A 71,483-nucleotide genomic window follows, 5' to 3' on the forward strand; every position below is an offset into this window, starting at 1 on the left:
GAGAAAACATAGATCCAAGGTTTATAGGGTTGCATGTACACCATAGTAGTGTTAGAGTGCTCAAAACCCAACAAAGATGACAGTGGGAGTCTAAAAGATCTTGAAAGAGTCTAATCAAGAATAAAAACCTGTGGTTTATCACTAGCACACAACTTGAGGTTTATAACCTATCGTGTTGACATATTCCATTTATGTGCCCATTCCAGTTAAAGTTGGCTTTGCATATGAGTTCTGAGTGTTCTTAATTGGTTGCATAACAACTTGGAAGCAATGGCAGGCCCTTGTGCTGCCAGGTGGCAAGAAGTTAAGACTGCACAAGTTCAATCCATATGAGTTTGGATTTGTCACTAACATTGTCTTGTGATTATGGTTTTGACAAATTCACATGGATAGGAACACATACACCATAAAATCTAAGTGTCATAAGGTTTCTCTCCGATTCATGAAAATGATGGTGAGGAAACACTTTCACTAAGTAGATTTTAAGTAGATAGCAATTGTGATATTTGCATTCTCAAAGTCGTTAGTGGAGCGTGTGTGGTTAACCGGCACACTAATATGGACTTGTGAGAAATGGCAAAGGTCTAAACAATTGAGACTATGATTACAACATCCTTTTTCATAGTTCTAAAATTGTTTAGACACACATGTGAGCTATCTAAGGAAAGGTGTATGATTTTGATAAAGTTTTATCAAAGCATCTCGTATCGGAAATCTGAACTTTGGTAAGAAAGTCAATAAAGTATTGATTTGTAGAAGTTCAACTGATTTCTGAGTACATGTCAAAGCTAGTGGGAGCATAAGTGTTATGCTAATAATCATCATGCAAGTGGGAGTATGATAATTATAATAAGTGTTGAAAGTTAGCAATGTTAATTATAGAAAACAAAAGTTTCAATTGGGAAAAAGTTGTTTTGCTATAATTAAGGGAGAGGAAATTGTACTTCATTTCAAATCTAAAAGCTTAGATCGTGAGATTTTAATCAAATTTAGTCAAGTATATATATGAATGTTATGTTGGAATGGTTCAACATAAGGAAATTCTATATATGGGAACATTATTTGCGTTCTAAAATTCGATTATGATTACGACATCCCTTTTCATAATCTGAACTATGAGAACTTGGCAAATAGAAATAAAAATATTATAGCAAAAGACTGATCTAGTATCATGTCTTTATGTGAGACATCATGAATCGTGTCCCATATGCTTCGGATATAGGATCGATTGCATGTGCTATAATATTCATCTGTTCTAAATTTTTCCAAATGCCTAGAGCATTAAGAGGGAAAAAGTACTAGAACTGGATATGACTAATTTGATTAAGCAATTCTCGAGAACAATCTAAGGTTTACCAAAGATTGGTTGCTCAGGGACAATTGGAAGTATAGTGTTAATTTTGTAAGGACCATATTGACATATTCTGAAAAGAGGCAACTCTTGTTTAGAGGTGATAGTCAAAATGAGAATATGGAGATGTCTCCATAGGTGGAAGTAATTCAATCTGTGTAAGATTAGAAAACCTAATGCAAGAAGGATGTTCAAAGCATTGTACTTTGAATTTGAGACTTCGTTCCCATGGAATGATTTCCATTGGAATACTCTGTAATGACTGTTGACAAGTCTTTGTGACTTTATGCATAATCATTACAAGAGGTTCAGTGCATATAAGTTTAAAATCTAACAAGATTTCGGTAAATGGCAGGAATTTGGAATTCTTGCATTAGCGGTAAGGATTTGGGATTGTGAAATGAGAATCAGTGGAATTATGTTCAATCGATCTATTTCACAAAGTAAAGATCATAGACAAACTTAGTGTGCATACTTGGTGTATGGCATAACTAATGTTTGGAAAAACATAGTGTGCATACTTGGTGTATGGCATGACTAGTGTTTAGAAAACATAGTGTACATGCTTGGAGCATGAGAAAACTATTATTTTAATTCAAGTATAAAGTTGATAGTTTGAAACAGTATGCAATGAATAATGTGTAATCAATATGGTGATAAATAAAAGGTGTTCTATTTATATTCATAAGTTCCGAGACCATATTGGATTCAATTATTCTTGTGTTTCACTTTGGAGGTAGGTATTAAGGCAAGAATGTCATGAAGCTGGTTTGTAGATGTCCAAGGTATTGGACATAGCAAGAGTTGCTACAACATTCATGAGTGCTCATAAGTTCTGAGTATTGGATTAAACCCACGCTCATTTGAATCACTTCATGGATTTTATCACGAGTGATCATGAGACGATAATATCTTATATTCTTCAAACCTAGAGATATGAGTTGTTGCCTATAAGTTGGTTATACATTGATTGTACGAAAACGCATTGGTAACTCGATGTTATAAAATGTGCCTTTGTGTATGATTCAACAAGTAGTAGAACAAACATATGAGTCGAAGTTTATCCATTCCTTTTACCCTTAAAGGGATAAAAGCGATATATGTGGGCCCCTCGATGATTTAGTGATGACACCCCGAAGTGCTTGGCCAAGCCTGGACTGATTTGATTTGTTCAATTAGTCGGTCGTCATAAATCGGAAATCGGGAAACAACAAATGGACAGAGAGAATGATTATAATCCATGTCTCAGTCCATATGATATCTAGAATGGAGGAATATATGATCCCTTATCTAATGGACGCGTAATTGATTTGTTCAGAGTTCGACAACAGCTTTTAAGAGCTACGATTGCTAGTCGGGTGGCAGAGTCATGCACAATAATAGTTTTAGACTTATCCAAGTGGGAGACTGTTGGATTAGTGTCTAAGCCCATAACTATAATTGGTATGTACTTGACCCGATTTGGCATGGTCCATTTGGGTTGCATGACATCGGAACAATTTGGATAGACTTTTGTGAGAAAAGGGTATTTATGATTTGTTAATATGTTATAAGCCTAATATATTAATATGAAATCATATTATTTAATTAGTATTGATCAAGAATTAATTTGGAATTAATTTTGTGATCAAAAGGAGACTAATTAAATATATGGGGATTGATTGTGTAAATCATTCATTCTTATATATGTGGGCTTATGATCCATAGTTCTTCATGTTGGGCTAAACCCATGGAGTAACCCATGGATACTCCATGGAGGTTTTAACCCATGGAGCATGAAGAATATGGAAATACATGAGTTACATGGTGTAACCCTAATAGCCACAATATATAAGGACCCCATGGCTCAAGAAATTGGCACTAAGGTGTGTACACATGAGGGCTAGCCGATTTGAGCATATGAACCTTTTCTCTCAAGTTATTCCAAGTTGTTGGTGATGTTGTGTGAACCATTTGAGGTGTCACACTCGAGGCACTAGGCTCTTAAGCTCCATGGAATCAAGCTACATGAAAAGGTATGTCTTCTAACTTGTTTATATTACCCAAGTATCAATGATTGTATGCTAGTTAGGGTAATACCTTGGAAAGTTCAAGTTTGCATGTATAATAGAGAAAACATAGATCCAAGGTATTTAGGGTTGCATGTACGCCATAGGAGTGTTCGAATGCTGAAAACCCTTGACCAACAGATTTGAAGCCGTTGGAATACGATCCTTAAAAACTCTCCAACAAATACAGTTCACTTGTAAGGGCACCCACTTGAACCATTTGAATATCCTCGATACACCATTATTATGCCTATCCTCAATCTCCTTCCTCAATGATTGAACCGACCAGAATTCTCTAAAACCCACCACCATGAATCAGAATTACTTGACATCAAAACATTTTCCAGCCTCGACTTTAACATACCTAGCTCCTGTGATTCTCTCACAACTTTAATCTGTCTCGACCAAGTCCATTGCCACTGATCCACCGAAGTGTCCCCAACAATCATCTTTTCCGCAATTAGACCATTTTTCTTGGTTTCAATTGTATACAATCTTGGAAAAACATTTTTGAGAGGCAGGTTGTCCAACCAAATGTCTTTCCAAAAACATGTTTTGTCCCCTAAACCCACCTTTCTACAACACAGACTTTGAAAATCCACCCCTAATTCAGTCAACTCTTCCATCACCTGAGAAATTGATAACCAAACTCCTGGTAGGCCTTTTTTGGCTAACGGATTAATATCACATATAGTAAGTTTATGCAATGCAACTATCCCTTTTGACCATAATGCTTTATCTTCAACCTTTAGCCTCCACAACCATTTCGCAAGTAATGCTAAATTGAACCATTTAAGACTTCCAACTCCTAGTCCTCCAAGATTCTTAGAGATTAAAACATCTTTCCACGCAACCCAACATATTTTCTTTTTGTTTTCGTCTCCCCCTAAAGAAAACGCCTTCTTAACCCTTCAAGAATCTCAATTATTTTATTTGGGGCTTTGAAAAGGGAAAAGTAATACAATGAGAGACTGCCTAATACCAATTTTACTAACGTTAATCGACCACCGAACGATAGATTTTTTGCTTTCCAAGTACTCAACCTCATCTTGAATTTCTCAATGACCGGTACCCAATTTTTTTGCAAGTTTCATGTGGGCACTTATAGGCACCCCAAGATAAGTAAACGAGAAGGACGCATGACTACAATTGAGTACATTTGCAAGTCTTATGATCTCTCCATTTTCAACAGCCACTCCATACACTTTACTTTTGGATACCTTAAGCCCTGAAGCAACGTAAAAACATCTAAGCAAACTGTAACATCCCATTTTAAGGAGAGTAATTAAATAATAATTCAGGAACCCCGGGAAGTAATTATTATTATTATAATTTTATAGTATTAGAGCTCAAAAATCAAATAATAAATATTGGGATATTAGTTTCGGGGATTAAAGAATGATATTGGATTTAATTTAAAAGGAAATGAGGTGGATGGGCTGGTTATGTCATAGTTAAGATATTGGGGATTGTTTGGTAGTTTATGGGACTTAACATGTAAGGGATTTCCATGGATTGGGTTGAAAAGGTAAATTTGGATTATTTTGAAAGAATTATGGGGAGGAGGGGCCATTTTGGTTATTATGGGATACTTTTCTTATGGGGTTCAGGGTATTTAAATGTAATATACCCGTCACCCTCAAAACCTAACCCTAATTATTTGTTGCGGCCGTCACCTTCCACACCTCCTTTCCCTCTAGCCGTCACCACTTGACACCCTTGATGTTCCGATCGATCATGAGCTCCGACGGTATCCACTCGACTGGAGACGCCGAAGACCGATGGGGGTTGCGGGTGACCTTCGGGTGTTGCCGGATTCTCACCTCCCGCCGCTGTCGCATCATTTATATGGAGGTCGGAGTGCCACCGCCGCTCCAAACGTTATCGAGGATTCCCCCGACGAAGCTGGGTGTGCCGCTGCCACCTCTCAGTTATCCTTCTATCTTCTTCTTCTCTCTTTTCTGCCACCGTTCACAGCCACTCTCGGCTGTTGGCGGTACCATTCCGATTACCGTTTGCCTTGTAACTCGTCACACAGCAGCCGCCGCCGCCTGCTTCCGGTTGCTTGTGTGGAGGGTGTCGCCGACAACCGCTGCTGCTGGCCGTTTCACTTGATGCCGCCGCCACCGTGAGCCGCCTGGGTGGCTGGAGTGTATTCTAAATCGGATGTGCGTGTTGCAGCTGTGTCTCGCAAATTATTGGTGCCTCGGGTTGCTGCTGCCGGAGAAAAATCAAGGAAAAACCACCATGGGCGCCGGCCATGGTGGCTGCCGCCTCAAGACCGCCATGGAGGGTGTGTATGTTTCTATGTGTGTGTAATTAGTATGTGTGTTAGTTTTATGTGAGTGTGTGTGTTGAATATTATTGTAAGTTGTAATAGTGCGGGATTAATGAAAGAAAAGCTTGAAACTGCCACCGTGAGGTGGTGGTTGCCGCCTCCTGCCGCCACCGACCGCCGTGTCGGGTGGCGGTGTGTTTTGTTTACGTTTGGACCTCGTTTGAGGGAAGTTTGGACAATGTGGGATCAATGAAACCCTAGTGGGCCCAAATGAACCCTAATGGGCCAATAAGGCCCAATGTGACCTTAAAGCCCAACCAATGGACTAATGGGCTAGTATTGGGATGGAAAACCCTAAGGGCATAAAACCCTAATTGTTGAGAATTAATCAGAACACACTCACACGAGAATTAATTATTAAACCTAAAATAATAATTAATAATCATTGGCAAACTAGCTTAAGGCAATATTGGACTTAATGGATTAAGTCCTTAATGAGTTAAGTAAGAAACACTTAACCCTAATTGTCATTTTATGTGAAACCCTAATTTCACTTGGGCTTTGTGTTGGACCTTTCTTTTGGGTTTTGGTAATTGGGTTATTAATGGGCCATCCAAGAATAAGTAAATGGACTAAATAATTGTATGGGTTTTAGGATAAGGCCTATGTGAGGACTTGGGCCCAATTTGGAAAATTGGGCCATAGATGGGCCATAATTGGACCTTTATGATTATGTGATATTGGGCAATGGGAATTGAACTGGAATAATTGGATAGGCCTTAAGGAAAGACCATGTAGAGGTCTGGGCCCAATTTGGAAAATTGGGCCATATGTTGGGCCTTGGCCCATTACTTGACTTTTGGGCTTTTGGAGTGTGAGTTGGACTTTGAGCTTGGAACCCAATTATTAATTGGGTATTGTTTGATGTTGACAGTTCGGGAATCTGTCAACCAGCAACTGGAGTTTATTCTGCGGGACTTCAGCAGTGACAGGTGAGTTCTCCTCACTATATCAACAGGATCTACGGCACCAAGGCCGACCCTTTATGATTACATTCCGGTTTTAGGATGTTGCTATGCTATGTGATCTGTTAGATCTGTATGATTATCTGTGTATATGTTAGTGACCTGGTTAGGTCGGTATCCTGGTTTTAGGATGTTGCTATGCTATGAGATTTGTTAGATCTGTATGATTATCTGTGTATATGTTGGTGACCTGGTTAGGTCGGTATCCTGGTTTTAGGATGTTGCTATGCTATGTGATCTGTTAGATCCGTATGATCATCTGTACATATGTTAGTGACCTGGTTAGGTCGGTATCCTGGTTATAGGTGTTGGATTAGGTGTCTAAGCCCATAACTATAATTGGTATGTACTTGAATTGATAGCAGCACAGTCCTTTTGGGTTGCCCTCAACCTAGCAACTGGACAAGGAAATTATGAAAGGAGAGATATTAATTTATAAGATTAATAAATTAATATATATATATATATATATATAAATGATTTATTAATATGTTAATGGATTAATATATTAATTAGAAATCATTATGTTTAATTAATTGTTAGCCAGAAATTAATCAGAATTGATTTTGGGGTTAAAAGAATTAATTATAAGGTGCAGGGACTAGTTTGCAATTATCTAATAGTTGAGTGGAAGGCTCTAGAACCCCCTTGGAAGAGGGTGGACGAAATCTTTAGGGGAAACCCTAATAATTTCGTCCATAGGGGCTTGGATAAGGCCCTTGGGTTTGCTTAGGCCTTAAGCAAAGGATAACTAGGGTTTCCCTTAAACCCTAGATCCCTCAGCTATATAAGGAGCCTCCTGGTTCATGTTTTTGGTCACTGATTTCTTTGGAAGAAACCCTAAGGCCGAAATTGCATACTCTCTCCATCCTCTCTCCTCCAAGTTTCCTTCTTGCTAGTTCTTGGGTGTGATTCCATTAGAGGCATTACATTTGTGGTGCTAAGCTTCCAAGAAGATCAAGATCAAGATCAAGAGGATTATCAATTGTTTGCTATAACAATTGAAAGGTATGTAACTCCTAAACCCTAGTTTGTTAATTTCGAAATTAGCCTCTCTCCTCTAGGGTTCTTGTTTTGCAATTCAAAGTTGTATGTTCAATAGTTAAAACATAGATCCAAAGTAGGTTGCATGTGAACTTAGGAATTGTTTCTAGTTTATTTGTTGTACCTAAATCCCATCAGTGGTATCAGAGCCATTGTTGTTTTAAATTGAATTGCTACAATAGTTGAATTGCAAATTAGGGTTTATAGCCATTAAACCCTAAAGGCCAAATTTTCGCAATTAGGGTTTTGGATTGAAGGGTTTTCGAAAACCCTAGCCTCCAAAGAACCCTAATCGAAATTAGGGTTAGGGTTTTGAAAACCCTAGCCTACTCCCTTGTGAATTTCGAAATATGCTAGAGGATAACTAGGGTTTCTGGTTTTGGATAATTGTTACTTAATTAGATTAATTGGATAATTATCCTTACCCTATATTTTCGAAATTTAGAGGGATAAGGATTAGGATTAAATTAATGGATTAATTTAATTAGATAATCCTTACAAGATTTAATAATTTGATTAATAGTTAATTAAAAGATAAATATTAAATCTAGTTAATTGGTTTATTTAAATTTAAATTTAATAGCTTAAATTTCGAAATTTATAAACCCTTGAAGTTTTAAAAAGTTTTAAAACACACCTTATATATATATATATATATATTATAATTAAAGGTTTAATATTATATGTATAAGAATATGGTCAGTCAAATCGCTAGTATGCCTCATTCACGAAGCTAATCTATAAGGGGGGTATAAGGAAACTGCCTATAAAATGGTAGTTGAATGGGTGTCCACTCTCACCCACCGCTTCCTTGATTAGTGGAGGGTCGTTAGCAGAACGGATTTGATAGGACAACTACTTCTCATTAAAAGTATAATGATATTATAGAAAGTACTAGAACATTATTTTCAAAATCCCAACTCTAGTTACTTTAAGAAAAATGTGAAAAGTATGCTAATCCATGAAATTGCACATTATGCTTTATTGGTCGTTAGTGGAGCGTGTGTGGTTAACCAGCACACTAAAAGGCACTAATAAAGAGTAGTAATGGGTATCTCATGATTGTCATTTTGATGGAGCGTGTGTGGTTTACCAGCACATCAATAGTTAATGATAAAGACAATGAGGTTACCAAGCACATTTGCATGGTTATTCACATCTTGTTTGTGATCCTCGGCATCCCAGTCACAAATAGAAGAGCATAATCTGAGATTAAAACATGCCATTGAATAGTTTCAATGTATCTCAAAAGAATTAGGAATTTCACTTCGTTTGTTTCGTCTAATGGTGGAATTGGTGAATCGTCATTCGCCTACCTTTATGAAATTTGCACTTGGATCTCGGCATCCCATTTCTGAGTTGTGAATCTTCATAGTTGGATCCTAACCTTGATATTATATCTTTGGGTTATTCTATTAAGGTATCTTGAAATCTAACTAAAACTTTCTTTCTTTTCAGATGTCTACTCCTGGAAACACTTCTACTTCATCCTCCTCCAACCAGAACTTCTCCTTGCTCAATATCTGCTCCAAAGTCGTTATGGATGGCTCAAACTATAACGATTGGATGCGCAACATCAAGATGGCTCTTCGTTTCGAGAACAAAGAATATGTTCTTGAAAAGGAGCTCAAAGAGCTTGATGAGAATGAAGCTACTCCTGAAGATCTTGCTGCCTACAAGAAACATTACGATGATGCTACCAAAGTGGCATGCATCATGGTGGCAACTATGTCCCCAGAACTGCAGAGGTACTATGAGGACTACTGGCCTTTCGAGATGAACAAGGACCTTATGGAAAAGTACCATAAGCGAGCTCGTCAAGAAAAGTTCGAAGTAGTCAAGTCACTCATGGCTTGCAAGATGAAAGATGGGGAGTCGGTTGTGTCACATGTGCAAAGAATGCAATGCTACATAGAGCGTTTGGTCAAGCTCAATATTCACTTTGATGAGGAATTGGCCATTGACATGGTCTTGAACTCACTTCCTGAATGTTATGGTCAGTTTATTCTAACTTACCATTTGAACAATACTGAGCAGACCTTGGCCCAATTGCACAACTTGTTGCAGACAGCTGAGGCAGGAATGAAGGGTAAAAGTATACCCTCCACACCTACGAGTGCCCCTGTTTTGGCTATTGGACAGGGAAAGGGGAAAAAGAGGAAAGGTCCTCCCAAGCAAAACTGGAAGAGCAAGGCTCAAGCTGGGTCATCTAGTAATGGCCCAAAGGCTAAGCCCAATGGTTCCACTCCCCATGTTTCTGATCCAAAAGAGGCAGTTTGCTTTTACTGCAACCAAAAGGGGCATTGGAAGAGATCTTGCCCACAATATCTGCAAGATATCAAGGATGGCAAAGTGAAGCCATCTTCGGCAGGTATTTACACTATTTCTGCTAATAACTCATTATCTTCTACTTCATGGGTCCTTGATACAGGATGTGGTTTTCATATCTGTTCTGATTTGCAGGGTCTAAAGGAAAGTGAGGAGATAGAGCGAGGAAGGATAAACCTGATCATGGGAAACAGAAAGTCTTCACCAGTAACCAAGATCGGAGTTTATCAGCTTCTGCTTAGTAATGATGTTAGATTAGATTTAATAAATTGTTGCTATTCGTCTGAGATGACGAGAAACATTATTTCATTTCATGCATTGTTCAGACAAGGTTTTACATATTCTTTTAATGATTTGAATGGTTCAATTTCTGTTTATAAGAATGGTGTTTTTATGTTTGAAGCTTTGCCTTGTAATGGTGTGTATGAAACAGTGACTTGTGTTGATAGCCTAGGAAATAGTGTACTTAATATTGACTTGTCTAATAGTGTAGACAAGGCATGCTTGTGGCATTGTCGTCTTGGACACATCAACAAGAAACACATAGCCCAACTCCAAAAGGATGGAGTGTTGGAATCATTTGACCTAAAGTCAGATGATATGTGTGAATCTTGTCTTTTGGGAAAGATGACAAAATCACCATTCACAGGGTCTTGTGAAAGAGGTGAAGGTCGGTTGGATCTCATACACACGGATGTGTGTGGGCCCTTCAGATCAACTACAAGAGATGCTAATCGATTCTATGCGACTTTCACAGACGATTATAGCAGATATGGATATATCTGCTTGATCAAGCATAAGTCAGAAACTTTTGAAAAGTTCAAAGAGTTTAAGCATGAAGTCGAAAATCAATTGGGCAGAAAGATAAAGATACTTAGATCTGATAGAGGCGGGGAGTATCTTAGTATCGAGTTTAACGACTATCTGAAAGAATGTGGGATAGTCTCACAATTGACTCCTCCTAGGACACCACAGTTAAATGGTGTAGCTGAGAGGCGCAATCGAACCTTGTTAGACATGGTTCGTTCTATGATGAGTCGGGCTTCGCTTCCTATTCACTTCTGGGGGTATGCCTTAGAGACAGCCGCCCACATCCTCAATCTTGTCCCTACAAAGAAGGTTGCCAAAACACCTCACGAAATGTGGACAGGGAAAGTTCCCTCGTTAGCACATATTAAAGTCTGGGGTTGTGAAGCTTTCGTAAGACGAGAGACTCACGACAAGCTAGCAGCTAGAAGTGAGAAATGTGTTTTCATTGGTTACCCAAAGCAGTCTTTTGGATATTTGTTCTACAGGCCTAGTGAGAACGTGGTCTTTGTAGCACGAAGAGGAGTCTTTCTTGAAAGAGAGCTCATATTCAAAGAGGACAGTGGGAGCACTATTGACCTTGAAGAAATTCAAGAGTCAGCCAATGAAGGAACCTTAGATGACACTAGCACTCAACCAGAGGAAACAGTTCCTGTTGAACCAATCGATAACTCATTATCTCTTAGAAGATCCACTAGGGTGAGTGTGCCACCTGAGTTGTATGGTTTTCATATTACTTCAGATGGTGACACATTCATAAGTGACAGAACACTGGTAAACTTAGATGAACCAGTCACTTATAAGGAAGCAATGGCAGGCCCAGAGGCTTCCAAGTGGAAAGAGGCAATGGACAGCGAGATTAAGTCCATGTATGACAACCAAGTTTGGAATTTGGTTGATAGTGCACCAGGTCGTAAGACAGTTGGGTGCAAATGGATCTTCAAGAAGAAGACATACATGGATGGAAATGTGCACACATTCAAGGCTCGACTGGTTGCAAAGGGTTTCACTCAAACCCCAGGGGTTGACTATGATGAGACCTTCTCGCCAGTGGCTAAGATTAAATCTATTAGGATATTGCTCGCCATAGCTGCCTTTCATGATTATGAAATCTGGAAGATGGATGTCAAAACTGCTTTCCTTAATGGGAAGTTGGCTGAAGATGTTTACATGAGTCAGCCAGAGGGTTTTGTTGATGCAAAGTTCCCCAATAGAGTGTGCAAGCTTGAGAAATCCATTTATGGATTGAAACAAGCATATCGCAGTTGGAATCTTTGCTTCCATGAGAAAGTCAAAGAGTTTGGTTTCTCTAGAAGTGAAGATGAGTTCTGTGTGTATATCAAGGCTAGTGGGAGTATAGTAACTTTTCTGGTGTTGTATGTCGATGACATATTACTCATTGGTAACGACGTTCCAACCTTGAAAGAAGTTAAGTCTTGGCTTGGAAAGTGTTTTGCCATGAAAGACCTTGGAGAAGCTGCCTATATTCTTGGGATTAGAATATTGAGAGATAGAAAGAAGAGACTAATTGGACTTAGTCAGAGCACATACTTGGATAAGGTACTAAAGAGGTTTAGTATGGAAAATTCCAAGAAGGGAGAGCTACCTATCCAGAGCAATACCAAATTGAGTAAGACTCAATGCCCGAGTACAGATGTTGAAATAGATGACATGAGTCGTGTACCTTATGCTTCCGCTGTCGGATCGATCATGTACGCTATGACATGTACTCGCCCTGATGTGGCATTTGCTTTGAGCATGGTCAGTCGCTATCAGGGAAACCCAGGTAGAGCTCATTGGATAGCAGTTAAGAATATACTCAAGTATTTGCGAAGGACAAAGGACTGGGTCCTTGTGCTTGGTGGCAGTGATACTTTGAGAGTAGATGGTTACAGTGATGCCAGCTTTCAGACGGATAGAGATAACTTCCGTTCTCAGTCGGGCTGGGTGTTTTTACTGAATGGAGGAGCAGTTACTTGGAAGAGTTCCAAGCAAAATACGGTGGCTGATTCTACTTGTGAATCAGAATACATAGCAGCAAGTGAAGCGTCGAAAGAAGCAGCTTGGTTGAGGAACTTCATCGGGGATCTCGGAGTTGTTCCAACCATCCAGGAGCCTATGGAACTGTTCTGCGATAATGAAGGAGCGGTTGCCTTGACAAAGGAACCGAGAGATCATGGTAAGACCAGACATATCGACAGAAAGTACCATTTCATCAGACATAGAGTAGAAGAAGGCCATCTTATAGTAAAGAGGGTGTCATCTGAAGATAATCCAGCAGATCCTCTCACAAAGGGTCTGAGTAGGGCTAAGCATATTCAGCATGCTCGGAGCATAGGACTGAAAGATGATATTAGTTTTAGTAGTTAGATTAGTTTTTGAAACTTGTAACAAAGTAAATGTAATTGACTTTTGGTGATTAAATAATAAAGTATTATTTATAAGTTTGGCTACTACCTTTTGTCAATTGTTTATTATTGTGTTTCATTTTTGCATGTTTTACTTCCTGAATAATGAGATTATTCAAACTCCACAGTCGCTCGTACTCTTGGAAGTAAGTAGTGAATTAAGACTGTCATGAATTGGATTGCAGATTGTCTAAGGATAGACATGGCAATAGAATTGCTGCAACGTTCATGAGTACTCAGAAATTGAGATTTGAGTATTGGATAAACCCTCGCTCAGAGTATTACTTCATGGAATTCATCACGAGTAATACTGAGACGATAATATCTTATAATCTTGAAACGAAGATATATGAGTTGTAATTTACAAGTCGGTTGTGCATTGGTGATACGAAAACGCATCAGTAACTTGGTGTTATAAAACGTATTATCATGCATAATTTGATGAGTAAAAGATACAAGCATATGAGTCAACGTTTATTCGTTCCTTTTGCCCTAACAGGAAAAGCGATATCTGTGGGCCCCTCGATGATTTGGTGTTGACTTATGTGTTGGGCCCAGCCAGGACTAAATTGATGTGTTCGATTAGAAGTCCTTCATCATCACAAATTAGGAATCGGGAAACATAGATTCTGGACAAAGAGATTGATTACATTCCATGTCTTTTGTCTGGGGATATCAAGCAGAACGAAGGGTTATATGATCACTTATATTAGGACACGTAACTGACTGGGTCAGAGTTCGACAGCAGCTTTTGGAAGCTACAATTTGCTGGTCAAATTTAGAAGGCATACTAGCAATTATAGTTACAGACTTATCCAAGTGGGAGACTGTTGGATTAGGTGTCTAAGCCCATAACTATAATTGGTATGTACTTGAATTGATAGCAGCACAGTCCTTTTGGGTTGCCCTCAACCTAGCAATTGGACAAGGAAATTATGAAAGGAGAGATATTAATTTATAAGATTAATAAATTAATATATATAAATGATTTATTAATATGTTAATGGATTAATATATTAATTAGAAATCATTATGTTTAATTAATTGTTAGCCAGAAATTAATCAGAATTGATTTTGGGGTTAAAAGAATTAATTATAAGGTGCAGGGACTAGTTTGCAATTATCTAATAGTTGAGTGGAAAGCTCTAGAACCCCCTTGGAAGAGGGTGGACGAAATCTTTAGGGGAAACCCTAATAATTTCGTCCATAGGGGCTTGGATAAGGCCCTTGGGTTTGCTTAGGCCCTAAGCAAAGGATAACTAGGGTTTCCCTTAAACCCTAGATCCCTCAGCTATATAAGGAGCCTCCTGGTTCATGTTTTTGGTCACTGATTTCTTTGGAAGAAACCCTAAGGCCGAAATTGCATACTCTCTCCATCCTCTCTCCTCCAAGTTTCCTTCTTGCTAGTTCTTGGGTGTGATTCCATTAGAGGTATTACATTTGTGGTGCTAAGCTTCCAAGAAGATCAAGATCAAGATCAAGAGGATTATCAATTGTTTGCTATAACAATTGAAAGGTATGTAACTCCTAAACCCTAGTTTGTTAATTTCGAAATTAGCCTCTCTCCTCTAGGGTTCTTGTTTTGCAATTCAAAGTTGTATGTTCAATAGTTAAAACATAGATCCAAAGTAGGTTGCATGTGAACTTAGGAATTGTTTCTAGTTTATTTGTTGTACCTAAATCCCATCAATAGGGTGTTGCTATGCTATTTGATCTGTTAGATCGGTTGACCGTTATGTATGCTAGCGTATGATATGTATGTGCACATGTTTGTTTGATTGGGGGTTTGGGTTGAGGCGGTCCTGCTTTGTGCTGAAGGCCAACATACCCAGGGCGGTCCGGATAGACTACAGACCCAGGAGGGTATGATAGTCAGACCGAAGGCCCGACGAGCGGTCCGGATAAGCTGAAGGCCCTACGAGGCGGTCCAGACGTGCCGAAGACTCGGAGAGCGGTCCAGATAGACTGAAGGCCTGCGAGGCGGTCCAGTCAGGCTGAAGGCTCATTATGCATGCTGATCTGTGATTGTATTGATATGATATTTGTTCTGGTTAGTATGGGTTAGTATTTTGGGGGTAACTCACTAAGCCTTCGAGCTTACGTTTATCGAATATTGTTTCAGGTACTTCTGATGATCGCGGAAGGCGAAGGCGTGATCGTACAGCTCCTCATATTTCATGGTTTTATGATTTGATTCTGGGGATACTCTGATGTTTAAACTATTTTGAAAACAAACTGTAATAACTTGATGCTTTTTAAATGTTTTAAAAAGATTTAAATTGACTTGAATTTTTGGGATGTTACACAAACGATTTAGATTCACCATATTTACCGGGCACCATTCACCAATAAAGGTAATGTCATCTGCATACATGAGATGAGATAACATTGGGCCATTACATGGAAGAGAAATACCTCTAAAAATATGCTCATCACAGGCCGATTTCATGCATACATTTAGAGCTTCCATGGCTATAATAAATAGAAAGGGAGATAATGGATCCCCTTGCCTCACTCCCCTTCTAATATTAAATTCTGTTGTTGGCGACCCATTCACAAGAATCAAGGCTCTACCGGAAGAAAAACAACCTTTTATCCATTTGCACCATTTATCCCCAAAATTCATTTGCTCCATAATTGAAATTAAAAAGTTCCAATTTAAAGAGTTAAAGCCTTATCAAAATCAACTTTAAAAATTTGAACTTTTTTCTTCATCTTTTTTGCCCAAGTGTAAACTTCATTGAGTAAGAGCGGACCGTTGAGGATACTCCTACCTTCAACATACGCCGATTGCTCGGGTGAAATTAACTTACCAATCACTTTCTTGAGTCGCGAGGCTAGTAACTTGGAAAGTACCTTATACATGCAACCTATTAGATTCACCGGACGATAATCTTTCAACACCAATGGATCCGATACTTTCGGTATAAGGGAAATAAATGAGGCATTGCAACCCTTGGACAAGAAACCGGACATTTCAAACTCTTTAACAAAATTAAAGAAATCATATTTAATTATGTCCCAATAATTCTTTATGAATTTAAACGTAAATCCATCCGGTCCCGGCGCCTTTTCGTTTCCACAACACCACATTGCTTCTGTAAGTTCCTCCATAGTAAACGAATTTTATTGCTAATTTTATCCAAATTTTAGTTGGGGTTTGCTACGCCTACGTCATTCATAATTTTTATGTCCAAACTATCATGATTTTCTAGAGGGAGGAGGGACAGAGGGATGTTAATAAATAAGTAATTACTAAATTGGTTCAAAAGCCAAATGGTCATAAAGAAAAGTCTAACTGATGGTCCGTTAGACTTAAAGGAGGGTAGACCGACATTGAAAATATTGGAAAAACAAGGACGAAATTGATATAAGTTGGATATTTAGATATATTCGTTAAACTACAAGGACCCGAAATTTACTCTAATGTAATCCGGCTCATGGGTTTAGTTAACCAGCGGCTCGATCTAGAAGCTCCTTTATTTATTCAAGTTTTGGTTTCTTTTTCTCCAAGAAACTAATTAAAAAATCCGCCATCACGTGACCCTCCGGCTTCGGCTAATCCGCCGCTCCGCTATAAATTAGGTGTCGTAGTCCTTCATCACGCACACTACACCCATCTCACCAACTACGATCTTCAAACACTTTGCGCAATGGGTAATTTCTCTTCCGTTTTGATGTCCATTCACATCGTTTTTCTGTTGCTTTTGGTTTTTATGTTCGTTCTCTGTTTTGTTTCATTTTGCAGGATCAGATAAGAAGATTAAGATCGGAATCAACGGTACTCTATTTTTTTTTTTTTTTTTTTTATTGATTTCAGTTTGATATTTATTTGACTTTTTGGTTTTCAATTGATTAGTTTGTTTTAAATGATATGTGATAGGATTCGGAAGAATCGGTCGTCTAGTTGCTAGAGTTGCTCTCCAGAGAGATGATGTTGAGCTTGTTGCTGTTAATGATCCATTCATCACCACTGAGTACATGGTAACTTTATCATATGATAATCCTTTTGTTGCTTATGCTACAAATGCTTATTTTTATTTACAAGATTCGATCATATATGTCAAATTACATAGAATTACACTTTTCGATGGAATCATCAAAGGGAAACTAAAAAAATGGTAAACCGCATTATTGATACAAATGCTGTATTCAAATATGTATCGATCTATGCTGTATTCAAATAGTCATACAACTTATGAATTATTTGTTTGCTCTGTCTGTGTACATATAGCGATTTATGCTTAGGCTACCATCTTGTGTTAGTTGTGATAGTTTGAGTTAAGATGATGTTAATGGTCCTTTCACCACCAAACCATGTGTGATATGGGTATTATGCAAAAGTTTAGGTCACATATACTAGTACACTGAACAAGTTTTAACATATGTGAATGTATGTGATTGATGCAAATGTTTGGTGTGTATGAGATCCTATCTCTTTATGTATTTGTAACGAATTCTTGCAGTCATATAATGTTTGATGATATCGTTTTTACAAATGCTAATAGTTGTATAGATTGAGTCTTGTGTCTGTGTGGACAAATTATTATGTAATGTGTTGAATTGAAGCATTCAAATTGTACTACTACTACTACTACTCTCAATACGTTTATGACTTTAGAGAACTTAAATGTCTCAGTTTGATTTAGATGTATAAAATAAAGCAGAGTCCAAACTATAATAGTACTCAAATAAATATAAATTGTAGCATCTCCCTTTGCAAAAATTCACTGGTTACCATACATGCAGACATATATGTTCAAGTACGACAGTGTTCATGGCCAGTGGAAGCACCATGAGCTTAAAGTCAAAGATGAGAAGACCCTTCTCTTCGGTGATAAACCTGTCACTGTTTTTGGCATCAGGTAAGATCTATGATCCATCTTAAGTCTTTGTTGGAGATTTTTTTATAAAGAATATTCTGTAAACTATTTGTCTTTTCATACTATTTAGGAACCCAGAAGAAATCCCATGGGGTGCAGCTGGAGCTGACTTTGTTGTGGAGTCTACTGGAGTCTTCACTGATAAGGACAAGGCTGCTGCCCATTTGAAGGTTTCATTAAATCTCTATATACTTTTACCAATTTTGTTTATGTTTAATTATATTTAATTATTTAATTATTTGTTATATATGTAGGGTGGAGCAAAGAAGGTTGTCATTTCTGCTCCTAGCAAGGATGCACCCATGTTTGTTGTGGGTGTGAACGAGAAGGAATACAAACCCGAGCTTGACATTGTTTCAAATGCCAGCTGTACAACCAACTGCCTTGCTCCACTCGCCAAGGTTATATAACCTCCATTTCAACTAATAATATTCACCATGCTTTTTTCTTTTTGTATTTTTCACACACAAAAAAAAAAAAAATACAGGTCATTAACGATAGGTTCGGAATTGTTGAGGGTCTTATGACAACTGTTCACTCTATCACTGGTATTTACTTTTTACGGATTTACCCTTTCATTAGATTAAATTGTTGACTAAAAACAAAATGTATTTAACATTTTAACTAAACTTCCAGCCACTCAAAAGACCGTGGATGGCCCATCAATGAAGGACTGGAGAGGTGGAAGAGCTGCTTCTTTCAACATCATTCCCAGTAGCACCGGAGCTGCTAAGGTAAAAACACACCTTTAGACTTTAGTTAAATACCCTTTAATAATTTTATACAAATGTTTATTTCAACTTATATTATATATATATGGGTGTGTTGAATGTTGATGTAGGCTGTGGGTAAGGTTTTGCCTGCACTTAATGGGAAATTGACTGGAATGGCCTTCCGTGTGCCAACTGTGGATGTGTCAGTTGTTGACTTGACTGTAAGGCTGGAAAAGAAGGCTACCTATGAGCAGATTAAGGCTGCCATTAAGTACGTATGGGAATATATAAATTAATATTTTGTTAAAACATAATGTTAACTTTTGGGGTTGTTTTTGTAATTTCAGAGAGGAATCAGAGGGCAAAATGAAGGGCATTTTGGGATATACAGAAGATGATGTTGTGTCCACTGACTTTATCGGTGACAACAGGTCAAGCATCTTTGATGCTAAAGCTGGAATAGCTTTGAATGACAACTTTGTGAAACTGGTGTCGTGGTATGATAATGAATGGGGATACAGGTAACTATATTTATATCTTTCAACATGGAAGAAGTTGAAAGAATTGGCCCTGTGTTAAGATTCACATGCATACTCTCTAATCAATGTTTATTTTTTGCCATGTATGCAGCTCCCGTGTTATTGACCTCATCTGCCACATTGCATCTGTCCAAGCCTAAATTTTTCAATGGATGATCGTTGTGCGGTGGTTTTATTTTGGTCATTTTGTCTGATTATGTTTTGAGAATGATTTAGGACTTTGGTGGTAATAAGTCTTTTTATACTTTGAGTTATTATTGAGAACAAGTCTTATGACAACCATTTCTATGACAATATATCTTTTGAATCCTATGGTTTATTCTAAAGTCTAGAGTGTTGCTGATTTTTATAGCTTCATAAAATGACTTCAATTTTATTGTCTTACCCGGATGGGAAAACTTGAAAAACATGATTGCTTTTTATGATTTTATTAAACTTTGTGTGTTTTAAACTTGAACAAGTCTTATACCAACCTTTCCGATGTTGTCCCTTTTGCGATGTTGTCCATATTATGATCTTTATGAAATTGATATGCATAATGATGTTTCAAATGTAAATATATGTAGTACCACCATATTCAAGCATGCCTTGAATCAACCATACCACCATATATAAATATGACTTGAATCAAACATATTAGACAGAAGTTTGGAGGAAATTGCCCGATTTATGCATATTCTATTTGTGTGGAAATATGATTTAAGGTAGTTTTCCATTTGACTAAAAGGAAATGCCCACGATCTATTAAGACCTATACATATTGATGTCGGCAATCCTTACATAGCCATGTCTAAATTTGGTATAATGTCAAGGTAAAATGTCTTTACCACTACCTTTTGGGGTTATACCTTAGAGTCTGTTGTAGGCATTCTCGAAATGATTTCAACAAAGGTAACTAAGACATCAAACAATCTATGGCATGGGATTACACCCAAGTTGTCTTACTTTACTGCCCACATATGACATGTAATTTCTAGAAAACTAGAGTCTGGAACTTTCAAATGTCGCTTATGGGGTACTATTTCTACAACCTCGTCAAGGACAAACATGTTTGTTTCCAGGAATCTCGAGTTCTTAGAGAGAAATATCTTGTTACAAGAAGCAAGTAGGAACAATATAGACCTCAAAGAAATCCGAGAACCACAAGATAGTGATACAACACCTTCTATAAGTATTGTCGAACGTGGTAGGCCCGAACACTTAGCTGTAGAGGCATGCATCTGACATTCACAGTTTTGGTAGGATTCATCAACATCAACATTGATTTACAGTTAGTTCAAGTTGATAGACACAAATCCCTCCCTTGTAGGCGGAACCTCCTTGGACCATGGAGGTTGGTTTAAAAGTTTATTGTACCTAAATATTAATTTAGTTATAAAAAAATCCCTTACCGGTTTGAAAGTTACTTATACGGTTATACCTATATATTACTAATTTAGTTATGAAAAATTGGCTTCTAGCCCCTCCAATTTTATAAACTCACTAATAACCTATATATGTTTGATTTATTTATGTAACAAATCACTAGAAAGACTATTAACTAAGAAATTAAATAAACTAATTAACGAGAAAACTCTCGGATAGTCAAAAACAACATTCTTATATCGGGAATGTAACTTATCTAGGAAACTATACAACTATACAAAAAAAAAAAAAGCCAAAACACTAACATAAATTACAAAATTTTAAACTAAGTATTTGAGAAAAAAATTAAATCCTAGAAAAATATTCTCACCGTTAGAATTGTCCTCTCTCTCTCTCTCTCTCTCTCTCTCTCTCTCTCTCTCTCTCTCTCCACCGGTCTACTCAACTCTCACTTCCTCTGTCATATTGTGCCGCTTTGCGGCTATCTCTCCTCGTTGGAGTAAGTTTGTATCCACACGTACTCTCTTTATCTTTCTGTTTTTCTCACTAATCATACCACTCTAAACTTTGATAACAAGTCTCTCCATGGGTGGATGCCTTAAGGCCCTCACCTGCTATTATGTCTCTCCGATGTTGCTTCTCATCTCCGATTCACTTCTCGCTTGGTCATTCTTTGGATTTATTTCACAGTTATATCTTCTTACCTATGTTGTACACATAAAAGTAAATATAAACAACCGATTCACCCAATAATTTGACCTAGGTACTTGTTATTCTTTATTGTTAGTTTATTATAATTAAAATGTTTCTAAATACCATGGTTGCATAAATCGGGATTAATCGTTTGACGTTCTCCAACCGACTAAGATTAGTGTGTTTGACGTAAATTATGGATTAATCGGTCTTGGCGGGATTAATCAGTCAACAAAAGTAAAAAAAAAAAGTAAAAAATTCAAAAAATTAAATTTTTTTTACTCCAAAATTTTCAAATTTTCAAATTTTCAAATATTATACCAAAATGTTCATATTTTCGTATTTTCAAATTTTCAAATTACAAATTCTCTTATTTTCTAATTTTGAAGTACTTTTTTTTTCTTAAACTATATTAATCTTTGATTAATTTTAATATTTTATTAATAATCTATGGTCCTCGATTAATCCCCGCCAATACCGATTAATCCCTTAACACCAGTCGACCGTCGAGCTACCGTCGAATGATTTTTACAACCTTACTAAATACTAAGTATTTATTATGGATATATTATAAGTTGATATTAAATTATTCTTATTTAGATCTTTATATTTTTATTTGAATTTGAATGTTCCTATATAATTACAAATTGTTGTGCATATATAACAAATTGATTGTTATTTGTGTTAATTAGAGTTTGTACTTAAGATTGTGAATATCGTGAAGCATTTTGATTACAAACAAGTGACGAGTAGTTATCTTTGGCACTCCGTTTTATTTTAGTATGTTGTTTAATAAATTGTAATTGTTAATTTGTTATTTGTGTTACATATTTTGATGGTAAGGATAAGCCATACTAGCACCAACTTGTGTTAATTAGGTTGTGGGTAACAAAAAAGAAAGAAATAGCTAACTCTTTTTGTACTTAATTGTTGTGTTGACTAATAATTTTATAAAGTATGTTTACTCAAAAGAATCTTTCCCAATGTAACAAAGAGTATTGGTTCATGATATTAATGGTTAATCAAGAATTAATTTATATTGTTTTGTTATGAAGTTTTGGTTTCCCCTCAAATAGGGGTATTTGGTAATTTCAGAAAGGACAGTGTGGCAGTTTTAAAAGAGTGTTTCAACACAAGCAACGACTAGTAACAACTAACAAGGATCCAAAATTGGATTTCTGGTTGTGATCGATTCAAATTACAGTTAAAGTGAGAAATAGCAGCTCTGCCGCCAAACTTCCATTTCCTCGCATTCCGCCAAAATTTTCTCTACATGTGTCATCAAATTATCGAACCCATGAAACCCGCTTCTATGGCTGACACAGTACCAATTCTGAAAGTTAAGGAGAGAACCCAAATATCATGGATCTTGGTCCTCTATTTATTCTCGACGTGGGTTCCTTCTTCTTTATCAAAGAAATTCAAGTGAGTAGAGAAGCGTGTAAATCAATCTTCCATGGAGTCTGGTGCTGATGCGAGGAATGATAGAAGAACTGCCGAGGAAAAAGCCATCGATGATTGGCTTCCAGTGACATCCTCCAGAAACGCAAAGTGGTGGTACTCAGCCTTTCACAATGTCACCGCCATGGTTGGTGCCGGTGTCCTCAGTCTTCCTTACGCCCTATCTCAACTCGGATGGTATCCCTTTTCCTTCAATCCAAGTCTTCTCTGTAAGATTCTTTTTTGGTTTAAACGATGCACGCAACATGTTCGATGAAAATCCCCACACAAAATCCACTTTCATAATATACAATCTCTTTGATTCAGGGGCTTTGGAATCACAGTACTTGTCCTATCTTGGGTGATTACACTCTACACACTATGGCAAATGGTGGAAATGCACGAAATGGTTCCAGGAAAAAGATTTGACAGATACCATGAGCTAGGGCAACATGCTTTTGGTGAAAAACTCGGGCTTTATGTTGTAGTCCCTCAACAGCTTATAGTGGAAGTAGGCACATGCATTGTCTACATGGTGACTGGAGGAAAATCTCTACAGAAGTTTCAACAATCAATTTGCCCTGATTGTAAACCTCTAAGAACAACTTACTTCATCTTGATTTTCGCCTCTGTTCACTTTGTACTTGCTCACCTCCCAAATTTCAACTCCATTAGTGGTGTCTCTTTAGCTGCTGCCATCATGTCATTGAGGTAATAAACTAATAATAAATCATAAATCATAAATCATAAATCATTCCATTGATCAAAATTCATTATGAACTTAGGGCAGTTATTCAACGATTGCTTGGGTGGCTTCATGGAAAAGGGGAGCTCATGATGATGTGGACTATAGTCCAAGGTCGAAAACTCCTGTGGGACAAATGTTTGGGATGTTTAGTGCTTTGGGTGATGTGGCATTCGCGTATGCGGGCCATAATGTGGTTTTAGAGATCCAAGCAACTATCCCTTCAACACCTGAAAAGCCATCAAAGGGACCAATGTGGTTGGGTTGTGTTGTTGCGTATATAATTGTTGCCATTTGCTACTTTCCTGTTGCAATAATTGGGTTTTATGTGTTTGGGAACACTGTTGATGATAACATTCTTATCACTCTTGAACACCCTCCATGGCTTATTGCTTCAGCTAACATGTTTGTCATCATCCATGTCATCGGTGGGTATCAGGTATGTGTCAAGATTTTCTTCCATCTCATATCTCTTCATTACAAAATGTCAAAATCTAACTTTTTTTTTTTTTTTTTTTTTAACATTTCAGATTTTTTCGATGCCTGTTTATGACATGATAGAAACCTTCTTGGTGAAATCAGTGAAACTGAAGCCAAGTGGTGTCCTTCGATTCACTGTTCGTACATTATTTGTTGGTAAGATTATGATTCTATTTTTTTTTCTTTTTCAAATACGTTTTTTAATTTTGATTCCAACTTTTGGGTATTTGTAGTTATCACTACTTTTATTGCAATCACATTCCCTTTCTTTGGTGGGCTTCTTGGATTCTTTGGAGGGTTTGCATTGGCACCAACCACCTATTACGTGAGTCTTTTTTTTTTTTTTCTCTCTTTTGCAAGATGTGAAAAGTCCTTTTTACCCTCTCATTGTTTTTTATCATTACTTGCACAGCTTCCATGCATTATTTGGCTAATAGTTAGGAAGCCCAAAAGATGGAGCATAACTTGGTGCATAAATTGGGTATTGTCAAAAGTTCAATCTTTTTTTTTTTTTTTTTTTTTTCCGGAATTTTCTTCTATGAGTTGTCTAATTTGTGTTGTTAATGTTTCAGATTTGCATAGTAATTGGTGTGCTAATAATGATTTTAGCCCCCATTGGAGGTCTAAGGTCGATTATTAGGTCAGCTGGGAGCTACAAATTTTACTCGTGAAGAACTCGAAAATGCAACAAGTATTGGAGTTTGTGTAAAAAGAGTGATTTGGTATTTGTGAAATGTGAATAAATAAAGAAATAAGTCTCTCAGGTGAAAGTTAGAGATTAAAATAGATGTAGGTGTTGGAGTTTGATATGTGTATGGTGTTTTTTGTACTTTGCAAGTGATGTACTATCAGTATTAGGCTCAACTCGTGGTACAAACTTGTATTTGTTTGCTAGTTCTTGTTAAATTATTTTTAATTATTTTAGTTGTTGGCACTTTTTTTTTTCAACTTTACCTTTATGCAGAATATGCAAAATGATTATTCTTCCACCAAAGCTTGAACAAAAACTTTTAACAAATGTAATATTCAATTCATATTGAAATTACATTTACAGGTACATGTACGATAACTATAAAAGGCTCAATCACCTAGGTTTTGGCATATCAAGTATAACTTTTTTTAGACATTGAAATTCAAACCCGAGCCATATCAATTATAAGTATAATTATTAATCTACAAGATCTATCAAACAACTTATTTCCCGTTCATATAGACGATGTTAATATTTTATTATAGAATCAAATAGACACCACCTTAAATCTTGATATTAATAACTATTTATATTATTTTTTAAAGAATTGGAGACTGGAACTCTGGAAGTGGAGTTGAGCCTCCAAGCAAAGGCCCCAGCCAATGAGCCAAATATCTTACCAGTCCAGCCCAGAAAGGATGACCCTTGGCATTGTTCAAGCCAGGGGGCCAAAAGCTCACATTCCTTAGAAGCCCATTCCACGATATATTATACATACACGACGAACCAAGTTTTCGCGCCATCTTCTTCATTTGTTTCCCTCCAAGCACAGTCGACAGCAAGAACCCTAGATCCCCATGGAAGACCAAATTAAAGCCGAATTCAAGAAGAACAACTTCATTTTAGTCGAAGAAGAAGAAATACTTCAGAAATGTAAGAAAGATTTTCACTTCTTGCCCCACTAATTTCATCGTGATTTTGTTTTTATAGTCTGCGATTGATTATCTTCTCAATTTGTTTTTGTTTCGGTGAGCAGGTCTGACATTTTGTATAAATTACAATCTCAGTCCATCGGACCTTGTTTCGAGCTGGGATTTATACTCTATCAACAGGTAATTAGTTTGCTCGATTACCTTAACGTTCAGTATAGGATTTCCGACTATGGAGGTGGAAAGGAATTCTAGTCTGCTTTGTAGGAGAATCCATTTCGCCACTCGAATTGTGTTTAGTTTTATTTGGTCTTTGACAGTGTTATCATTGCTCATATGGATGCATTCCATCAGCAATATTATGTTAAAAGTATTATCCCTTTTTTGACAGGCAACTGGAACTAGTAGTATCAGATGCTCATATGGATGCATTCCATCAGCAACTACAAAGTGAACAGAAACAAGCTATTATCGAAAAGGAGCAAGGCCTACATTCATATACTGATGTCACCATGTAAGCCTTTCATCTGAGACGTGACAGCTTATAACTGTGAATAATTGAGCCTCATTCTCTATGATTTGAATCAATGATCACAAACTTATACTACAGGGAGTTAGATGAAGACCATGAAGATGCTAAGGAGATTGTTCCTACCTCTCCAACAGGACAAACTAATGTACAGCTGGACTCATTTGATGTAACACCTATGCAGCATTCATTGGGGAAGCCTTTAGAACTGGTGACACCCTTTGGGCAACGGAAAGACAAGTTTGTAGTACACTCAACTTTTAACACCCTACCCACAGTTCATGAAATTAAAATGGAAAAGGGCGAAGAGGGTTCTGAAGATGATGTGATCAAAAGGGTACAACCTATTAAAAGTTGTTCCCTTGAAGTTCATTCTTCCCAGCCTGCCCCTGGATGCAGATACATGTATGACAGGATAGAAGACAAGGTATTGTAGCATTCTCATAATTTTGATTGCTTTTTGTCCCATGATTATGCTTACATCACTAACTTTAATGTTTTTGGAAGTTTAGTTTAATTATCTTGAAGATAAAATCATGAAATATTCAAAAGCCATGGTTGCATCTCAGCTTTATGAGGAACCTGTTGATCCATCGGTTGCTTCCCAAGTAATTCCTATCTCTATTTTATTAGAATTATTCTTTTCCTTTTTATCATCTTTGAAGAGCTTCAACAACATAAGTTACACCCCTTGATTCCCTATCAGAAAAGTATATTTGCTGTTGGCATGATTTGCTGTGAAGAAGAAGGGCGTTTAAAGGAAAAACCAATCATGCTTCAAAGCAGGTAATTTCTGTTGAATCTTTATGCTCTTTTCAGACATCTTTGCCCTTACTGTTGTCGTTTTTCACTTGTTTGAACAGTGTTGAGCATTCTGGAGGACAACGTGTGCGCCTTGACTTGCAGAAACTGGACCAGTTTTCCCTTTTCCCAGGCCAGGTAGACAGTTAAAAAAATGGAAACTGGCCAAAAAAAACCATTTAACATAAACATAATTCAACAGGTGGTAGGTATTGAAGGGCATAATCCAAGTGGGCACTATTTAATTGCAACAAAAATTGTTGATAATGTTCCACTATCAGTCTCTGATGATGAAAATATTCGTCAAAAGAAGAGACAAGCTGTGGATCAAGATAACAAGCCTGCTGATTTATCTGATATAACATCAGATTTATCATTGGTATGTAAGCTTGTTCTTCATTTTACTAAAGTACCCCTTTAAGTTTACAATCTGGATTTTCTCTGATTCTATCCATGTCATCTTTGAGCAGATTATTGCTTCAGGCCCTTACACCACAACCGACAACTTATTCTTTGAGCCACTCTCTGATCTTCTTGCATATGCACAAAGAAAGCAGCCTCAGTTGCTTATACTGGTGAGAATTTACAATTTTAACCCTGTAACTGTTCAAAAATCAAAACCACTTTAAACTAACTAACATTGTATTGAACTCATTAACAGTTAGGGCCTTTCATTGATTCGGAGCACCCCGAGATCAAGAAAGGAGCTTTAAACAGGACTTATGATGATTTATTCCGTCTTGAAATCCTTAGGAGGGTATAATCGTCTAAACTGCTCCTTTAACACTTTTATTTCCACTTTTTCCCTTGATTTTTTATATATCAATTGTTCCTCAGCTTCAAGATTATGTGGAATATATGGGCTCTGCTGCACGTGTGATTCTTGTGCCATCTATACGCGATGCACACCATGACTATGTATTTCCTCAGGTAAATTTATCATTTTATTGTGAATGAAATATTTATAAATGTTACAGTAAGTTACATGTTGGTCCCTGAGTGTTGCTAGTTTTGGTTCTTATTTGAGGTTCTTGTAACAATTTTGGTTATTTTTCCAAAGTAAAATGACCATATTGGTCCCTGAGTGTAGCTAGTTTTGCCATTGTGTTACCAAAAACATTAAGAAAACCTTAAACAAATACCAAAATTGAAAAAAAAACAGCTATACTCAGGGACCAAAAGTGTAACATTACTCTAAATATTAGGATGAGTTAGAAATTTTAGAGTATTATGCTTAGTGTATTTTTTTGATTGTGCAGGCTGCTTTTGATATGAATATAGCTGATCTAAATCATCAGATCACTTGCATTCCAAATCCAGGAATGATGTCAGCAAATAAGGTAAATGTTGTTATTTGGATGATATGTGAGTTGAGAAGTTTTAATAATTGAGTGAAAAAAATATAGGTGAAAGTAGGTTGCTGTAGTGTGGATGTCTTGAAACAACTTAGTATGGATGTGGTGTCACGTGGGATCAAGAATCGCATGAATACACTAACAAACCATCTCCTGAGTCAACGCAGGCATGTTTTCAAAATTCAAAATAATAATTTTCTTTTTTCTTTTTTCTTAATTTAATATTTTTACGTTTGTGACAACAGCTTTTATCCTCTGTATCCACCCGCGGAAGACACTCCTGTGGACTTGTCGCTTGCTCCAGAAGCCCTTCAAATGTCTAGTGTTCCAGACATTCTCATCGTCCCTTCAGACCTCACACACTTTGTGAAGGTATCTACCTGATTAAATCTTTTAAATGCTTCTGTGAAGATTTTATTGATGAGTTATTGTTTAATTTCGAGTTATTTGTAGGTTTTGAGCTTGGAGGGGACAAGTGAAGGAGGTGAAGAAGTGAAATGTATGTGTGTGAATCCGGGAAGACTGGCGAGAGGTGAAGGAGGAGGTCACTTTGTACAACTTAACTTCCGTGGTATCCCTGACTTGTCTTCTGCCTCAGTTATTCGTATATAGAATCAAACATTCAGCAAAAAAAAAAAAAAACAACGGCAATAGCATTCAAGTCTCATTTTGCAAGACAAATTGTTTAAGGTTTAACGAAATTAGTATTGAGTTGTAATTAATGTTGTATTCTGTTTGGTTTAAATCGTTGTTGCTTTCTAGTTCTTTGGTAGTATTGTATTAAATACTAATCATATCATGTTATAAGATAAACTAGCTGGTTATATAGTCTTTTTAAAAAAATCCAATTTAATATAATGACTGCAAAATGAATCATTGGATGGCAACATCAACTAAACTTTATCATAGAGTTTCAAGCAACTTTCTACAACTGTAAATGGATTCACCAAAAGTTTAAAGTCCTTTGAAGGCTATTTCGTATTTATTTGATTATTTCTATAGAAGATTATACAATTTTGAGTTGATTTTCATATACAAAGTCTTGAACTTAAGGGTTCATGAGTGCTGAGACTGCTATTATTTGCATAAGTTTTGAATTTTTTTTAAATGGTGTGATAAATATGATTAAAAGACTGTATTAATATAATAATAATGTTTTCTTTTGAGATTTTGCTAAAAATGACCAAGTAACACACCTAAGTGTCAAAAAAATGACAAAAAAAGTGCTTTTCAAAAATGACCAATGTCAACAATTGAATATTAGGGATTTTTTCATAAATTTGCATGAGTTTGTAGTACGGAACTTCAGTCTGTGATACACTCTGCGGGTATCTCAATATATAATATTTTGTCTATGAACTTTATATTTTTGTTTGGAATTTATGTTATAGTTTTTTATTTATACATTTTAGAGACAAAAAAAAAAAAGAGAACAAAAGAATTATCTAAATTTACACAGAGGTACCTATAGAGGCTTAAAAGGTACTACGGACTCACGTAAAATTAAAAAAAAGTCTCTAATGTTCGACTATTGACATGAGTTTGCAGAAGACCCTCTACGGACCGATTTGTTATTTTCGGAAAGCTCATTTTTTGGCAGTGTGTCATTTGATATTTTTGATAAAATCTTCTTTCTTTTTGACATTTTTAGAGAATTTATAGGTGCATTTTGTGATTTTGATCTCTTTTTAAACTTTATTTATTTTATTTAACTTGCTAAATCAAAACATGTATGGAGGCTATATATTGGCAAAGGCGGGAGTGCAAGCGAAGAGGTGAAGTTGAAGCAAAGAGCAGGACCAGAAGATGCCAGCATCCTCCAATTTAAACACACTGATCTTAGGAATACTCGACAAAATCAATAACCTTATTCATCTTAAGCAGCTTCAAGCTTATCTCATCACCACCGGCCATTCCCAAGACCAGTTTTTTTCTTTCAAGCTCGTTCGGTGCTGTGTACTCTCTCTATCCAACTTCGATTACGCTCGCTCAATCTTCTCTTCTCTTGTTTCACCCAATGTCTACCTCTACACCGCCATGATCACAGCTTATTCTTCTCGACCAGATCATGATTCGTCGCTCCTTTTATACCGCGATATGGTTCGAAGGAAACGACCTAAAGTCAGCCATTTTATCTACCCACACGTCCTTAAATCTTGCCCAGAGGTTTTGGGATCGAATGGAACGAAAATGGTACATACCCAGATTGTTAGAACGGGGTATGAAGAGTACCCGGTTGTGAAAACGGCTTTACTTGACGCTTACTCGAGGTTCTCTTCCGATATAGCTGTTGCGAGGCTACTGTTCGATGAAATGTCTGAGAGAAATGTCGTGTCTTGGACTGCTATGATTTCTGGGTATACTAGAGCCGGTGAAATGCGGAGTGCAATCGAGTTGTTTGAACAAATGCCTGACAGAGATACCCCATCGTGGAATTCTATAATCGCTGGGTGTACTCACAATGGGATGTTTTCAGAGGCTATTCATCTTCTAAGAAGGATGATTATGAACGGAAAGAAACCAAATCATGTTACAGTCCTATGCTCTCTTTCAGCTTTCGGCCACATGGGCATGTTACATCTTGGAAAATCAACACATAATTACCTTCTTAGAAACGGGCTTGGTCCTAATTCTCATATTGCAAACGGATTGGTTGATATGTATGGAAAATGTGGGAGCTTGAAAGAAGCCCGAAGGGTGTTTGATGAAACGCCAAAGAGAAACCTAACTTCATGGAACTCAATGATCAACTCTTTCGCCCTCCATGGCCAAAGCAAATCAGCGATAATAATCTTTGAGGAAATGAAACAACATGGTGTGAAACCAGATGATATTACATTTGTAGGGCTATTAAATGCTTGCACCCATGGTGGATTGGTGGAAAAAGGTCGTTCTTTTTTCAAATCAATGGTAAATGATTACGGAATGGAGCCTGACATTCATCATTACGGGTGTTTCATTGATCTTCTTGGTAGAGCAGGTCAGTTTGAAGAAGCCATGGAAGTTATAAATGCAATGAAATCCCCACCTGATGAAGCTGTTTGGGGTTCTTTGCTCAATGGTTGCAAGATTCATGGCCGAATGGATTTGGCTGAAATTGCTGTGAAGAAACTGATTGAAATTGAGCCGAATAATGGTGGGTATGGGGCGATGTTGGCCAATATTTATGGTGCATTAGGGGAGTGGGATAAAGCAAGAATAGTATGGACAACATTGAAGGAGCAAAAGGCTCATAAGATACCTGGTTGCAGTTGGATTGAAGTTGATGATCAAGTTCATCAATTTTATTCGGCTGATGATTCCCATTTCAAAATACATGACATACACTTGATCTTAGAAAGCATATTAGGGTTTTCTGATGAAAACATCTATCTTCATCATCAACATACAAGTAGACTTTGATCATACATGTTATATCATATGTAGATCTGATTTTGCTACCTCACTTCATATTATTATCAAAGTCATTTTATTGAGTTTGTCCCTTGTGGTTGTGGTCGACCATCACAAAATTCATCACGATGCACATTTTCTTTCCTCTTTAAAACTATCAATTTTTTACCAATTTTTTTTTATTTGTTTAACAACCAAAATTTCTCAAAATAATTACTGATATTGAATTTTGGATTCTACTTAAAATATACGTTTTACTTTAAGGCTTCAAGTCCGTTATTCTTCATCTTTTTGGCATGCTTACCAATGTTAATAAGGTTCAATTCATTCTTATAAACTTCCCATTTAGCATGATTGCGCTTGTCATAAAATCATGAACATTAATTAAAAATTTAAGGGACGACTATATCAATCATCAAGACATAATATTAGAATATTAAATGTAACTTTAAATAGCTACAAAAACTATATTTGAATTAACAGAAACGAAAATCAGTTTTATTTATTTTATTTTTTTTGTAAAAACATTAAAACTAAAAATCAAATGAAATATAACCCAATAAATATGTCCGGTTCGTTGGTCCGAACCTATTTCTTTCTACAGGCGGTCTTGTGTTCCTTGCAACTTATTTATTTATTTATTTTGTTTGAGTTTGACCGTATGTTTGCTATTGCAATCAAAATGGAAGTCCCTTTCCGCCATTAACCTATAAAGAAATCAAATTCATCGTTCTTCGGTTGCTTATACCCTGACACAATCAATCAATCATCATCATCGTCGTCGTCGTCGTAGCTCCTTTCTCTTACGCTTCGCATATTCCATCTCCCTAATTCTGATTATTCGCCAGGTTTCTTATTCAGGGGGGGCAAAGAGATGAGATCCATGACTGAAACGGTACCGTCTGGATCCGCATCCGACGAGGATTCAAATGTTCATATGAACTACGCTCTTGTTTCTGCACTTGTTGCCTTTGCGGTTGCCCAAGCCATTAAGGTCTTCACCACCTGGTATGTTTTTTCTTTCATTATCATTTCTGATTTTTGGATTTGCTTGTATTCTTGTTTCAACTAGGTTCTCAATTATGATATTTGTCTCTTTTTTTTTTGATTTTCTAATCGATCAATTTACAATTTACAATTCCGTATCATATCTGGATAATACATTAAGCACTGTGTGTTGCTATGTCTCTCTGTTTCATGCGTGCGCTGGATTGAATGCTTACGATTATTTTGAATCTGAGAATCGGATCAGGACACTGTTTTTTCTCTGAATATCATTTTTCTAGGGCTAATGATGTGTTTTCTGATTTAAGCATAGTTTGGTGATCAAATTAACTACCTGACAAAAGCATATTTGACATTAATTCAGCTTCTGTGAATGAATTTATTCAATTTTACTTGTTAATAAACTGAAATGGAGTTAGTATCGTTACATTCCTCCTAAGAATCTTATAGCTGTTGTAGACATGCAGGTATAAAGAAAAACGATGGGATCTTAAGCAGCTTGTGGGATCTGGTGGCATGCCATCATCACATTCAGCAACTGTGACTGCTCTTGCTGCTGCTGTTGGTTTTCAAGATGGTATAGGTGGCACTACATTTGCAATTGCTCTCATATTAGCTTGTGTTGTATGATCTCTCTCCCTCTCTCCTTCTTTTTCATCATCTGCTGTTGTTTGTGAATTCATTGTGATGCATCTTGTAAATGAAATTAACAGTTTATGATGTTTGTAACAAACAGGTAATGTATGATGCAAGTGGTGTCCGATTGCATGCTGGACGCCAAGCAGAGGTTTGAATTTGTAAAAATGGCTACAACACGTTCTTATCATTCATTCATTCCCTTATGTCTGAAATTATAAATTTTCAGCTTCTGAATCAAATAGTATATGAGCTTCCTGCTGAACATCCCTTAGCTGATAGCAGACCACTTCGTGAACTTCTTGGCCACACTCCTCCTCAGGTATCTTTTCTTTTCTTGTATTTTTATTATTTCTAATATAACAAACACATTTTTTTTATAATATTTTTATGTAACAAATTCTTTTTTTGTAAAAAAAAAAAAAAACAATCAGGTTGCAGCTGGTGCATTGCTGGGGTTCTTTACAGCAGCAATTGTTCACTTAATCACTCAAGCTGCTACTATGGCTTGACAGTTGACACTGATCTATTATTAGTGTCATGGTTGTCTTGTTTGTCTATCATAACATGCGCATCCATGACATGACCATTTTTAAATACCAAAAAGACAAACGTACTTTCAGTCATACGTCAATTCCACAAATAACACATTATCATACAGTTTGACAAATATTTGTTTCATCATTGACAAAAAAAAAGTGTCAAAAATGATTATTATGTTTGTCGGTTAATAATACACTGTTAAATTGGCGAATTTACTAGAATACAGTACGTTGTCCTTTTGGAAATTAAACCTAATGCCTTCATTCTTTAAGTCCATTCTTTTTCATGTATATTTAGCTCTGGTTGATCAATTTCTTGATTTGTAACTTTGTAAGTATCTTATGCAATGGAATTAGTACATTGTGTTTTATGGTTTTAGTCTCTTTTACATAAACATTTCAAGCCACTCGTCTCCTAGCATATGATTAAATCTAATAGCATTATGTTGTTATAATTATACACTATATCTATATATTTCAACAAACTCAAATATATGTAACCAAAAAAAAAAGACGTTGTTCCATAGTTAATATATTTTTTCCCCCAAATTTATCATAGATTTGGTAGTTTGTATATTTGAAGGTTTAGTTTGTAAATGATTGAGTATTAAATGTCCGTTACCACCTACACCACCACCCTACCATTACTGTTGTTACTACTAACTCTATCGTCACCACCATCACCTCTATTGCCACCACCACCACCGTCGCCACCACCCGCACCCACCAGCACCAACACACAAGCCCAAAAATCTTGCAAGCCCACAGACGGCGTATGCGCGACGTACATGGCTCGTACGCCCGACGTACGCTGATGGCAATCCGTAGTCGGGGCACTGGCTCAGTACGCGCATTGTACTCTAGAGGACGCCCAGCGTACTGGCCAGTCGGCCCTTATTAGCTCCAAAGTCTTAATCCATTCATATTTAACGTCCAAAACTTAGATCCAAACTCAAAATAACGTCTTAAGCCATAAAGTTGCAAACTTTATGGTTTTGCATACATTGTTGGGGCTCAAACTATGAATTAAGCCCTCTAACTCACTTAGGAGGTCACTAACACATGCATGGTTGAGTCTTAACCTTTAAGATACAATTTTTATGACTCAATACACTTCCAAGAGTCCAAAATGACAGCTCAAATGGCCTGGAGTAGCTCATACTCGAAGAAACCAAGTTATGGGACCAAAAGATGCTAAAACCTACCCTAATGTAACATCCGTATAATTCATGAAAAATTTTAAACTTTTTAAACAAATCCAAAAGCCATCATTGTTTATAAATTGTTTTCAAAATGAGTTCAATATCAGAGTAATCCCAAAATCATAAAACAAAACATGAGGAGGTGCACGATCACGTCTTTGCCTTCCCGCGATCCTCTGAGGCACTTGAAACATAATCCAAACCTGTAAGCCCAAAGCTTAGTGAGCTCCCCCAAAATACCAATACATAACAAATAGCACAAATACAAAACAACATATTATGAGCCAAATCAACCATCGGGTTGGAATTCCCCTGGCCCCTCAACCATGGGGTTGGAATGCCAACATACTATGGGTCCAATCAACCATCGAGTTGGAATACCCCAGGCCCCTCAACCATCGGGTTGGAATGCCAACATACTATGGGTCCAAGTTGCACAAAACCGACAAGGCCCGCCTCCGAATCTCAGCTCTCTACTCAGTGCCTACAACCACCAAGTGACCAATTTTCATCAAAATCCCAAAATACCCAAAGTACCTTTAAGGTCAAACTTAGCCAAAAGGTCAAAAAAAGTCAGCTCAGCTTAACTGCCATGTCGTGGTACCCTTGTACCACGTCGTGGTGCCGGATACGACAAAACAGTCGCGAACCACCCCGCCACCACGTCGTGGTGGCCTTGCCACGTCATGGTTATAGGTTTTTCAGCAGCTTACTGCATTCAACCACCTCATTCGATTCCAAAAGGTCTCCAGCTCAGATCTGGTCCAAAATAGGGTCTATATGGATAAAGTTTCCAACTTTATCCAATAGAACCCTCCAAAATGCATAGATATCGACTTTTATGGTCTAAAACACTTCATGGCTTCACTAATAATTGTCCAATCCATGGGGGTTACTTGACCAAAAGCTACAAGAGAGTCTCTAACTCCAAGCACACCATAAAAGTCTGTGCTTTTCAGACATGCATGTCTTGAACTCTTATTAGGTCAAAATAGGGTAAAAAGGTCAAGATTTCATGTATGTCCCTCAAACTCAATTCTAGACCAGATCCAAAGACCCAAATGTTGACTCATAAAGTTGCAAGCTTTATGAAGTTCAACAACCCAAGGCAACAAGACATAGAGAAAGAAAGGGAAAACTCCATAGATCTAATCATAAACTCATCAAGATGAAGAATTTATACATCCTTGAGATACTAGAGGAAGGTGAACTCCTGGATCTTCTTTGCCTTGGACTCCCAATGAGGTCTTCCACCACATTTTCCTTCACAAGCACCAAAAACTCACACTTTTAAGGCTAAAAAATCACAAAATGGCTCTAGGGTTTGCAAGGGATGATTTTGAGAGATGGAGGCTGATGGGAGGAGGCTAGAAGGGGGGGGGGGGGGGCGGTAAGGATATTTAAAAAGGGCTCAACCCTCAAACTTCAGGGTTTTCCCCAACATCCACCACCACGTCGTGGTGGTTCATTAAATCCTGCGGCCCAAAACTCACCGCCACGTCATGGTGAGGATTCACCACGTCGTGGTTTCCAAAGAAGATTACCATACATACTCGAAAATAATACCATACCTGGAACCGGGTGTTACACCTAAACCTAGATCTAAGCTTAGAATAAACAAGGTTCAGACTTTATACTGTCAATAGGCTAGAAATGGTGCACAAGCTATGGATCTACAATCTCCTTCTTCTCATTTGCTTCTTCCCAAACTTCCTTCTTCTTCAAACCACCAAAGAACACCCAAACACACAAGGTAAGCTCAAAAATGCACTCAAGAAGGCTAGGGTTCGAGATTTTCACTAAAAGGGCAATGAAGGCTGAAAGGGTAATGGTCTTGAGGGACTTAAGGACTTTAAATAGGGTGTAAACCCTAAAAATTAGGGTTTTCCCCTGGCTTGGGTACGCCCAACGTTAGGGGTGTTCACGGTCCGATTTTTTCGGTTTTTAGGTCAAACCGAAACCAAACCGTTACTAACGGTTTTTGTCAAGCAAAAACCGAAGCCGAACCGTTGAAAATTTAAAACCGAACCAAACCAAACCAAACCGTTACTAACGGTTTGACTCCGGTTTGGTTTCACGGTTTGGGCTTTTTAGGCCCATTTTAGTCGAGTCCACTAAACTAATTTAGTAAGAAAAAACTGCACTATTAAAGGTATTAAAACAGTAAAAATTCTGCCTAATATTAAAGCTGCAATATTAGAGGTATTAAAACAGTAAAAAAACTGCACTATTAAAGGTATTAAAACAGTAAAAAAACTGCATTATTAAATGTATTAAAACAGTAAAAATTCTGCCTAATTTAGTAAAAAAAAAAACTGCACTATTAACGGTTTGCGTCTTTGCGAATTGCGATTACTCGATTAGGGCAAGCTGAAACGAATCAGTCAATCACGAATTCACGATTGCTTGGAGGTGGACTATCAAGACTATCAATTTGGGCTTCATTTACCAATTACCATAACACAAAATAAACTACAATTGGGCTGTAATAATTAAATATTGTGGGTTTTAAAGTTTATTATTTGTATATAAAAATTAATATATAATACAATAAAATACAATTACATATAAAAAAATTAATTAATATATATATATAAATCCTACGGTCCGGTCCGGTTTTTATACGGCTTGAAATCTTAAAAACCGTAAGCCAAACCGTTCAATACGGTTTGAAAAGTTCGAAACCGCAAGCCAAACCGTAAAGAAAAATACAAACCGTAAAACCAAAACGATGACCGGTTTGGCCGGTTTCACGGTTTCAAACCGAACCACGAACACCCCTACCCAGCGTACGCCGGGTATCCCCCGATGATGCGCATGCAAGGAGTACGTCGTGCGTACCTAGTGTACGCCCAACGTAGTCACAATCCTCCATCACATTTTTCTTGAATTAAACATAGATTAAATCACAACTTCATACTTGGCGACTCTGGTGCTACATCGTATATTTCTTATTTAACTTTATGGTATACCCATTAGTTCATTGTTTATAATTAAATACTATTGAACTGTACATACACTTATTGTGGAAGATGTTGGTACCACAGATAACAATGAGTTTTAGGAGCATGGTTATGGGTTAGGTACACCTGAACAGTCGCCGAATGACGAACCCAAGCATATGTTTGTATATAATGACTCGTCATATTAAAAAATGATCCCCCGGGAAGAATATAAAACGCTTGCAACACCTCTTAGGCATTCTCTATGTGAAAAAGTTATATCTATATGGTGTAAGTCCCTATGGATGCAGGTGAAGAAGAAAGGTGTTGCACACCAACAAGCAACACATTTGGACAATCGTTTATATCCTACCATTCACACTCTATATAAAGAACGGGATGCTTCGCTATTGTTGTCGCACCCTTATATCACTGTTATACCAACGATTGAATTTTGGACACGCTTATATGGGGATAGTCACGAGGGCTGTATGGCATGTGATGTAAGTTATATAATTATGTGATCATTATGTAGTACGCTTTTAATAACAATACTTACTTTATTGTAGACATGTGTTGATTAACAGTACATCATGATGTGGATCTCACTGTTGATAGAGCGTATACCTGATGATGCTCGGTGGACGTTTTTGCCGTCATCTTTCAACAAAGATTCATATCACTAGAGTCACATGGTTGATGGATCCATTTACTCGGCTTGATCTGCGTGTGATGCGGTATAATTGTGTTTTGATTACATTACCAACGTAATAGTCATTTATAATAAAATGATATTTGATGATTATTTAATTCTAACATTTTGTGCAACTTTACATTCTAATCAATATACCGACAACTCACTGGTTTTTGGGTGTTTTTGATTTGAAAACATTCAAAATGACTATATATGATAGTCACTGGGTGTACAATTATTTTGAAAAAAATGCTTCTTGGTTGACACCTATGTGAGGCCATATCCACAAACTTCTAGTAGATATCAACTATTGGGCTACCAAACTCACTAATGTACGGGTGCTAGAGAGTTTCAAAATTACCTTTAAAAAGAGCGCAAACGTACCACAACATTCTGACACCAAAGGGAATTATGGAGTGTTTTTGTGTTGGTTTATTGACATGTTGATGGCGGGGAAAGCATATAGGATAGAGAGTTCAACCGAAACCTGGTCCATATCATATCACAAGCGATTGACGGAACTTTTTGGCCAACCAAGAAAAAATAGTGTTCCATTTAAATGATGTAGTATTATTTAAAACATATCAATGACTATTTTTACTTTTATGTAATTATTAGTTTTAGTATATTTAAAAATTATTAGTTTTGGAAGATTTATATAATTATAGTTTTGATAGATTTAAAAATTATTAAGCACTGTTCTTTTTTGCAATATATACATTTATAAAACAAACATAAATCACAAAAAAAAAAGACTGATTCGGAACGCTACTTCGGAATACTACTCGGCCGTATAAACCCCTTCCCCAGCAGCTCCTGAAGCTGCGAGGATAACTTCTGCATCTCTGGTGGCGCAAGGCGATAGGGCGCCTTGGCGATAGGCGCTGCCCCCGGAACCAAGTCAATACGGAACTCTACCTGCCTCTCGGGAGGTACACCCGGCAACTCCTCGGGGAAAACATTCGGGAACTCACGCACTATCGGAACCTCATCGACCGACCTCGGTCTCTCTGCATCTACTCTCGTATCCACCACATAAGCCACAAACCCATTACAGCCCTGCTGTAGACTCTGCCTCGCTCTAGCGGCCGAACAAAATGCTGAGCAAGAACGGGTACCCTCGCCGTATACCGTAAGTACTCCCCCACTGGGGTCTCGTATCGTCACCAACTGTCGCTCGCAGTCTATCACAGCCCCAAATCGGCTCAACCAATCCATGCCTACTATGACACATACGTCCCCCATAGCAATCGGGACCAGATCTATCGGGAACTCGACACCGAAGATCTCGAGTACACATCCTCGAATCACATCAGTAGCATACACTGCTCGCTTGTCGGCTATAGAAACTCGTAGAGGTCGACTCAACGCCTCTCGCTGAACACTGATGTGTCGACTAAACGCTATCGACACAAATGACCGACTCGCACCCGAGTCAAACAACACCAAAGCAGGTACAGAACACACAAGAAATGTACCTATGCATACCTCAAAATAAGCATAATATCACAAACTCAATATAAACCGAGGAAAGAATACATACCAGCTACCACATCGGGTGCTGCGCGGACCTCCTCCGCTGTCAACTGGAAGGCTCTCCCGCGAGCCTTCGGCGCCTCGGCCTTCGCCGGCCGACTCTCTGTAGCTCGAACAGCAGGTGCAGATCCCTGCGCTGATCTCTGCAGTAGCTGTGGGCATTCGGCCTTCCGATGGCCGGTCTGGTTGCAATGAAAGCAAACCGTGAATCCCTTGGGGCAGTCCCTCACATAATGCCCCTCCTTCCCACACTTATAACACACCCCAGCTCTGCATGTCCCCTCGTGGCTCTTGCCGCACTTTCCACAAGTGCGGCCCTTCGGACCCCCAGATCTCGAATCAGCGGGCTTTGCCCGCTTGGCTGCCGGCTGAGACTGTGCCGGTCGCCGATCCACCCTCTGAGACTCGGCCTCCTCCCTGGCCTGCGTCTCCAGCTCAATCTCCCTCTTCCGGGCATTTGCCTGGAGCTCAGCAAATGTCCGATAAGTCGAGTTCGACACGAACTCCCGTATATCCCTCCTCAAAACACCCAAGTACCGGCTCATACGTGCCTGCTCAGTAGACACCTGCTCAGGGCAGAACATCGCCCTCTCATGAAACTTCCGGGTAACCACAGTAACCGAATCAGTACCCTGTTTGAGGGTCAAGAACTCCTGAGCCAATCGCTCCCTCTCCACCGGAGGAACATACTCATCTCGAAACATCCTGGTGAACCTCTCCCAGGTCACCGCAGTCAGCTCTGCAGTACTGAAGTCTGCCGTCACAAACTTCCACCAGTCCTTCGCTCCCAAGCGAAGCTGGTTCAGCGCAAACCGAACCCTCAGATGCTCTGGACACGAGCAGGTATAGAAACAACCCTCAACATCGGTAATCCATCTCATAGCAGCAATCGGATCCTGCGTCCCATCAAACTCTGGTGGCTTCGTGTTGCTGAACTCTCTGTACAGCAACGAGTCACCCCCCTGCGGCCTGGCAGCAGCAACGGCTGCGGTGGCCGCAGCAACAGCTGCATCAGTAAGAGCGGCGTACCGCTCATCAAAAGCCTCCATCATCGTGGTCTTGATAGACCCGAACATCTCTGGAATCTCAGCGCGGATGGCAGCAGCCACCTCATCATAAATCATCTGGCGGAGCTCCTCATCGCTCACAACCCCCTCGCTAGTCCCTGGCCGGTGGCGCGTCCCAACCATGATGTCTCTCTGAAATACAACACAAGATATCAGAGACTCGCTCGAGTATACTCGCACTCGATAACTCAACCCTACTTGCTCCTTAGTACCCAATGGATTCTTACTTAGGGTGCACACTGCTCCGGTGTCTTCAGTAGTACGGGCCCTATACTACCGTCCACACCGCATCAGCATTCACTCTAAGTCCTCCTCCTTGGATTCCAGATCACAAGTACACTACATCTCACTGGCATAGGCTACCCTTCGGTAGGCCTCCCAACAGCTCCTCACTGCTACCTATTCGCTCTCAAGCATCATATAGCAGCAAAATCATTCCTAGGCTAAGGCATCATAGATCAGGCCACTCTAGTCCTAATATGATCACCTAGCCTACTCTAGCATGCATAATATCTCATAATATCTCATAACACATAAGGTAAGGGTATTTTGGGAAATCACCGTTCGGGCGCTGGCTGATCGTACACACTGCTTCCTTCTGCCTTTCTCAAAATCTTTTATTCTTTTAGAAAAATTGTTTATTTTATGAAAACTTTCTCATCTCCTCAGTTTGAGTTCGGATTCATCCGAAGATGCACCCGAATCCCTCAAACCAAGGCTCTGATACCAACTTGTAACACCCAAATTTTCAAAACAAATTTTCATTTCAAAACATACTTTCCACCACATAAAAATCACAAAATCATAATAAATCTCTGTATCATCACAAAACATGTCCCAAGATCTCATATAAATAAATCCTCTCTCGTGTGTACGAATCATGCCGGCGCCTTCCCGCGATCCTCACTAGTACCTGAAACACATCACACAACAACTGTAAGCATAAAAGCTTAGTGAGTTCCCCAATATACCACATACAACACATACGCCACTCGAGGCTACAATACGACCCTCCGGTCCGATGTGTCTCAGCGGGACCCTCCAGTCCCGTAGCTCGTTGGACCCTTTGGTCCGGTCTGTATCGTTGGACCCTTCGGTCCGGTCTGTATCGTTGGACCCTTCAGTCCGGTCTATATCGTTGGACCCTTCGGTCCGGTCTATACAAAACATAGCATACATATAACACAATGCACATAATCTCATACATAGCATACAAGACCCTCTGGTCTACACATAAATACCACTCTAGGTAATGTATAGTGAGAAGACTCACCTCGGATGTCTCGGATAATATCCCGCCCGTGTATATACTGATCTAGCCTCTGCCTATACACATAACATAATCATCTCAATCAATCACGACTCTCTAGGCTAGACTAGACTCTCACATGTCCTCTAAGAAGGCTAAAAGGCTATTTTACCCTTCAAACAGTCCACAAGTTCCATTGTTGACCAAACCCAAAAAGTCAACAAAAGTTAACGGTCAACCCTTGACCAGACTCGCCGAGTGCACAAATGTGACTCGGCGAGTTCAGTCGTGAACTCGAGTCCTCTATCCCCCTTCTGACTCACTGAGTCATTCCCCCAATTCGGCAAGTCACTCACTGTGTGATTCACGGGAAACCCTAACCCTACTCGCCGAGTCTGCCCTTGGACTCGGCGACTTCATGTCATGCACAAACTCAATTGACCTCCTGAGGTCAGATCTGTTCCTTAGAACCATAGATCTGACCTTCCCAAGCCTGATAATCACGTAAAGCTTGGATCTTGACACTCATGTGACGCCTAGGAGGCTTTACTTGGTGATTTAGCCCCAAAAACAACAACCTGAGCTCATTGCCTCCATAGCTCAACATAAAGCAAGCTGGAAAAAGCTCTTTAGACCACTATGGGTCCAGATCCGAAGTCTCAAAGTGAATAGGGGCCATATTCTCACAACTCCTTCCAATAAAAGACATAAAAACTCTACATCTATGGATTCCTTCAACAAAACAGATAAAGGGGCGACATAATACCTCAAAGATGAAGTCTTTTGCTCGAAATCCCCAGATGCACAACCTCCTTGGTCCCCTCCAAGCTGGAATCACCTCCTTCTTGTAAGAATCAATCACAAAGATCAAGAAATGGCTCCTTTCCTCTCACAAACGCTCTAGCTCTTTTAGGGTTTCTCTCTGGGGTTTGGTAGCCACAAGTGACGGCCCTAAGGGCCTTTAAATAGGTCCCAAACCCAAGAAATTAGGGTTTCATTAAACAGCGTGGACTCGCCGAGTCCACGTATGGACTCGCCGAGTCCACGTATGGACTCGCCGAGTCCAGTCATTAATCCAGTCCAACAATGCGCGGCTCTACTCGGCGAGTCTAAGCGCCTACTCGCCGAGTCCCTCTCCAAAACTCAAAAATAATTAGATAAATACAGTACCTAGAAATCCGGATGTTACAATTCTCCCCCACTAGAATCAGACGTCGCCCTCGAAGTCTCTCTCAGCAAATAACTCTGGGTACTGTTCACGCATCTCTAACTCCGGCTCCCAAGTCAGCTCGGACCCCTTCCGATGTTGCCACTGGACCTGAACCAATGACACCTCCTTGTTTCTCAAAACCTTGATCCTCCTATCCCGAATCGCGATCGACCTCTCAACATAGTTCAGGCTCGCATCCACCTGAATGTCCTCAAGGGGAACCACTGCCGACTCATCGGCGATACACTTCCTCAACTGAGATACGTGGAAGGTATCATGAATCTGACTCAACTCCGCAGGTAGTTCCAAACGATACGCTACTCTGCCCACCCTGGCGATCACCCTGAAAGGACCAATATACCGAGGCCCCAACTTGCCTCTCTTCCTGAATCGGATCACTCCTTTCCTAGGAGATACCTTCAGGAGGACGAAGTCACCAACCTGAAATTCGAGCTCGGACCGTCGTCTATCCGCATAACTCTTCTGACGGCTCTAGGCCGTCAGTAACCTCTGCCTGACCTGCTGAATCTGCTCGGTCGTCTGAAGCACAATCTCCGTACTACCCATCACACGTTGCCTGACCTCACCCTAGCAAATGGGAGTCCGACACCTCCTCCCATAAAACAGCTCAAAGGGTGGCATACCGATGCTCGAATGATGGCTGTTGTTGTAGGAAAACTCTGCCAAGGGTAAATATGTGTCCCAACTCCCTCCAAAGTCCAATACACATGCCCGAAGCATGTCCTCGAGCGTCTGAATCGTCCGCTCACTCTGCCCGTCTGTCTGTGGGTGGTATGCGGTACTAAAATGCAGCCTCGTACCCAACTCCTCATGAAACTTCTTCCAGAATCTGGAAGTGAAACGCACATCTCGATTTGAGACGATCGAGATCGGCACTCCATGCCGTGATACCACCTCCCTCACGTATAACTCTGCCAACCTCTCAGCGGAAAAGCTCTCACTGATAGCAAGGAAGTGAGCGCTCTTCGTCAACCTGTCCACAATCACCCAAATTGCATCGACGCCCCTAGCAGTCCTCGGCAATTTGGTGATAAAATCCATGGTAATCTGTTCCCATTTCCATTCGGGAACCTCCAACGGCTGCAATTTACCATGCGGTCTCTGGTGCTCGGCCTTAACTCTGCGACAGGTCAAGCACCTTTCTACGAACTATGCAACATCCCTCTTCATACAGGGCCACCAATACTCTCTCTTCAGGTCCAAATACATCTTAGTGGCCCCGGGATGGATCGAGAACCTCGATCTATGCGTCTCCTCCATCAAGATGGTACGCGTTCCACCCACGAACGGTACCCAAATCCGACCCTGAAAGGTCATAAGTCCTCGACCATCGGTAACGAACTCCGATACCTGTCCGATAACCCGCTCTCTCTTCCGGTTCTCCGGCCTAATGGCCTCAGCCTGTGCCCCTCGAATGGTGTCCAACACCGGAGTCATCACTGTCAATCTCATACAAACATCTCGTATCGGGGCACTCTCCGCCCTGCGACTCAGGGCATCAGCTACAACATTAGCTTTGCCCGGGTGGTACAAGATCTCGCAATCATAGTCCTTCACCACATCCAACCATCTCCTCTGACGCATGTTCAGGTTGGGCTGATCCATCAAATACTTCAAGCTCTTATGGTCCGTGTATATGGTACACCGAACCCCGTACATGTAGTGACGCCAGATCTTGAGGGCGAACACTACTGCCCCCAGCTCCAGATCGTGGGTGGGATACCTCGCCTCGTGAGGCTTCAACTGTCTCGATGCGTATGCTATCACATGCCCTCTCTGCATTAGCACCGCTCCCAGCCCCGATATCGATGCGTCACAATACACCACAAAGTCCTCCATTCCCTCCGGAAGGGCTAACACCGGGGCTTCGCACAGTCTCTGGCGAAGTGTCTCGAAGGAGGCCTGCTGCTCTGGGCCCCATGAAAAAGCAACACCCTTCCGGGGTCAATATGGTGAGTGGCACGGCGATCTTGGAGAAATCTCTGATAAATCTCCTATAATAGCCGGCCAACCCGAGGAAACTCCTGATCTCGGTGGGGGATCTCGGCACCTCCCAACTCATCACTGCCTCAATCTTGGCCGGATCGACCAAAATCCCATTCTGGTTAACGAGGTGCCCTAGGAACCGGACCTCTCGTAACCAGAAATCACACTTGGAGAATTTGGCATAAAGCCTCTCTGATCTCAAAACTCCAAGTAACTCTCTCAAATGCTCCTCATGCTGCTCTCTGGATCTAGAATACACCAATATGTCATCGATGAACACGATCACCGAACGATCCAACATCCGTCTGCATACTCTGTTCATGAGATCCATGAATGCCGCCGGTGCATTGGTGAGCCCGAAAGGCATCACCACGAACTCGTAATGCCCGTAACGAGTCCTGAATGATGTCTTCTGGATATCCTCATCTCGTACTCTCATCTGATGATATCCAGACCTCAAGTCGATCTTGGAAAACCAAGACGCTCCCTGCAACTGATCGAATAAATCGTCGATCCTCGGTAAGGGGTAACGGTTTTTGACCGTCAGTTTGTTCAGTTCCCGGTAATCAATGCACATCCGGTGTGAACCATCCTTTTTCTTGACAAAAAGGATCGGCGCTCCCCACGGCGAGCTACTCGGCCGTATAAACCCCTTCCCCAGCAGCTCCTGAAGCTGCGAGGATAACTCCTGCATCTCTGGTGGCGCAAGGCGATAGGGCGCCTTGGCGATAGGCGCTGCCCCCGGAACCAAGTCAATACGGAACTCTACCTGCCTCTCGGGAGGTACACCCGGCAACTCCTCGGGGAAAACATCCGGGAACTCACGCACTATCGGAACCTCATCGACCGACCTCGGTCTATCTGCATCTACTCTCGTATCCACCACATAAGCCACAAACCCACTACAGCCCTGCTGTAGACTCTGCCTCGCTCTAGCGGCCGAACAAAATGCTGAGCCAGAACGGGTACCCTCGCCGTACACCGTAAGTACTCCCCCACTGGGGTCTCGTATCGTCACCAACTGTCGCTCGCAGTCTATCACAGCCCCAAATCGGCTCAACCAATCCATGCCTACTATGACACATACGTCCCCCATAGCAATCGGGACCAGATCTATCGGGAACTCGACACCGAAGATCTCGAGTACACATCCTCGAATCACATCAGTAGCATACACTGCTCGCTTGTCGGCTATAGAAACTCGTAGAGGTCGACTCAACGCCTCTCGCTGAACACTGATGTGTCGACTAAACGCTATCGACACAAATGACCGACTCGCACCCGAGTCAAACAACACCAAAGCAGGTACAGAACACACAAGAAATGTACCTATGCATACCTCAAAATAAGCATAATATCACAAACTCAATATAAACCGAGGAAATAATACATACCAGCTACCACATCGGGTGCTGCGCGGACCTCCTCCGCTGTCAACTGGAAGGCTCTCCCGCGAGCCTTCGGCGCCTCGGCCTTCGCTGGCCGACTCTCTGTAGCTCGAACAGCAGGCGCAGATCCCTGCGCTGATCTCTGCAGTAGCTGTGGGCACTCGGCCTTCCGATGGCCGGTCTGGTTGCAATGAAAGCAAACCATGAATCCCTTGGGGCAGTCCCTCGCATAATGCCCCTCCTTCCCACACTTATAACACACCCCAGCTCTGCATGTCCCCTCGTGGCTCTTGCCGCACTTTCCACAAGTGCGACCCTTCGGACCCCCAGATCTCGAATCAGCGGGCTTTGCCCGCTTGGCTGCCGGCTGAGACTGTGCCGGTCGCCGATCCACCCTCTGAGACTCGGCCTCCTCCCTGGCCTGCGTCTCCAGCTCAATCTCCCTCTTCCGGGCATTTGCCTGGAGCTCAGCAAATGTCCGATAAGTCGAGTTCGACACGAACTCCCGTATATCCCTCCTCAAAACACCCAAGTACCGGCTCATACGTGCCTGCTCAGTAGACACCTGCTCAGGGCAGAACATCGCCCTCTCATGAAACTTCCGGGTAACCACAGTAACCGAATCAGTACCCTGTTTGAGGGTCAAGAACTCCTGAGCCAATCGCTCCCTCTCCACCGGAGGAACATACTCATCTCGAAACATCCGGGTGAACCTCTCCCAGGTCACCGCAGTCAGCTCTGCAGTACTGAAGTCTGCCGTCACAAACTTCCACCAGTCCTTCGCTCCCAAGCGAAGCTGGTTCAGCGCAAACCGAACCCTCAGATGCTCTGGACACGAGCAGGTATAGAAACAACCCTCAACATCGGTAATCCATCTCATAGCAGCAATCAGATCCTGCGTCCCATCAAACTCTGGTGGCTTCGTGTTGCTGAACTCTCTGTACAGCAACGAGTCACCCCCCTGCGGCCTGGCAGCAGCAACGGCTGCGGTGGCCGCAGCAACAACTGCATCAGTAAGAGCGGCGTACCGCTCATCAAAAGCCTCCATCATCGTGGTCTTGATAGACCCGAACATCTCTGGAATCTCAGCGCGGATGGCAGCAGCCACCTCATCATGAATCATCTGGCGGAGCTCCTCATCGCTCACAACCCCCTCGCTAGTCCCTGGCCGGTGGCGCGTCCCAACCATGATGTCTCTCTGAAATACAACACAAGATATCAGAGACTCGCTCGAGTATACTCGCACTCGATAACTCAACCCTACTTGCTCCTTAGTACCCAATGGATTCTTACTTAGGGTGCACACTGCTCCGGTGTCTTCAGTAGTACGGGCCCTATACTACCGTCCACACCGCATCAGCATTCACTCTAAGTCCTCCTCCTTGGATTCCAGATCACAAGTACACTACATCTCACTGGCATAGGCTACCCTTCGGTAGGCCTCCCAACAGCTCCTCACTGCTACCTATTCGCTCTCAAGCATCATATAGCAGCAAAATCATTCCTAGGCTAAGGCATCATAGATCAGGCCACTCTAGTCCTAATATGATCACCTAGCCTACTCTAGCATGCATAATATCTCATAATATCTCATAACACATAAGGTAAGGGTATTTTGGGAAATCACCGTTCGGGCGCTGGCTGATCGTACACACTGCTTCCTTCTGCCTTTCTCAAAATCTTTTATTCTTTTAGAAAAATTGTTTATTTTATGAAAACTTTCTCATCTCCTCAGTTTGAGTTCGGATTCATCCGAAGATGCACCCGAATCCCTCAAACCAAGGCTCTGATACCAACTTGTAACACCCAAATTTTCAAAACAATTTTTCATTTCAAAACATACTTTCCACCACATAAAAATCACAAAATCATAATAAATCTCTGTATCATCACAAAACATGTCCCAAGATCTCATATAAATAAATCCTCTCTCGTGTGTACGAATCATGCCGGCGCCTTCCCGCGATCCTCACTAGTACCTGAAACACATCACACAACAACTGTAAGCATAAAAGCTTAGTGAGTTCCCCAATATACCACATACAACACATACACCACTCGAGGCTACAATACGACCCTCCGATCCGATGTGTCTCAGCGGGACCCTCCAGTCCCGTAGCTCGTTGGACCCTTTGGTCCGGTCTGTATCGTTGGACCCTTCGGTCCGGTCTATATCGTTGGACCCTTCGGTCCGGTCTATATCGTTGGACCCTTCGGTCCGGTCTATACAAAACATAGCATACATATAACACAATGCACATAATCTCATACATAGCATACAAGACGCTCTGGTCTACACATAAATACCACTCTAGGTAATGTATAGTGAGAAGACTCACCTCGGATGTCTCGGATAATATCCCGCCCGTGTATATACTGATCTAGCCTCTGCCTATACACATAACATAATCATCTCAATCAATCACGACTCTCTAGGCTAGACTAGACTCTCACATGTCCTCTAAGAAGGCTAAAAGGCTATTTTACCCTTCAAACAGTCCACAAGTTCCATTGTTGACCAAACCCAAAAAGTCAACAAAAGTCAACGGTCAACCCTTGACCAGACTCGCCGAGTGCACAAATGTGACTCGGCGAGTTCAGTCGTGAACTCGAGTCCTCTATCCCCCTTCTGACTCACTGAGTCATTCCCCCAATTCGGCAAGTCACTCACTGTGTGATTCACGGGAAACCCTAACCCTACTCGCCGAGTCTGCCCTTGGACTCGGCGACTTCATGTCATGCACAAACTCAATTGACCTCCTGAGGTCAGATCTGTTCCTTAGAACCATAGATCTGACCTTCCCAAGCCTGATAATCACGTAAAGCTTGGATCTTGACACTCATGTGACGCCTAGGAGGCTTTACTTGGTGATTTAGCCCCAAAAACAACAACCTGAGCTCATTGCCTCCATAGCTCAACATAAAGCAAGCTGGAAAAAGCTCTTTAGACCACTATGTGTCCAGATCCGAAGTCTCAAAGTGAATAGGGGCCATATTCTCACAACTCCTTCCAATAAAAGACATAAAAACTCTACATCTATGGATTCCTTCAACAAAACAGATAAAGGGGCGACATAATACCTCAAAGATGAAGTCTTTTGCTCGAAATCCCCAGATGCACAACCTCCTTGGTCCCCTCCAAGCTGGAATCACCTCCTTCTTGTAAGAATCAATCACAAAGATCAAGAAATGGCTCCTTTCCTCTCACAAACGCTCTAGCTCTTTTAGGGTTTCTCTCTGGGGTTTGGTAGCCGCAAGTGACGGCCCTAAGGGCCTTTAAATAGGTCCCAAACCCAAGAAATTAGGGTTTCATTAAACAGCGTGGACTCGCCGAGTCCACGTATGGACTCGCCGAGTCCAGTCATTAATCCAGTCCAACAATGCGCGGCTCTACTCGGCGAGTCTAAGCGCCTACTCGCCGAGTCCCTCTCCAAAACTAAAAAATAATTAGATAAATACAGTACCTAGAAATCCGGATGTTACATGGTTATTTATTCAAAAGCGGTTAGATTACTCAATTTCCTTGATTCAATGTATACCGATCTTTCTTAAAATGTTTTAGATTAAATTATAGATTTGACCCCTGTGGTATAATGAAAATAGCAACTTTGGTCTAAATTTTGTTTTTTCATCACGTCGTCTTTATGGTTTCATCTTCTTACAAGTTTGGTCCCTCTATCGTTAAATCTAACCATTGAGGTGTTAACTTTTCATAAAATGACTATTTTGCCTATAAGCCTAACTTGAAATAACAATATACCATATGAACCAAATTTATAATCGACTTTCTCTCACATACAGACTCACACACACACAGATGGGGGAGGTAGAAGGTTTTTATCAAATAAAATATAGTTATAATATTAAATAAATAATAAGAAATTAAAAAAAATCATAATAAAGTCAGAAGACAGGGGTAAAAATGTATTTTTACATACACACTAAACGGACTATTTTTAACAAAGTTGGCTAGAGAGACCAAACTTGCAAGAAAATGAAATCACAATGATGATTTTTGTAAAGAAAAAAACTTGGATCAAAGTTGCTACTTTCACTATAAGACATGGATCATTTCTGTAATTTACTCGACAGGAATATATGATTCATGGAACAATGCAGCGGATAAGACCGGAGGGTGTGAGAGGGATGTTTCCCTCACTTTTTGTGGGCCACACCACCATTTCCCTCACTTTTCTTTCCCTCACCTAAAACCCAAGAAATGGGTGGGAAGCTCCCCGCACTATTTTTTATATTTTTTTTAAAATATATTTCGTACATATATTATACACATTTTGTAGAGAATTAAAAACCATGAATTTTGATATATTTTTTATATTTTTTATATTTTTTTAGTAGGTATATAATTTTATAAATATTAAAAAGGTTTAAAAAAAAAGAAAAAAAAAAGATGTCCAATAGAATGAGGAGAGAGAGTGCGGCACCCCCTCCCCCCACCCCTTTCCCGCAGGAAGCTCCCCTCAGCCACGGTGTGGTGTTCCAAAGTGAGGGAAGGTTTCCCGCTCCACTCCGTCCGGCCTAACAGATGAAGCGGGTCTTAACCATGGTTTCTTTCGAGAGGTTTCTCTTCCCAAATCCCAAGTCCAAAGATTTTATGCCAACTTTTCCGGCTCCAAGTGTCACTTGTTTTTGAATATTATATTTGATAATAATGGAAGGGAATATTTGTTGTTGAATTTAATAAAATAAATAATACCAATTTAATAATTTATTTCAGGCGTGTACGGAGGTTAATGAAGAGTCCTGATCCTTTAGAAGAGCAATGTAGGAAGGAACTTCAACAACCCAAATTAGGGACAGCTGGTTTGTTTGGCTAACAGAAAATTGACATTGTTTTACCTTTATTTAACAGGGAATTTTCTAGAAACCAACGATGTATGAAACAACTTATTTAATCTGTGTATTCTATAACCTTAAACGGTTTGTGAATTTAGATTTAAATATCGAAAGGGTTCATCTCATTTCATTTTCATTTTGTTGGTATTATTATGTTTTTTGTTGTTAATGTTGGTATTGTTTCAAAAAAAATATAATTATTATATGTAATTCTAATATTATCTAGCTTTGTATTATTGAACATTATATTTTATCAATAAATGTTGCACATAATTGAGATGTGACAGTGGGACTCAGCTCCTTGGTATGATTATCTAATATATATTCTGATTACTTCCATATGACTGCCTTAACTTTTATCTTGAGATTACCACAAGAAGCTAAAAACTTAAAATTTCTTATTTACACAACTCTACCCACTTTACAGGAATGAGCCCTTCTTCTAGAGAAAAACAATAGACTTTAGTCCTCCTCTCTTAGAAGTTAGAATGCAACTATAACTGTATTGACAGTTATAAATAGCAGACCCAAAACCAATATCATCAATACATTTTCCTTCATTCTATGTTCTCTGGGTATCATCAAATAGAACCCATAATAATTACCAATCTTGAAATAATCATGGCAAAGTCTCACTTGTGAAAACCGTAGTCCTTCCCAAAACAAAGAGAACCAGCGACAACTCAATAAAGAAGATGGTGTTTATCAGACTCCTATCCACCGTCCATCCATACAAAGTAATCCCTCCCGGATTATTCTGCAAATACATCACTACAACAAAACTCAAATTAGACCAAATTCCAATACAGTTTAGGGTTTAGGGTTCAGCTTACCAAAAGCTTGTCTCCTATGGTAGGAAGACAGATGAGAAGCCAATTGCGTATTCGTAGGAAGGGGTATATAATTCATTGCCTCCAAATCACTTTCAGAAGACACACTCATCGCTTGATTAGAAACTCTCATATGAGACGCATCATCTGGACCACATGAAGCCAATGCATGCCATCTACTTGCTAATGCTGCAATCCCTTGAGCTCTATGAGAAATCTTCGCAGCAGCATTCAAACACAAAATCAACCCCACAACTTGCGCAATTGATGAAACCTGCAACAACACTTGATAAATCATCAACTGGTTCTGGTTTTGGGTTTTTATGGTTTAGGGTTTTTTGGTATCTGACTTACTGCAAAATCACCGCTGTTTATAAAGGTTACTTTGTTACTGAACTCGGTGATTTGAAACAGCATTGCAAATTGGCTTGATGTGACAACGGTGAACATGAGTATGAGATAGATTCGGAACCTATGGCTTATTTTTGAGAGATCATGGCGTAAACGAGCATGTTCCTCTATGAATACAAGAACATCGGTTTCTGTTTCCAAGAGTCTTCCATAATCATCAAACTGGATGATTTGTAAATTACAGACTAAATGGAACACGAGACATGCTGATAAATAGATGAAGTTTACATATGCCCATGACCAAGTCAAAGCAACAAGGATCCCTAAAGATTTCCACCATGATTCATTGTGCATGTATGTAATACGAATCACTTCACGGGCTATCTTTAAAATTAGACATGGCAGAGCCCATAATATTAGCAATCGTATAGTTTCCTGTGACAAATAAGACAAACAAAGCCCATTTATACAGTCATAGATTTACTCTAATGATATAGATGGATTCGAATTGGGAATTTACTTACAGAAATTTTTTGAATATACTCCTTTGAGAATCTTTCGACATGACCACTATACTGATCGACGAACAGAAACTTTCGAAGACCATATTTCCTCAAATTATGGGAAAGACAAAGCAGGGAAACAGCTGCCAAACAAGCATGTGAAGCAACGATGATAAGCTCAAAGCCTTTGATTTGGTAGAGATCACAATTCAAACAGTTGGTGGTCAGCCACAGCACAATTACAGGAACCGCAACTCCAATTACCAAAAACGTTACCCAAGAAATCCCAAATCTCAAAACAGTAGTTTGATCGAAACCCAACAAAATTAAAATCAATTTCAACCTTTGAAGGCTTTTATCAAGACGGGTTTCTTCTTCTTCGTCGTCCTCTTTTTGTTCTTGATCTTCTTCATTTAGGTTTTGGGTTTGGTCCGGAATGAGGGGAAGAAGAGGGGTTTTGATTGGGAGGTTTTCTTCTTTCGATTCCTGTTCTATTTGCGCTGGTGAGTGATCTGACATTTGGCACAAGAAAGTGTTACGTAATTGTCGGAGTTCATGCGAAATCTGTAGATTTTAGAGGAGGATTGGAATGGAAACCATTTAATTTGAACGCAGTTTGAATTTTAGGGTGCCTTTAAAGAGGAGAAATGGCATCGCTATCGTCTTTGCTTCAATCTCTAGGTTGTTCTTGCTCTACTTAACTTTTTTTCGGACGAATCTTCCGACTTTGTTCTTAAATATTTAGTGATTAAGTGGCTAAAGGTTTAAAGCTTAACCAAAAGAATAAACCTGTATACATAATACTACGGAAGAATTATTGTAGGATACGATAAAAAATTAGGGAGCTAAAATGTTTTTTTTTTTGGGGGGGACAGGGGGACTTGACCCTCACGAATTTTGAAATGGACTTATTTATCAAAACGATCATATAAAAGAGGGATACTATATTATTACCCAATGAATTGGTTTAAAACTCTCCAAAGTTATTTATTATTATTACTTTTTTTTTTTGGAAATTGAGTAATCTAACCATTTTTTGGGATTTTTTTTAAATATAATTTATTTATTATTATTATTATTATTATTATTATTATTATTATTATTATTTTGCAAAATAACCAAGTATTCCGGAATGAGTTGTTCCGAAACGAATTCTGGATTATTTTTCGGGTGGCCCGACCCATTTCATTGGATCCGAAATACTTATTCCGGATCAACCGTATATGTTCCGGATCGGGATTTTGAATTTCAAAATCCAGAATATAATTTGAGGCGACGATATCATTCCGGAAAGGCACATTCCGATTCCGACGTTCCGACTCGATTCCGACACGTAATCCCATCTCCGACATGCATCGACACCCATCTCCGACATGGAAGACGAGCACTACGACCCCGTTATTTTACGGGTACGTTCTTCGTTTTCTCTTTGTTTGTTTAAGGTTCCTATTTTTCTACTGTTACTTACTGTTCTGGAATTCATAGACCACCTCCGGAATGAACTGAAAACGTTCCAGAGTTTAAACTAAAGATGTCTTTGTTGTATGACCAATTGAAAAATAATTTAGATGTTTAGGTATTGTTGATTTACATCGAAATGTTGTGTTTCAGATCTTAAATTTTCATTCCGGAAGCCTCCAGAACGTGAAGAATTGTTCCGGAACACGATGAACTCGTCCGGAACATGAAGAACAGGTCCGAAACTGGTCTGGAATATTGGTCATTTCCATTTTAGAATAAAGTGATAACACCTTTTTTTTGTAGCACGACATGGTTTTTGATGCATCAATTACACTCCCGCGTAAACCCAAAATTGGCGGGGAAATTCTTGCGGCATTCAGAAACAGACCCGAATGCGAGACTATGTTCCGGAATACATGTTCCGGGAGGTGGTTAGACATTCCTAATATAGATGGGGATCATTTGCTTCTATATTACGTTTTTTGCCACGAAGTTGTCACCGACCCCCGAGCCAAGTAGAGGAAATGGTTTTTGAGATTGGGGGTTACACACTGTCTTTCGGGAAGAAAGAATTTTGTCTCATCACCGGCTTCCGGTTTGGTGACTATTTTCCTGTTTCTGCATCCGGGGCTGCCTTCCATTGCCGTGTCTTTCCTATGGTCTCGATGAATGTCTCGGTCAAATTACATCATGTTACAAATGTGTTTCAACATTCACTTAATGAGTTATCGGACGAGGATGCAGTCTGTGTATGTCTTCTATACCTGTTAGAGAATGGTTTCAATGGGCGGTTGGCTAAATAGCCTGTTACAGAAGAGTATTTCGCTTTGTTATCCAACCTTGATGAATTCAACATGTATAATATCGTCTATTTTATAATTATTGATTAATTAAATTACCTATCATTACTAATATTTTCTAGAAATTTAACTGTTAACTAATTTTTTATGTGGTAGATATCCATGGGGAGAATAATTTGGGATCAGTTGAACAAACAACTATATACTGTATTCAATAAGGTTGACAAACTTATACATCCAGAAGAACCGTAAGAGAATGAACCTCAAAAATTAACCTACACCCTACAAGGATTTTTATACGCTTTTAAGGTAAGTATATGATGAAAAATCTATTATTTATTTTTGTTTCATAACATTCTAACTATTTTTTATTTATTTGTTTGCTAACATTCAGATATGGATTCTTGAGACTTTTCCAGTGAACAGTTTGTTTGGTACCCGATAACAGAATGTGATCCCTCAGGCTGTTGCATGGTTAAAACTAAGGTCGTTACCAAAGACTCACTGCAACCAGCTTTTACAAATCGACGGCGTATGGCTACTTTATTATTTAAATATTTTATAATTTATGTTTATTTATAATTTTATAATTTTGTTAGCAGGCTAATAGACTCGTACAGAAGTTGGAGCCGACAGAGGATGAGATGCATGCTGAATGGTGGATAGTTAGCTCGACGTGGATTGATCGCCCTGATTTTCCCGACACTGAAGTTCACAGGGCACCTTCCCTAACACCATCACCCAAAAACTCCCCTACCCATGAGCCTCAAGAAAATAAGGCACAAATAGATGAACCATCTCACCCGCCACCACCACCACCGCCGGCCGCTGACCCATCAACTGGCAAGGACCGAATTATTGGTGACTTGCAGAACGAGGTCGGTCAATTGAAAAATGAGGTTCATGGATGTCATGAGAAGTTGTTGTTGTTAAGGCATGAGTGACCCTCGGCAACTGAAGTGTGTGAGCCATGCCGAAGAGATGATGATTCAAGGGAGTTGGCGACGAGTTAAGGCTCACCGGAGAGCCTTGTCTGTTTGGAGTTACACCGGAGAGAAAGAGACTACCGAAGAGTGAAGATTGTCTTTTGTCTTATATATATATATATATATATATATATATATATATATATATATATATATATATATATATAGTACAATGATTATCTTTATGTTGACATTTCGTGTAAGACTATCCAAATCAGTCATGGGTGTGGGTAGCATAGCCGACCTAGGAGGAGGAAGATAAAGAAAAAGGGAAGGCATTGGTAGCTCAAGTTCGAAGATACCACCAAGTTTGGTCTTCAGGGGATGAAGATGATGAACCAAACAACAAGAGAAAAAGAGGAAATATATGTCTTATTGCAACAGAGGAATATGGTTCATCCAATCTGAAGAAGAACTACTTCTACATAGCCAAAAAAAGGAACTCTCAGCATCGTGGAACAGGTAAAAATTATGATTCAGTCAAATAATTATAACATACATGAATGTGAACCTCATTTATACAGACTGACTCAAACGTGTGCTGACGTCCTTAAAGATTATAACAAAGCCTTAGATGAAAAGAACGTAGCGACCCAAGAGCTGTATCACTTGAGAGGAAGACTAGAAGACAAAAAGCTTAAGGTCATTATGTTAGAAAGGGATTTGTTATTAGAAAAATATGTTAGATTACTTTGTGAGACTCAGTTAGATATAACGTTCAATCAAATGGATTTAGCCCGCAATGAAATTGTACGTTTGAATCTTTTAATAGATAAATTGTTTAACAAAAGCGAGGCTATTAAGAACTTAGTGAAAAAATGGATATGTTGATAACTCTTATAACTGGGGATGGTCCAATGGTCATTCTACTGGAGAGAAATCTCCACCACGGTTTGACGCCGATCATCCTTATGTCCCACCTGACCGGACCTTTTACTATCCCATAAATGATAAGACCTATCATGAGGACTTACGATGTTATTTTGGAAAACTTCATGCCCTTAGCAATAACTGCGTAATAGATGAAATCATCCCATCGAGAACCTCTGAAAATTACCAGTCGCTACCTATCGCTGAAACAATCCATTCAGGATCTATTTTCGAGGTGGATGAGGAAATCATTGTGGAAAGACCTGACACACCTTCAACCTCACAGGTTGAAGAGGAAATAATCTTAGAAAAAACAGACTTACCTTCCAAGTCTACTGAGGACTTACCCATCTCATGCTCTACGGTACCCCAGTCCTTGTCCAAAACAGAAGTCTCACCGAAGACCTCTGTTAAGACAACATCAAAAATTCAACCTCTTCCTCTAGGGCTAAAATGGAAAATTTTGAAATTGGTCAATGCTCTCGATGTCATGAACTTTATAGTTCTAATGACTCATCTCCCAGACCTATACCGAAGACTCAACTTTTCAAAAGCAAAAGACCAAAATTGAACAAATCAGTTGTTTTTTCACCAAAAGAAGAGGCAAAACATGCTTTAATAGGGGAAATCAAAACTCAATTGGAAAAAGGGAAAACTGAATCAAATTTCAAAATAAGAATTTCAAGGAAAAAGGGTTTATCAAAACCTGCAGAGGAAAAATCATTTCAAAATCACTCTGCGGTAGTCAAATCATTTCAAAATCGCTATACGATAAACAAATCTTTTCAAAATCATTCAAAAGTAAAGAAAAAATTTCAAAACAACTCTGCGGTAGCTAAACCTTTTCAAACTCCTAGTCCATCAAAAACCAACAAGACTGTAGTGTCCATGTTCCAGACCAAGTCCTTACATAAATCAAAGGACTCTTCGGTCACCTAAAAATCCAATATTGGACAAAGAGACAAGTCTGCACTCCCTATCAATCCTAGTCAAAACAAAAACAAGACTCCTGGAAAGCTAAAGATAAAGTCTAGCATGTGGGTCAATGAAAAGAAACTTACCTTTAATTTCTACCCACCTGTGAAGAAGACACATCACACCCCAATCTCTTTTTCCAAACAAAAGACTAAAAATCTTGGACCAATTATCAAACAAACTTGGATAGAAAAGTCTTTTCCTCATTCCCAAGTCAAAACATCACACGTCACCGTCAGTTCCATGCATTCACGTGGTACGAACTTTTCGTACATTGGTACCGGCCCCAAACAGGTATTGGTACCCAAATTAAATCAATAATTGTGTAGACAATGTGCGAGGAGGACCATGCAGAAGAATGGTTAATCGATAGTGTCTGCTCCTTGCACGTGACGGGAATGTTAGAATACCTTTGTGACTTAGGCGAGTCACTGGTGATGGACATGTTACTTTTGGAAAGAATGCAAATAGAACAATTCGGGTTTATGGTGTTCTGACTACAGGAAGCTTATCTATTCAACGAGTAGATTATGTAGATGGTTTAAAACACAACCTAATTAGTGTTGGGCAGTTATGTAAAGCTGGTCATCGTGTGGAATTTGATGACAAATACTGCTACATCATGATAAGTGACAGAGATACATGCCTTATTAAATCTAAAGTTGAAGGCACAATGTATCCTCTAGACGTCTCTCTAATTATTGGCAAGCCATAACTGTGTTTCCTGTCGAAAGCAGTTTCCGACGTCAGTTGGCTATGGCACCGGAAACTTGCCCATCTCAACTTCTGGTATATCAATTATTTGGTGACTGGAGAAATGGTGTGGGGACTGCCTATCCTCAAATTCGACAATGACACTCTTTCTTGTGAGTGTGGTAAACAGACTAAAGGAAGCCATCCATTCATCATAGACTCCTCAATTGTCGAACCCTTGGAGTTACTCCACATTATCTCTGCGGTCCGTCAACTGTAGCCAGTCTCCATCATAAGAAGTACATCCTGGTCATAGTTGATGACTTCACTCGTTTTACTTGGGTCTTCTTTCTTAGACGTAATTCTGACACACCGCAAATCCTGGTCAACTTCATCAAAGAAATTGAACTTCAAATAAAGCTTCCCATCAGGAAGATACAAAATGACAATGGCACTGAATTCACCAATCGAATTTTAAATGTCTTTTTTGTATTTAAAGGAATCTCTCATAATTTCTCATATCCTTACACATTGCAACATAATGTCGTGGTAGAAAGAAGAAATAGAACTTTAGTTGAGGTTGCCTGGTCCATGCTCAATTACGCAAATCTTCCTCTTTATTTTTGGGCAGAGGCAGTAGCAACTGCTTGCTTTGTTCAAAACCGAAGCATCATCTGCAAACATCTCAACAAGACTCCATATAAAGGACTAAACAACCGTAAACCCAATGTACATTTCTTTCATATCTTTGGTTGTAGGTGTTTCATGGTCAACAACAAAGATCATCTCAACAAGTTTGCTCCAAAATATGATGAAGGCATCTTCTTGGGGTATTCAACAAACAAAGTTGCTTACAGAGTTCTAATCCGACGAACAAGGGTGATAATTGAAAGCTTTGACGTGAAGTTTGATGATTTTTATGTCCAAAAAACTGCTACAATTAATGAAACATAGTTCATTTTGGAAAATGACATTCCAACTCACTCCGGACCTCTCAACATAGTCGATGTAAACTATGACACTCTCTTTGATCCTCCTGAAACTGCAAGACTTTCAGAGATACTGGTATCTCCGGTAGCTCAATTACAACATTCCAAAGTATCAGGGCCTTCATTTTCTGACGACACCTCACTCAATACTTCCACCTCGTCGGTTGAGGGGGAAAGCTCGAATCCTCCACTTATCACAACCATCGAGGTTCCAGTTATTGAAGACTTTGCTACGATACCTCTCCCTAGAAAACAAAACCAATCAAGTGTCTCTGATGATTCCGATGACGAAGAAGCTAAGAACATCGATACCGAAGCTTACCCTAGAAAAATACCACTGCCATCAGTCCAGGGGGAACCATCAACTTCCCAGGGGAACCTTCTTCATCAGCTGTTGAACCAATTCCAATAGTTCAAAATCTATCTGAGGGATGTTCTCACACCGAGGGGGAACAAATTCAAAATGTTCATCCTATTCCTAAATCTCCTGAAGTAGAAGACATTCCCTCCAATACAGTTGTTGAACATCATCAACCACGTCTACATATCTAGAAAAGAGATCATCCACCCGATAAAATAATAGGAAGTCATTCTACAGGTATACAAACCCGATCCTCTGCTGATTTAACTGACCAATGTCACCATACAACTTTCATGTCATCAACTGAACCCAGAACCATCAAAGAATCTCTTCTGGAACATGACTGGATCGTTGTAATGCAAGAAGAACTGGCAGAATTCAAAAGGAACAAAGTTCGGAAACTTGTATCAAAGACAAAGGGACATATCGTAGTTGGAACTCGATGGGGGCTTTAATAACAAACTGGATGAATCCAGTGTGGTTATTCAAAACAAAGTCCGATTGGTATCAAAATCTTATAGTGAATTAGAAAGAGATAACTATGATGAAACGTATGCTCCAATTGCAAGGCTTGAGGCCATACGCGTCTTCCTAGCGTATGCGGCGCACATGAATGTTAAAGTCCATCAAATGGATGTCAAAAGCTCTTTCCTCAACGGAGAAATGAAAGAAGAGGTATATCTATAGCAACCTCTAGGTTTTGAAAACCTTGATCTTACTCATCACTGTTACAAATTGGAAAAGGCTGTATATGTTGGGTTTTTATTAAAAAATTGTTTCAAAAACATAAACAATGCAACGAAAGACTTATGATTTGAACAAAATTAAAACTAGTTTTATTGCCACCAAGGAATCATTTTGGAAGAGTTAGAAAGATTAAAACAACCATAGAAGAGAAAGCATAACAACATTTGAAGACTTTGGTCCTCATGGGAGGTTGGAAGTTGATGAAGATGATATTAAGCCCTAAATTAAGAGCTCTCTAGAAGTATCCACCAAGCAAGAGTAGGACCATCAAAAGCAAGCTAGTATACACTTGTATTAGTTGTTAATAAGCCTTAGAAATATATACCAAATATATGTTCTAAGGTGAAGCAACTAAGGGACTTTGTCTAACATCAAAATGCAAGAGAATGGAGGAGAGGAGATGGGATTTACCATCAAATTTTGGCAGCCCCATAGAGAGCCAAATGCTCTTGGTTTTGAGCTCAAAAAATGATAAAAAAATATGCTTGCAAGAAGTCTCTATTATGTCTTAGTCCCTTATGCTTTTATTCAAGACAAAAGCAAGTGAAGACCATACACAAAAAGCAAGTCAAAGCATGGGTTAGGAGGACAAGACTCTTACAAGTATGGTAGAACCTATTTAAACAATTCAAAAGGTGAAGCATGCTTGGTCTCCTCCTTGATTTCGAAAATTGCAAGACAAAAGAGGAAAAAAAGTTTGTCTCATGCTTTTAACTCATGGCTAGTTATTATTATTATTATTATATATATATATATATATATATATATATATATATATATACACACACACACACACATGCATATCATCTTTATATAAAAGGCTATCTTTTATTATAAAGCAATTCCAATATATATATATATATATATATATATATATATATATATATATATATATATATATCTTCTTTTATATAAAACTACATTTTATATAAATAAACTCTAACTAGTTTATTAAGATATAAATATAACTTATAAATAATCATGCTTTATGATATATTTCATAAGTTGTTATTTCTGCAATAAATATTATTTCCATAAATAATAAATTCCTAATTAGTAAAATATTATTTTCATGAAATAATAAACTTTCAATTAACAAGTGTTGATACATTTATTAATAATCAAATTATACTTATAAATAATCAGTTGACGATAACTTGCTATAAGGTGTGACCCTATAGGATCATATGTCATTAGCAATATCATTCTATAATGAATCTTAGGAATACTAGATCTTTCAGTATATGGCTTGAAGCAGGCACCCAGAGCCTGGTATGAAACTCTCTCCGCATTTTTTGTCAACTCTGGATACAAGCGTGGGTTCATTGATCCTACCCTCTTCATACATTCAAATGATAATCACTTAATGATTGTCCAAATCTATGTCGACGACATTATTTTTGGTTCTACGAATCAAGAAATGGTCGATGACTTTGCATCGCTCATGATAAGTAAGTTTTAAATGAGCATTAATAGAGAGATTAACTTCTTTCTTGGTCTTCGAATCAAGCAAGTTCCTCAAGTAATCTTCATTCATCAAGAAAAGTATACCGCAAAACTTCTAAGGAAATACTCACCAGATTACTGCTCTTCGGAAAAGGTCCCAATGGCCTTTGGTTACAAACCGATCCCATCGGAGAGTTAGTAGATCACAAGGTATACTGAGGAATGATAGGTTCTCTAATCTACCTGACCGCAAGTAGACCAGATATTGTCTTCGCAACAGGTTTGTGTGCCAGATACCAAGCTGATCCCAAGGTCCCTCATCTGAATATCGTAAAGAAAATATTCAGATACCTCAAAGGGAGCAAAGATCTAGGTCTTTGGTACCTAGCAGTAAACGACTTTAGTCTTTAAGCTTTCATAGACTCATATCACGTAGGATGAAAACTAGATAGAAAAAGCACTTCCGAAGGGTGCCAATTTCTAGGTGGAAGATTAGTAAGTTGGTCCTCAAGGAAACAAAACTGTGCTTCACTCTCCACCGCAGAGGCAGAATATGTTGCAGCAGTCAGTTGTTGCTCACAAGTTCTTTGGATGAAAACCCAACTCTTGGATTATGGCTACAGGATGTTAGGGATACCAATTGTCACAACTAGCAAATTTAGGGTTGAGATGGTAATTCTTGTACAAAAATTTCCTCTAGGTAACCTTAATTCACTAACTATTAAAGTCTAAAACAACAATGTTATATGAATACATATGAACCAAGTTGAAATAGCCTCTTGCAAGCCAAAAACTTGATCCAATTGTTAAGCCCAATCAATTTTGGTCCTTGGTCCAAGAATTCTTAGCCCAACACCCTATTGGGCCGAAAACCCTTACTTGGGCCTTATTGGGCCGAAAACTCTTCCTTGGACCTTATTGGGCCGAAAACCCTCTTATTGGGCCCAATTTAACCCAAAAAGCCCATGCATACCCCAAAACGAAAACCCTTCTACCCTTGGGCTTTAATGGACCGAAAACCCCTTAATGGGCCAAGCCAAAACCAAAAACCCATTTAAGAAGCCATGAAGGCTGAAAACCCTATAGGGTTTCGGTTAAGGCTTGAGTAAAAAAAAAGGAAAGGGAAAACCAAAAATGCCTTGCCACCTCATGTTTACCCCACATACAACCAAGCTTTGGACCAACATACATCCAAGCAAGTATCACATCATCCATCAACAAAGTCAACCCCCCCTCTCTTATGTTGCGGCCGAACACACACATACACACACACCTCGCAATTTCATTTTCCCCCACTTTGCTCTCAAGAACTTCCTCCCATCTCTTCTCTCAAAAACTCGAGCTTCATCACCACAAAAATCGGTCCTAGGCATCTTGGTAAGTTCCTTGTGAAACTCAAAGTGTTTTATTACATGTTTGTGTTAAGATCATTCCATTTACACACTCATTTTTCGTGTGTATAACCCTTAGAACATCAACTTTTCGAGAATCTCTCCAAGACCAAGCTAGGCTCGAAAACTTCCTTCTTCTTCTTCCTACCACACGAAAAATACCAAGATGAGTTCATACCCCTACATTTTCATGTTTTCTTCAAGTTTTAGGGGGGAATACAAGTTACAACGCCAAAACATAATCTAAACTTAAACATCAGCTTTCAACAGAAAAGTTATGGTCTATTCACGGACTGTTTTGACCATCTTAAACTTAATATTTTTCAAAACTGTTCAATATGAAAATAGTTCAGGTTTATACCTTTCTAAAGACTACTTGCACGCGTTCATATGATTTTTTTACAGTTTATGACGATTTTTACAAAACTGCCTATCATTTCAGAAATGATTTCGGACCAGTCTGTGAAGATGACATTTTCACACTGGTTTGAGACCACTAAAAATTATAAACAAAGTAGACTCATGTTCTAAACTCTCAGAGTTTACGGATCCAAATTTCGACTTACGATGATTTTTCTATAATATCTCTAAAAATATGGACAGAAAAGTCAAAAACTAGAAATTGTCTTTATCATACTAAAAGTTCTTATACTTGTGTTAGATGTAAGTTTATATGATATATTCTTTAAAACATCTAGACATGTTAACTTATATGTATTTATATATATGATTATATAAATTGTCTTGACAAACAAACATAATAAACTATAATCGGTATAGTTTTGAGGTCACAAACCACACTTTGCGAAGGTACACATAATTATTTAAAGGCATAATTATCTTATTTTGCACGAAAAAAGGGTGTCATAGTTCATGTAAATCTGTTAATGCTCTTGTGAGACTTTCCTTCACCGTACCTACCTAGCGTACACCTTAAGTCCTGCGTTATAACCAGAGTCTCCCGCAGGGAGAGCGAGACCGTTGTGTATAGATCTATACGGGATTGACAACCCCACACCTCAGCTGTTCGCTACATTTAGACAGGCAAGTCTAGGGTGACAAAAGTCTACCAACTCCGACGCCTGAAGAACGACGTTCAGGCATAACAGTCATATCAAGCATGGTTATAAGAACTCACATAGGGATTAGCGATACTAATTGGTTTACAGAAAGCTTACACTTCATTATTTTTATTGAAAGAAATGAAACTATATACTATTTTCTGTACGATATTCACTTCCATCGTGGTCTTAGGGCTTAAGACCACAGTTTACCTTTAAGAAAATACTGCATTTTTCAGAAAATATACATTAGTACTTTACAAGGAAAAGATACAAAGGAATTACTTACAAATTTCAGTTCATATTAAAGAAAATATAGAATATTCTGGAAATGTATGAAACCATCTTTCGCGAAACAGTTACAAACCCTTTTTATGCAAAAATGCTTATGAACTCACCAACTTAATTGTTGACACTTTTCAAAACCACTTGTATTCTCAGGAAACCGGTAGACAGGTACTCACTCCCTTCTTGAGGGCCGACGTCGTCGTCTCATGTTTTCCTACTTTTCAGTTATTTGTATTTAACTTTTGGAACAACTGTGTTTGTAAACAATGTAATACTTGAAAACTAAATGTATGAATGTTTGTGTTGCTATGTTTCATTACTATTCAATTGTTATGATACTGTACATGAAGTCACTCCAACCGCCCCCATATGTTTCCGCCGTTCTGGTTTGGGGGTGTGACACCAATCTATTGTGTTTCAGAAAGTGTTATCACCATTTCGTATAATCCCATTCATCACTCAAAGATGAAGCACATCGAATTACGTTATCACTTCATCAAAGATCATATTCTTAAAGGTAACATCGAACTTATTTTTGTTCCAACTCACGAGGAAATAGTTGATGTTTTTACCAAAGCTCTTGATGCAACAAAACTAAATGGATTTTTGGAGAAGACCTCATAGTCTTCGCATCTAACAAATATATATGCTTCACTCATCTTACTCTCATAAAATCTTTGAAGCACACTTATTTGTCTATGTTTTAAAAGTTCATTCCTCTTTAGTCTAACTATTAAGCACAGTTCTCATAAATGACTCCTCGACATTTCTACATACCGAAGTCTATTTATGGCTTATATATTCTATGGGTCTTATTATTGTTTTTATCTATAACATTGTGATTTAGTTACTCTGTAGTATTCTCAACACCGAAGCATTACCTTTCATCATACCGCAGTTCCTCCCTCAAGGAACGATGAAGTCTCATTCTCTGTCTGGCAATAAACAAAGTTTTTTTTATGTGTGCTATTTAATGAATTGGAAAATTTAATTTTTACAAAGGAATGTTTTTATTCCATTCATCAAATATGCTTTTAACACTTAAACGGTATCTTTTCAAAAACCGACCCATTTCCTCTTAAAGGAAAATAAAAAGAGATTTACTGTTTTCAATAAAAGATTTTTCAAAACCCAAATTGAGGTGACTGTTCAAATCTTTTTACCACCAAGAGTCGAAATTTTCAAAATGTCTTATCCACGTCTATGACAGTTTTACGATACCTCATCCCACGTTTACCTCTTTCAACATTTGATACATTTAATGTGCTCATTTGGCATTAAATGCGGGTCATTTTCGGATTACTTTTTCTTTAAATTATTTAATTTCAATTGGTTAAAAACCTTTGGATTTCTTAACAGCTGTCAAAAAAAACTTTACATATATGAATAACTTTTGAAATCCGGAGGTATAAATCCCTCCTTTTCCGCCCAAAAAGATTTTACGCTCTCTGAATCTCTCTCTCTCTCTCTCTCTCTCTCTCTCTCTCTCTCCTCTTGCACTAAAACTTTTCCGCCAAGTTCTTCAAAAAAAAAATTTCCGATCAACAATGGTGAAATCAGGCGTTTCCAAAAAAAAACAAGCAAAACCAGCAAGTTCTACATCCACTGGGAAAACCCCCAGACCGACGATTGCTCCGAGCAGCTATCGAGGAATCTTTCAAGATCATGACCACTATGATGAGCCGATCAAGATCATGAACACATACATGGATAAACACTTGATCTTCAACGCATTCAACTCAACGGCTAACATTGTTCCCATACCGCTTCTATTCAAGAGTGTTTTCTCAGCTTATCGACCACGAGATGACCCTGAAGTCATCAATTTCATTCTCGCCGACACACGAAGGCGACGCTCACCAAGGCCAAATCCTTGGATTCTATCAATCTCAGGGTACCCCCAAACACCGTCTTCAAGAGTCCCTCAAATGAAAAAGTGTTCAAAGCTCTGTATTGTAAGGGTTATCAGTCCAAATTGAAAGGTGTTGCCGACTTCAAAAAGGGAAAACTTCCAGCGGTTTGGCAATTTGTGTGTCACTATCTTATCAAGTGCCTTTCCGGCAAAACCGGCGACACCGATGCCATGGGAAAACAATTTTTGGATCTTCTTTGGAGTATCTTTACTGGTGAACCAGTGGATTTTGGGTCAATCTTATGGGACGACTTTCTGACCTATGTTGGAAAGGATATACCAAGACCGGGCCTCACCGAAGTAACTTTTGTTTGTTTCTGGTCTCTCTGCATCGAAGACCTTCATGCCGCAGCCAACGTCAGTCTAGGCAAAGAAATCAACTACTTCGTCTGCTGCAAGCTCAAAAGGTACTCTCTTTCCAAATATCAATCTATCTTCGGTCCAATGAGACAAATCCATATGCATATTTTGACAGAGGTCGGACTTATCACCCAGTTGGTCCCTAACCACACGGAGGCTACGAACGATATACCACCATATCGTTCTAGCCCGCCTTCCCCCCCCCCCCCCCCTAAAAAAACATTCGAGCCTATCACTACACCGAAGACAAAAAGGACTAGACATATTGCAAAGAAGAAAGGCTCAAAATCCATTGAGAAAACCAAAACAAAAAGAAAAAGGTCTACAATTACCAAACAATCAGTAGAGGTTCCTCCGACAATGGAACCTCATCAGACTACAGACCCGTTGGAAGAAGAAGAACCTGAAGACTTTCAGCCACTACTCAGAAAGAGAAAAGCTTCTACTCCCTCCCCCACTGGCCAAAAGCGTCATAAGGCTCATACCAGAGACTCTCGAAAGTCTCCGATAGCCATTGGACTCAACGCTGAGTCACCCAAGAAAACCCTATCCATCCATTCCAATTCATCAAGTGAAACGTTTTCAGAACACTCTGTTGGAGGCAAAACCCAATCAGGATTCCAAGTGGATCCTGATGTCGATTAACCTCTCAAGGTCTCCGGGAGAAAACAACTACACTTCTTTACCCTACAGGAGCTGAACTCCATTTTTTTCTTCACTTTCACGTATACATCAAACACTCACTGCACCACATGGTCCTTTTTTCAGTGACCCTAGCCAAAACATATTCGAGACCAAACTTGGTTATAGACTAAGGAGGCCGAGGCAGGTCTGGAAATCCTATACCACCAACATTACTTACAAGAGAATTAGGCATGGAGAGCCTCATTGGGCAAGGAACCGTGAGCCTCGGGGACACCCTGATAGTAACTGGTGTAGATTCAAATGTTTCAGGTGATAGTTAGACGAACTATAAACCAAACTCATAGGAGGAAATCAAGAAGCTCGAAGCTCATAAACGAGCAATCAGGACACGAAAGGAGCGGTCGTTTCAGCTCAAACAAAAGAAAGAGGAAACAAATCGAAAAGTGGCCTCTCACTTAGCCACCATGATCATCAACATGAAGAAGGATCATGATTTGGCCCAGACAAGATCTTGGATGGCAATGATGGAAGAAACGGTTCGTAAGGCTTATGCAGGAGAATGAGCTCAGACCGGAGGAGCCAAACCTCCCTCTTCTTCCTCATCATAGCCAAAAGGATCCTTCCAAGGAAGCACTGGAGTGAGAATCAACATAGATCCTATATTCGGTCACGACGATGATATTTGTACCGAGGCTAACAAGGAACCGACTGCATAAGACTTTCCAATGTTCATTGACCTCGAGGAATTTAATGGCTCCCAACTCTCCACCTCCAAGCTTAAAGAAAAGAAAAAGAAGTAGAATAAGGTCACGGTGTCAAGGACAGAATTCCTTGATCTTCAAATCAAAATAGATCAAATTCTTTCTGTTGTTCCAACGCCTTTGAAACAACAACCACAACAACTGTCAATTCAACAACAACAAATTTAACTCCCTTTGATGTTTCTATCTCTTAAAGAGAAAGTCCTTCATATTGAGGCTCGTGAAAAACAGACAGCTCAACAAGTCTTGTTAAATATTGAACAGGGTCTCGTGGCTCTTGATGAGCACAGGAAGAAAGATCATGGGCAGTTTTTGAGGAAGTAAAAAGAGTTCATTTCTGAGGTTAAAGATCTTAAGGAACAACTCCAAAAGGTGACCGAAGAGCAACAACAGAAAACCACACTTCTCATCGATGCAACTCACAATGCATACGAATCTTGGTATGTAGAACTTCAAGCATGATCAGAGGTCTTCGTCGCTCGGTCACTGCCAAGGAAACTTTAACAGAAACTCTTACCGTTTGCAAGGATCTTGCTCAGTTCATCAAGAACTCGATGCTAATGACGACAAATGATGTGAATGGGAAAGCTATGTTCCAATTTGCAAGAATCCTATTCAAACTGGATGAGTTGAAAGCTTTGTTTGAGGAGAAGGCTAGGCCTTCTTCCTCAAAAGGGGGGAAATCCAAGACAATGGACATTTCTACTACCAAAGAAAGCTCTAAATCCATCTCTCTTCTAATACATCAATCACCCTCAGTTCAATCACCTCCAAAATCCCCACGAAGACAACCCACTCCACCAAGAAGACATCCATCTCCTCAGAGGACAGAATAAGGAGATGTTATATCTTCTGATCACTCCACCGACTCTCGGGCCACAAGACAAAGAAAAAGTGACAGGAGTGCTGCGAAACTGGCCGATGAAATCTGGCAAGCTGAGGGAGTCAATAAAACCTTCGTTGAATCATTAATTAACTCATGGTTGAATCCGTTCCACAGTTTTCTAGATGAAGATTACGTTCCTCATCTCACCTACTCTCCCCCAGGTGACAACATGTATTGGGACATTCCCCTATCCCTAATGGGATGTTATATAAGGTGTTCGAAGATTTTGATCTGTAGATTCTGGATTTTAGAAGACTTCCCATGGAGTTCGAGAGGTTAACGTTATTTCACAACAAGCATGGGAAAGCACCTATAGATGAGATATGGTCAAATGACATACCGAAGGCTGTCACCACCTATAAATCAAGATCATTTCTCAGGCTCAATTCTTTCAATATAATCTTGTGCGCTTCGTCAAAGAGTACTACAGGACATAAGCTAACTTTCCAAAGATGAATCCCGAAGAATTATTTCTGATTGCAAGGGTCCTCAACCACAAAATTGAAAAACAACATAAAATGAAGACCCCTTGCCTAAGGGTTTGCACCTATCTTTGGTCCCTGCTTGGTGATTTTGCCACTATTGATGTCGAGATTCATCTGATTCTATAGGTAAAACTTGATCTGCCACCCCTCAAACCCCCACACTTCATCACTGAAGGAATACAAGAACTGAATCTAGGAGCCACCAACTATCCAGACCTTGGCTTAATCACACCATGAACTCGTAATGACCATAACAAGTTCTGAAGGCCGTCTTCTGCACATCCATGTCTTTGACCCTCATCTGATGGTAACCTGATCGCAAATCAATCTTGGAAAACCAAGATGCACCCTGAAGCTGGTCAAATAAATCGTCGATCCTCGGAAGTGAGTAATGGTTCTTAACCGTTAGCTTATTCAACTCCTGATAGTCAATACAAATCCTATGTGAGCCGTCATTCTTCTTCACGAACAGGATCGGTGCTCCCCAAGGTGAACTACTCGGCCG

The 71,483-nt window shown here is 39.3% G+C and overlaps 6 protein-coding genes across 7 annotated transcripts; 5 read left to right on the forward strand and 1 right to left on the reverse strand.

Annotated features, from left to right (window-relative positions):
* Positions 1-16,826: 16,826 nt before the first annotated feature.
* LOC145165837 (glyceraldehyde-3-phosphate dehydrogenase, cytosolic) lies at positions 16,827-19,736 on the forward strand. Its single transcript, XM_079084743.1, has 11 exons — positions 16,827-16,946; positions 17,038-17,070; positions 17,173-17,273; positions 18,039-18,154; positions 18,243-18,342; positions 18,427-18,573; positions 18,660-18,720; positions 18,809-18,906; positions 19,014-19,156; positions 19,233-19,406; positions 19,516-19,736. Exons 1-11 carry the CDS (start codon positions 16,943-16,945, stop codon positions 19,562-19,564), a joined length of 1,026 nt encoding a protein of 341 aa, XP_078940869.1. The 5' UTR covers positions 16,827-16,942; the 3' UTR covers positions 19,565-19,736.
* Positions 19,737-22,544: 2,808 nt separating this feature from the next.
* On the forward strand, positions 22,545-25,066 carry LOC145162355 (lysine histidine transporter 1-like). Of its 2 annotated transcripts, none has more exons than XM_079081530.1 (7): positions 22,545-23,120; positions 23,250-23,633; positions 23,713-24,106; positions 24,198-24,303; positions 24,381-24,472; positions 24,560-24,628; positions 24,720-25,066. In XM_079081530.1, exons 1-7 carry the CDS (start codon positions 22,939-22,941, stop codon positions 24,816-24,818), a joined length of 1,326 nt encoding a protein of 441 aa, XP_078937656.1. In that variant the 5' UTR covers positions 22,545-22,938; the 3' UTR covers positions 24,819-25,066. The 2 variants fall into 2 exon arrangements, with proteins under 2 accessions (XP_078937656.1, XP_078937657.1); XM_079081531.1 differs by having other exon boundaries at positions 23,027-23,152.
* Positions 25,067-25,530: 464 nt separating this feature from the next.
* On the forward strand, positions 25,531-29,238 carry POLA2 (DNA polymerase alpha 2). Its single transcript, XM_079084744.1, has 15 exons — positions 25,531-25,771; positions 25,875-25,950; positions 26,159-26,281; positions 26,378-26,723; positions 26,809-26,904; positions 27,003-27,082; positions 27,160-27,235; positions 27,300-27,476; positions 27,568-27,672; positions 27,759-27,854; positions 27,935-28,027; positions 28,357-28,437; positions 28,504-28,619; positions 28,698-28,824; positions 28,906-29,238. The coding sequence occupies exons 1-15, from the start codon at positions 25,696-25,698 to the stop codon at positions 29,062-29,064; spliced, it is 1,827 nt and encodes a 608-aa protein (XP_078940870.1). The 5' UTR covers positions 25,531-25,695; the 3' UTR covers positions 29,065-29,238.
* Positions 29,239-30,205: 967 nt separating this feature from the next.
* LOC145165839 (Pentatricopeptide repeat (PPR) superfamily protein) lies at positions 30,206-31,931 on the forward strand. Its single transcript, XM_079084745.1, has one exon. It carries the CDS (start codon positions 30,259-30,261, stop codon positions 31,852-31,854), a length of 1,596 nt encoding a protein of 531 aa, XP_078940871.1. The 5' UTR covers positions 30,206-30,258; the 3' UTR covers positions 31,855-31,931.
* A 543-nt stretch (positions 31,932-32,474) lies between these two features.
* On the forward strand, positions 32,475-34,399 carry LOC145162356 (uncharacterized). The gene is made up of 5 exons (XM_079081532.1): positions 32,475-32,853; positions 33,318-33,474; positions 33,587-33,637; positions 33,716-33,808; positions 33,921-34,399. The coding sequence occupies exons 1-5, from the start codon at positions 32,720-32,722 to the stop codon at positions 33,996-33,998; spliced, it is 513 nt and encodes a 170-aa protein (XP_078937658.1). The 5' UTR covers positions 32,475-32,719; the 3' UTR covers positions 33,999-34,399.
* An 18,156-nt stretch (positions 34,400-52,555) lies between these two features.
* Positions 52,556-54,669, reverse strand: LOC145165840 (uncharacterized). The gene is made up of 4 exons (XM_079084746.1): positions 53,883-54,669; positions 53,362-53,793; positions 53,011-53,281; positions 52,556-52,948 (listed from the first exon to the last, which is right to left on the reverse strand). The coding sequence occupies exons 1-4, from the start codon at positions 54,378-54,380 to the stop codon at positions 52,797-52,799; spliced, it is 1,353 nt and encodes a 450-aa protein (XP_078940872.1). The 5' UTR covers positions 54,381-54,669; the 3' UTR covers positions 52,556-52,796.
* Positions 54,670-71,483: the final 16,814 nt, after the last annotated feature.

The sequence above is a fragment of the Lactuca virosa genome, chromosome 3 (genome assembly GCF_052849685.1).
Source record: "Lactuca virosa cultivar CGN04683 chromosome 3, Lactuca_virosa_CGN04683_v6, whole genome shotgun sequence".
NCBI classification, from domain to species: Eukaryota; Viridiplantae; Streptophyta; class Magnoliopsida; order Asterales; family Asteraceae; genus Lactuca; species Lactuca virosa.

Excerpts from the sequence above, each read along its gene's own strand:
- LOC145162356 (XM_079081532.1), top strand. The coding sequence starts at position 32,720 with ATGAGATCCATGACTGAAACGGTACCGTCTGGATCCGCATCCGACGAG. Across the intron at positions 33,475-33,586 it reads CTCTCATATTAGCTTGTGTT|GTAATGTATGATGCAAGTGG; the intron begins GTATGATCTCTC and ends TGTAACAAACAG. Across the intron at positions 33,809-33,920 it reads TTGGCCACACTCCTCCTCAG|GTTGCAGCTGGTGCATTGCT; the intron begins GTATCTTTTCTT and ends AAAAACAATCAG.
- LOC145162355 (XM_079081530.1), top strand. The coding sequence starts at position 22,939 with ATGGAGTCTGGTGCTGATGCGAGGAATGATAGAAGAACTGCCGAGGAA. Across the intron at positions 23,634-23,712 it reads GCTGCCATCATGTCATTGAG|TTATTCAACGATTGCTTGGG; the intron begins GTAATAAACTAA and ends AACTTAGGGCAG. Across the intron at positions 24,107-24,197 it reads ATGTCATCGGTGGGTATCAG|ATTTTTTCGATGCCTGTTTA; the intron begins GTATGTGTCAAG and ends TTAACATTTCAG.
- LOC145165839 (XM_079084745.1), top strand. The coding sequence starts at position 30,259 with ATGCCAGCATCCTCCAATTTAAACACACTGATCTTAGGAATACTCGAC.
- POLA2 (XM_079084744.1), top strand. The coding sequence starts at position 25,696 with ATGGAAGACCAAATTAAAGCCGAATTCAAGAAGAACAACTTCATTTTA. Across the intron at positions 26,905-27,002 it reads ATCCATCGGTTGCTTCCCAA|AAAAGTATATTTGCTGTTGG; the intron begins GTAATTCCTATC and ends ATTCCCTATCAG. Across the intron at positions 27,477-27,567 it reads TAACATCAGATTTATCATTG|ATTATTGCTTCAGGCCCTTA; the intron begins GTATGTAAGCTT and ends ATCTTTGAGCAG.
- LOC145165840 (XM_079084746.1), bottom strand. The coding sequence starts at position 54,380 with ATGTCAGATCACTCACCAGCGCAAATAGAACAGGAATCGAAAGAAGAA. Across the intron at positions 53,282-53,361 it reads TAAACAGCGGTGATTTTGCA|GTTTCATCAATTGCGCAAGT; the intron begins GTAAGTCAGATA and ends GTGTTGTTGCAG. Across the intron at positions 52,949-53,010 it reads CCATAGGAGACAAGCTTTTG|TGATGTATTTGCAGAATAAT; the intron begins GTAAGCTGAACC and ends GTTTTGTTGTAG.
- LOC145165837 (XM_079084743.1), top strand. Across the intron at positions 17,274-18,038 it reads TCATCACCACTGAGTACATG|ACATATATGTTCAAGTACGA; the intron begins GTAACTTTATCA and ends CCATACATGCAG. Across the intron at positions 18,343-18,426 it reads AGGCTGCTGCCCATTTGAAG|GGTGGAGCAAAGAAGGTTGT; the intron begins GTTTCATTAAAT and ends TTATATATGTAG.